Source organism: Bos indicus, chromosome 9, assembly GCF_029378745.1.
Source record: "Bos indicus isolate NIAB-ARS_2022 breed Sahiwal x Tharparkar chromosome 9, NIAB-ARS_B.indTharparkar_mat_pri_1.0, whole genome shotgun sequence".
In the NCBI taxonomy this organism is placed as follows: domain Eukaryota; kingdom Metazoa; phylum Chordata; class Mammalia; order Artiodactyla; family Bovidae; genus Bos; species Bos indicus.
The window spans coordinates 62073112-62145200 of NC_091768.1; the positions used below are offsets into that span (position 1 = coordinate 62073112).

The 72089-nt window shown below is 39.9% G+C and overlaps 1 protein-coding gene across 1 annotated transcript; it reads right to left on the reverse strand.

Annotated features, from left to right (window-relative positions):
* Positions 1-1264: 1264 nt before the first annotated feature.
* Positions 1265-31682, reverse strand: SPACA1 (sperm acrosome associated 1). Its single transcript, XM_070795625.1, has 7 exons — positions 31388-31682; positions 23375-23431; positions 17056-17157; positions 16230-16336; positions 12496-12631; positions 3205-3325; positions 1265-1480 (listed from the first exon to the last, which is right to left on the reverse strand). The coding sequence occupies exons 1-7, from the start codon at positions 31605-31607 to the stop codon at positions 1324-1326; spliced, it is 900 nt and encodes a 299-aa protein (XP_070651726.1). The 5' UTR covers positions 31608-31682; the 3' UTR covers positions 1265-1323.
* Between the last annotated feature and the right edge of the window lie 40407 nt (positions 31683-72089).

The following is a 72089-nucleotide window of genomic DNA, read 5'->3' on the forward strand; positions in this document are numbered from 1 at the left end:
GAAGAATGTTTAGCATCTGTGCTAAAGTTACATGACCATACTTAGTAAGGAATAAGAAATAGGAAGGCTTATTTTTTTTCATACTTATCTGGGGGAAAGAGGAATATCTCTCCCACATACCACACACACAAAACAATTCTTTTGGAAGATTTTATGAAAACAATTTCTTTTCACTTAGTCTCTAGTGGAATTCCTACAACAGATAACAAAATCATTTACCAGCCAATTCGTCATTGCTTCTCTCAAATACAAATGCGTTATAATAGAAAGCATGGAAAATTCCACAACACACCTACGTCTAAGCTACCAGAGGGAGGTATACCATAAATGTCCATTCACAGCATCTTCACAGATGTGCAGAGTTAACAAATCCCATAATTCCAGTAAAGTTGGCATTCAATTCACCTAGACAAAAAATGAAATATATTTTGTACTTACTATCATAGCCTCTGAAAATTAATTTCTGATGAAGTCTACCAAATCAAATTATCTAATGTCTTAGTATCTTGGTGGATAGTTGATCACAACTGTGTCAGTTAATGACACAGCAGTGGTTGACAACAAGAAGGCAGTGATGGCATTGGGATAAGTTCTGAGATGTTACCACCTGCATGGCAAACACAATGAAGGCATGTTATCAGTAGCCATGCAAAACTCCTTAATTCACTGTTTCTATAAATTATAGGGCATGTTAAATTCTTGTCATTTACTCAGCTATTCCCAAGTTCCTTCCCAGTTCTTCATTATATAATCTTTCTATATGCAATCATAGTTAAATGGCTTAATACATGTAAAATGCTTTGAGCAATGCTTGGCACATAGCAGCTACTAAGTGTCAGTTGTTTTCATTATTATTATTATTATTTTATGTCTTAAAAGTGATGCTTTGCATGTCTCCTGCCCTTCAGGGATGTGAAAATTTGGTTTGCTTTAAGCAAGTTCAATCCAGTGCTCCCGGTGAGGAGGTCTAACATGCAAGGTATCTTCCATATGGTTTTTTTTTTTTCTTGCTGAGGACAGAACAGGCAAATCACCTTAGAAGTGATAAAAGTGATTTAAAATGTATTTAAAAGATTTTGTATATGTACCTCTAGATAAAGTGAGTATCTGAAATGGTAAATGTTGAGAACAAATTTTAAAATTTTTGATAATTGCACCACCAAGATACACTGATTAAAAAAGCCCCTTGGTATACTGCATTACCTTCAGACTATAATAAATCACTTACAATACTGTTAAAGTATTTAACTATATATTTTATTTTTATAATAATGAATCTGATATGCTCTAATCTCCTTTGGTTTGTTATACATCATCCATGCATCATTCATTCCATTCACTTAAAGCATCATCTTCATGTCCAGGTATATCTGTTGGTGACTGGTCCAGAGAAGTTGAATCTTTGTATCTCATCGAACTCAGCTCAGACTGTATCTCAGTTGTCGAGGCCTTTGCCCCCCAGAAATCTTTGACTGCCGTCCTGGAAGAAAAAAGTTTTTAAATATTTTTTGAAATGAAAACTAAAACGTTAGTTTTCTATATATAGAAGAGCCTCCTTGTTGTTGTTGTTCAGTCGCTAAGTCATGTCTGACTCCACAACCCCATGGACTGTAGCCACCAGGCTCCTCTGTCCATGGCATAACCCTGGTAAGAATACTGGAATGGCATGTCGTTTCCTTCTCTGAGGGATCTTCCCCATCCAGGCATTGAACCCAGGTCTCCTGCATTGGCAGATAGATTCTTTACTGCTAAGCCATCAGGGAAACCCATAGAAGTGCCTCCTTAGTCAGGATTTATTTTTATTTTGCAACCCATCAGCTGCACTGTGATAGTAGATGAGCCTTCAGATGTACCAGGGGGTGATACTCATGTAGGTATTAGAAATACTCTCAAATGATGAACTAGTTGCTTATAATAACCACATTTTAAAGTTGTGATTATTTTCAACTAGTATGCAGGGCAGGAAGCAATAGTTAGAACTGGACATGGAACAACAGACTGGTTCCAAATAGGAAAAGGAGTACGTCAAGGCTGTATATTGTCACCCTATTTATTTAACTTATATGCAGAGTACATCATGAGAAACGCTGGGCTGGAGGAAGCACAAACTGGACTCAAGATTGCCAGAAGAAATATCAATAACCTCACATACGCAGATGACACCACCCTTATGGCAGAAAGTGAAGAACTAAAGAGTCTCTTGATGAAAGTGAAAGAGGAGAGTGAAAAAGTTGGCTTAAAGCTCAACATTGAGAAAACAAAGATCATGGTATCTGGTCCCATCACTTCATGGCAAATAGATGGGGAAACAGTGGAAACAGTGGCTGACTTTGTTTTTCTGGGCTCCAAAATCACTGCAGGTGGTGATTGCAGCCATGAAATTAAAAGACGCTTACACCTTGGAAGGAAAGTTATGACCAACCTAGACAGCATATTCAAAAGCAGAGATATTACTTTGCCAACAAAGGTCAAGGGTATGGTTTTTCCAGTGGTCATGTATAGATGTGAGAGTTGGACTGTAAAGAAAGCTGAGCGCTGAAGAATTGGTGCTTTTGAACTGTGGTGTTGGAGAAAACTCTTGAGAGTCCCTTGGACTGCAAGGAGGTCCAACCAGTCCATCCTACAGGAGATCAGTCCTGGGTGTTCATTGGAAGAACTCATGTTGAAGCTGAAACTCCAATACTTCGGCCACCTGATGCAAAGAGATGACTCATTTGAAAAGACTCTGATGCTGGGAAAGATTGAGGGCAGGAGGAGAAGGGGACGACAGAGGATGAGATGGCTGGATGGCATCACGGACTCGATGGACGTGAGTCTGAGTGAACTCTGGGAGTTGGTGATGGACAGGGAGGCCTGGCGTGCTATGGTTCATGGGGTTGCAAAGAGTCGGACACTACTGAGTGACTGAACTGAACTGATTTTCAACTAGACAACACAAATATTAATTCAATAAACTTTTTGCTTTAACAACTACTATGTAAAATTGTGAAAACTGCATTTAAAAGTTTTCTCATGGCTGGGGATCAAGTCATGAGATCAGGTAGTTTGAACCAGGATTGTCTCAGGAGGGATGAAGAAAGTTGGACAGTCTTGAAACCTGCATAAGAAGCATAATGGACAGGGCCTTAGATTCACTGGACAGGGAGAGGCAGACAAGCAGATTTATTATCAAGGGTGATAGTTCAGTTGCAGTTCTTCACCTACCAATTTATAATTATGAAGATCAGTACAAAGATCACAAATATGCAGATAATAACTCCTATGGTCAGCACAAAAACTAGGACTGCATCAGTGTCTGGTCGGCTTGCTCTTTTCATCTGTAATTCTAGAGAAAAAAAACACATAGTGATGATTATTACTACTGGGAGAAAAAAAAGGAATGAACATCTAAATGGGAACTTTGTATCTGGAAAAGAGCTCTAGAAATATACAGCAAGAATTAGTGGAACGTGTTAATAAACTTTCTCTACGTTGTTAGAAATGTTCTTTACAAACATGCAGAAAGGTTCAAAGAATCTGACAATAAACATCCTGCATTTCCACCACCTAGACACTACCAACATTTTAACTATCCTTCTGTTCATGCTTCTATCAATCCACTGATCCACCTTATTTTTTTTGATGCACTTTAAGATAATTTGCTAATGTCTGCACACTTCTTACAGAATTCAACAGAATATAATTAACTAGAGTGCAATATTTGTTTATATTTTTTCTTTTGAGGTAAAATGTACGGACCCTGAATTGAACAACAATCTTAAATATGTTATTTATTTAGTTATGGCAAATGCAAACACATATATGTAATTCAAATCCCTAAAAACACACAGAATATTACTCTACCCCAGAAAGTTTCCTTGAGCCCCTCCCAGTTAATCCCTGCCCAAATCTTTAGGCACAACTACTGTCCTGATTTTCTTTTCCACATAGATTGGTTCTACCTGATCTAGAATTTCATAGGAATGGAAACATTCATTATACTTTCTTTTGTGTAAGGCTTTTTAACTCAGTATTATGTTTTAGAGATTCAACCATAATTGTTGCATATATCAACAGTTTTTTCTTTTTTATTACTGGGTCAGAGATCAGATCAGTCGCTCAGTCGTGTCTAACTTTTTGCGACCCCATGAATCGCAGCATGCCAGGCCTCCCTGTCCATCACCAACTCCCAGAGTTCACTGAGACTCACGTCCATCGAGTCAGTGATGCCATCCAGCCATCTCATCCTCTGTCGTCCCCTTCTCCTCCTGCCCCCAATCCCTCCCAGCATCAGAGTCTTTTCCAATGAGTCAACTTTTTGCATGAGGTGGCCAAAGTACTGGAGTTTCAGCTTTAGCATCATTCCTTCCAAAGAAATCCCAGAACTGATCTCCTTTAGAATGGACTGGTTGGATCTCCTTGCAGTCCAAGGGACTCTCAAGAGTTCAAAAGCATCAATTCTTCGGTGCTCAGCCTTCTTCACAGCCCAACTCTCACATCCATACATGACCACAGGAAAAACCATAGCCTTGACTAGACGAACCTTTGTTGGCAAAGTAATGTCTCTGCTTTTGAATATGCTATCTAGGTTGGTCATAACTTTCCTTCCAAGGAGTAAGCGTCTTTTAATTTCATGGCTGCAGGGTGACAATATACAGCCTTGACGTACTCCTTTTCCTATGTGGAACCAGTCTGTTGTTCCATGTCCAGTTCTTACTGTTGCTTCCTGATCTGCATACAAATTTCTCAAGAGGCAGGTCAGGTGGTCTGGTATTCCCATCTCTTTCAGAATTTTCCACAGTTTATTGTGATCCACACAGTCAAAGGCTTTGGCATAGTCAATAAAGCAGAAATAGATGTTTTTCTGGAACTCTCTTGCTTTTTCCATGATCCAGCAGATGTTGGCAAATTGATCTCTGGTTCCTCTGCCTTTTCTAAAACCAGCTTGAACATCAGGAAGTTCACGGTTCACACACACACACACACAAAACAGAATACTGCTCAGCCAGAAAATGAATGAAATCCTGACATTTGCAACAACATAGATGGACCTTAAAGGTGTTATTGCTAAGTTAAGTAACGTCAGATGGAGAAAAACAGATATAAATATGTTGAATTTAAAAAAATAAATAAAACAGAAACACACTCATGGATACAGAGAACCAGATTATTCGTTGCCAGAGAGGAAGGGGGTTTAGGGTAGGTGAAATGGATGATGGGGGAGAGGCAACTTTATGGTGGTAGATGGTAACTAGACTTGTGGTGGGAGTCTCCATATACATATATCAAATCATAATACTGTACACCTGAAACTTACATTAAAACATTTAAAACTTTAGCTCTTTAAAAGGAATCACTAGAAAAATGAAAAGATAAAATCCAGGGAAAAATTTAATAAACCATGTATAACAAGTATGATCAGTTTGGGGAAAGATCCTGTAATTTCTTAGAAAACTAAGCATACCTCTACACTAGGACCCAGCAGTTCCACTCATAGGTATTTATCCAAAAGAAGTGGAAGTGTGTGTTCACAGAATGACTTGTATAAGAATGTTCATAGCAGTTTATTTATAATAACCCCAAACTGAAACAGAGTGGGTGTCCATCAGGAGACTGAATAATTGAGGCATGATCTGCCTCTTGAGAAATTTGTATGCAGGTCAGGAAGCAACAGTTCAAACTGGACATGGAACAACAAACTGGTTCCAAATAGGAAAAGGAGTTCATCAAGGCTGTATATTGTCACCCTGTTTATTTAACTTGTATTCAGAGTACATCATGAGAAACGCTGGACTGGAAGAAACACAAACTGGAATCAAGATTGCCGGGAGAAATATCAATAACCTCAGATATGCAGATGACACAACTCTTATGGCAGAAAGTGAAGCGGAACTCAAAAGCCTCTTGATGAAAGTGAAAGAGGAGAGTGAAAAAGTTGGCTTAAAGGTCAACATTCAGAAAATGAAGATCATGGCATCTGGTCCCATCACTTCATGGGAAATTGATGGGGAAACAGTGGAAACAGTGTCAGACTTTATTTTTCTGGGCTCCAAAATCACTACAGATGGTGACTGCAGCCATGAAATTAAAAGACGCTTACTCCTTGGAAGGAAAGTTATGATCAACCTAGATAGCATATTCAAAAGCAGAGACATTACTTTGCCAACAAAGGTTCGTCTAGTCAAGGCTATGGTTTTTTCAGTGGTCATGTATGGATGTGAGAGTTGGACTGTGAAGAAGGCTGAGCACCGAAGAATTGATGCTTTTGAACTCTTGAGAGTCCCTTGGACTGCAAGGAGATCCAACCAGTCCATTCTAAAGGAGATCAGCCCTGGGATTTCTTTGGAGGGAATGATGCTAAAGCTGAAACTCCAGTACTTTGGCCACCTCATGTGAAGAGTTGACTCATTGGAAAAGACTCTGATGCTGGGAGGGATTGGGGGCAGGAGGAGAAGGGGACGACAGAGGATGAGATGGCTGGATGGCATCACTGACTCAATGGACGTGAGTCTCAGTGAACTCTGGGAGTTGGTGATGGACAGGGAGGCCTGGCATGCTGAGATTCATGGGGTCGCAAAAAGTTGGACACGACTGAGCGACTGATCTGATCTGATATATATATATATATATATATAAGACACCTTCTTTATCCATTTGTCCATCAATGGACAGTTAGGTGGCTTCTATATCTTGGCTATTATAAATAATGCTCCAGAGAACATAGAGGTGCATATGTCTTTTTAAATTAGTGTTATGTTCTTTGGATAAATATACAGAAGTGGAAAAGCTGTGTCCTATGGTAGTATTATTCTTAATTTTTTGAAGACTCTCTATACTGCTTTTCATAGTGGCTGCACCAACAGTGTACAAGGGTTCCCTTTTCTCCACATCCTCTCCAACATTTGTTATTTTTTGTCTTTTTTGATAACAACCACTCTAATAGGTATAACGTAGTACCTGTGGTTTTGATTTGCATTTCCCTAACTAGTGATGTTGAGCATATTTTTATGCATCTGCTGACCATCTGTATGTCTTCTTTGGAAAAAATGTCTATTCAGATCCTCTGCCTGATTTTTATCAGGTTTTATTTATTTATTTTTTAATGTTGATTACTGTGAGTTCCTTATACATTTTGGCCTATTAACCCCTCATCAGAGATACCATGTGCAAATGTCTCCTCCCATTCCGTAAGCTGTTTTTTTGTTTTGATGATGGTTTCCTTTGCTGTGCAGAAGCTTTTTAGTTTGAAGTAGTCCCATTGTTTATTTTTGCTTTTGTTTCCCTTGTCTCTGCAGTTAAACCTACAAAAACATCGTTAAGACCTATATCAATAAGATTCAGAAGTCAATTCAGTTGCTCAGTCGTGTCCGATACTTTGCATCCCCATGAATTGGAGCACACCAGGCCTCCCTGTCCATCACCAACTCCCAGAGTTCACTCAAACCCACATCCATCGAGTCAGTGATGCCATCCAGCCATCTCATCCTCTGTCGCCCCCTTCTCCTCCTGCCCCCAATCCCTCCCAGCATCAGAGTCTTTTCCAATGAGTCAACTCTTCGCATGAGGTGGCCAAAGTACTGGAGTTTCAGCTTTAGCATCATTCCTTCCAAAGAAATCCCAGGGCTGATCTCCTTCAGAATGGACTGGTTGGATCTCCTTGCAGTCCAAGGGACTCTCAAGAGTCTTCTCCAACACCACAGTTCAAAAGCATCAATTCTTCGGCGCTCAGCTTTCTTTATAGTCCAACTCTCATATCCATACATGATCACTGGAAAAAGCATAACCTTTACTAGACCTTTGTTGGCAAAGTAATGTCTCTGCTTTTTAATACGCTATCTTCTGCTGCTGCTAAGTCACTTCAGTCGTGTCTGACTCTGTGCGACCCCATAGACAGCAGCCCACCAGGCTCCCCCGTCCCTGGGATTCTCCAGGCAAGAATACTGGAGTGGGTTGCCATTTCCTTCTCCAGTGCATGAAAGTGAAAAGTCAAAGTGAAGTTGCTCAGTCGTGTCTGACTCTTAGCGACCTCATGGACTGCAGCCTTCCAGGGTCCTCCATCCATGGGATTTTCCAGGCAAGAGTACCGGAGTGGGGTGCCATTGCCTTCTCCCAATATGCTATCTAGGTTGGTTATAACCTTCCTTCCAAGGAGGAATTATCTTTTAATTTCATGGCTGCAGTCACCATCTGTAGTGATTTTGGAGCCCAGAAAAATAAAGTCTGACACTGTTTCCACTGTTTCCCCATCTATTTCCCATGAAGTGATGGGACCAGAGGCCATGATCTTAGTTTTCTGAATGTTGAGTTTTAAGCCAACTTTTTCACTCTCCTTTCACTCTCATCAAAAGGCTTTTGAGTTCCTCTTCACTTTCTGCCATAAGGGTGGTGTCATCCGCATATCTGAGGTTATTGATATTTCTCCTGGCAATCTTGATTCCAGCTTGTGCTTCCTCCAGCCCAGCATTTCTCATGATGTACTCTGCATATAAGTTAAATAAGCAGGGTGACAATATACAGCCTTGACGTACTCCTTTTCCTATTTGGAACCAGTCTGTTGTTCCATGTCCAGTTTGAACTGTTGCTTCCTGACCTGCAAATAGGTTTCTCAAGAGGCAGGTCAGGTGGTCTGGTATTCCCATCTCTTTCAGAATTTTCCACAGTTTATTGTGATCCACACAGTCAAAGTCTTTGGCATAGTCAATGAAGCAGAAATAGATATTTTTCTGGAACTCTCTTGCTTTTTCCATGATCCAGCGGATGTTGGCAATTTGATCTCTGGTTCCTCTGCCTTTTCTAAAACCAGCTTGAACATCAAGAAGTTCACAGTTCACGTTTTACTGCCTATGTTTTTTTCCTAGGAATTTTATGATTTTAGGTCTTACGTTCAACTCTTTCATCCATTTTGAGTTTATTTCTGTGTACGGTGTAAGATAGTGACCTTCTTTCATTCTTTTGCATGTGGCTGTCAAATTTTCCCAATACCATTTTTGGAATATGAAGTTTTAAATTTTATGAAGCCTAATTTATCAATATTTCCTTTTATGGTGACTGGTTTTTGTCATATCTAAAAGGGAAGTCTTGCCTACTCCTGAATCATACAGATAGTCTTCTATGTTTTCTTTTTTAAGCTTGATGATTTTAGCTTTTATTAATACATTTAGGACTATAACACATCTCTAATTTTTGTATATGTTTTAATATCCAAACACCACTTTTAAATCAGCATTCTCTCCCATATCTGTCTGCTTTCCTTATTAAGGAGACAAAATGAGTCTACTACATGTATTATAACACTGCTACATTGTAAGCTGATAAAAATGCAATTTATAGCAAATATTACTTACTTTTGAATTATATACCTTTCTTATGGCTCTTCCTGGTCCCTAAATCATAGACTCATTAAAGATTCATGTGGGGAAGGTCCTGAAAGATCATCTGATACAACTTTTATACAGATAAGTAAACCAACATCCAGGGAGATTTAATGATTTGTGAAAGCTATGTTTTATGTATTTTAATATTTTAATTTTGATAAGTACCATTCTCACAGGGGCTTCCCAGGTGGTACTAGTGGTAAAGAATCTGCCTGCCTATGTAGAAGATGCAAGATTCACAAGTTTGATCCCTGGGTCAAGAAAATCCCCTGGAGAAGGAAATGGCAGCCCACTCCAGTATTCTTGCCTGGAGAATTCCATGGACAGAGGAGCCCAGTGGGCTACTGTACACGGAGTCATGAGGAGTTGGACATGACTGACTGCACACACACAGCACTCTAACAGACTTGGTCTCCTATTCAGGCAGTCTCAACTGCTTATTCATCTTGATTTTCTTTCTATTCTTTAAACACTATGAAATATAATTTTCCATTTTTCTTAGTAGTTCAAGAGCTATAAACTCAATTTAGTAATCTCATTAAATACTTCCAAGTACGATGAACAATTTTAAAAAGTTAAAGTTAGTCACTCAGTCGTGTCCGACTTTTTGTGACCCCATGGACTGTAGCCCACAAGGCTCCTCCGTCCATGGGATTCTCCAGGCAAGAATACTGGAGTGCGTTGCCATTCCCTTCTCCAGGGGATCTTCTCAACCCAGGGATTGAACCCAGGTCTCCTGCATTGCAGGCAGACTCTACCGAATGAGCCACCAGGGAAGCCAATTTATATCATATTTATATTCTAACATTGTTAAATTTAAAAAGTTTTTAACTTTTGATAATTTTAGACTTATAAAAGCAGTGGAATTTTTAAGCTCAAATGGAAAAAAAAAACTTTTAAGATTAAAACTTGAGGGGAAGAAATGCAAAATTTCTTTCCATTTATCTACTACCCTGAAATACTAGACAAGAGAGGTGGAAAATGAGAAGTATCAAGATTCTGGTTCATTTTAATGGTAGTCTTCTTGCAAGGGTCCCTTAGAGTACTTTTATGTCTAATAAAAAATAGTTTCCATTTCTGTTGAAATTTTCTAATGAAAAACAGACTGAATTTTGATGCTCTTACATTTTAGAAAAACTAAGCTTATGTTTGTATTAGTTTTTGAAGGTCACCATAACAAAGTACCACTAACTAGGGGACTTAAAAATAACAGAAATATCTGTTATCTCACAGTTTTGGAGGATAAATGTTTGAATACCAGGCATTGGTAAGGCTGTGCTCTCGCCAGTGGCTCTGAGAAGGATCCTTCCTTTACTCTTCCAGGCTCTGGGAGCCCCAAATGTTCCTTAGTTTGTAACAGTGTATCTCCAGCCTGGGATTTCTTTGGAAGGAATGATGCTAAAGCTGAAACTCCAGTACTTTGGCCACCTCATGTGAAGAATTGACTCATTGGAAAAGACCCTGATGCTGGGAGGGATTGGGGGCAGGAGGAAAAGGGGACAACAGAGGATGAGATGGCTGGATGGCATCACTGACTCGATGGACGTGAGTCTGAGTGAACTCCGGGAGTTGGTGATGGACAGGGAGGCCTGGCGTGCTGCGATTCATGGGGTCGCAAAGAGTCGGACACGACTGAGCGACTGATCTGATCTGATCTGAACTCCATTTCTGTGTCTGTCTTCACATGGCTGTCTTCTCCCCATGTGTCTTTGAGTCTTCATGTATTCTCCTCTCTCATGTTCTGTGTTTCTGTGTCCAGATCTCCCTCTTCTCATGAGGACACCAGTTAAACTGGATTAAAAGCCCACTCTTCTCTAGTATGTAAGATCGTGTCTTAACTGGATTAATTACACCTGCAACAACCCTATTTCCAGACACCATCACATTCTTAAGTTATATGAGTTTGGACTTGAAAATATCTTTTTAGGGGGACATGATTGAATCAAAATAATGCCTAACTATAAAAGACAATTATTGTGAAAGTGAAAAATCTGTCATATGAAGGAATGGATGGGGCATTTTCATTAATTAAACCGTATCTACCCTGAAAATATTTCAATCATGTATTTGTTTCGAGCCAGTACCATACTGTGAGAACATTTCAAGCCAAAACATTTGTCTGACGTCTAAAACAGCCAAAAGGGTCTGTCACAGCAGTAAACCCAATTGTCCTTTTTAAAAGCAACTAATAGATATCAACATTTTCTGAAAACATTTTGTCATCTAACCAGTGCATATGCTAAGATGGCAGAGACATCCCCCACCAGTCCTCGACAGCTACGAGAGAGAAAAGTCAACTTGTCTCACTTGCTGACCTTGGGGACTGTGCCCCAGTCCTTAGCTTACACCTGTTGCCTTTGAATCACAGGAAGAGCTAACCACTACTAAGCAGTCCTAACAAGGACCAAGCTGGGGGACACGAACTGAGAACGGCTGTCAAAACCTTTAATAGCCTGAACTGTGACTCACTGAGATCTTTTTTAGTTGATGATGTTCGGTCCTTTTTTGCCTTTTATTGACATTATTCTTTTAATAACACCGAGTATATCCCAATATAGGACTACGGTTATTAGCTTTCACTGTAAATATTTTTTTTAAAGGACACTGAACAGTACATCAAAGAAAGTTTACAGTTTATTTTTTTAAATCACCTCCAAAATACCTCAGCTTGTTTCCAGTTAAATAAAAGGCAGTGAAGTGGTAGTCGCTCAGTCGTGTCCAGCTCTTTGCAACCCCACGGACTGTAGCCCACCAGGCTCCTCTGTCCATGGAATTCTCCAGGCAAGGATACTGGAGTGGGTAGCCATTTCCTTCTCCAGGGAATCTTCCCGACCCAAAGCTGGGATCAAAGCTGGGTCTCCTGCATTGCAGGCAGTCTTCATCATCTGAGCCACCAGGGAAAGTCACACTACCTTGTAGAAAAGTCTTAATGGTATAAAACTAGTGCTTCCCAAAACGTGATCTCTGGACCAACAACAACTAGGAACTTGTCAGAAATGGAAATTCTTGTGCCAGCGGATCTACAGATGCAGAAACTACAGGAGCTGGGCTAGTGGTCTGTGTCTCAACAAGATCACCATGTGATTCTGATGCTCTCTGAAGTTTGAGATATAAGCAAGTCAAAATGTTGCTGGGTACTCACCAGTTGTCGTATAGATTGTGAATCTAATAGATGCTACTATTTCATTATTATCCAACGTTTCACACTCAAAAGCCTTGGGGTGAGTATCCCTGTGAACTTCCAGGATTGCTGAATCATTTGCAAGTATAATGGCTTGCTATTTTAAAAGAAAAAAAATATCAATATTCTTCATGAAAATCTAAGATCAGAAAATAATTTATTTCTTATAACAAAATAAGTGTCACTTTCTCTCAGTCTAGGACAGTAATTAATTATGTACTTGTATTTTAAAGTTAGACAGAACAAGTACCAACTTCCTGACTGTGTAAATCAGAACGAGTTACTCTCTACATCTCAGCTACAGTTGGTCCTCCATATCTTTGGGCTCCACATCAGTAGATTCAACAAATCATAGATTAAAAATACTCAGAAAAAAAGAATTTCCAGAAAGTTCCAAAAAGCAAAACTTGAATTGGTTGCACAGTAACTCTTTACTTGGCATTTATATTGCATTTACAAATTCTTATATAGCATTTTCCAAGGCAAACCATTGGAAACCTTTGTTTGTTTCCAAGGCAAACCATTAAATATCACAGTAATCCAAGTCTATGCCCCAACCAGTAACGCTGAAGAAGCTGAAGTTGAACAGTTCTATGAAGACATAAGATCTTCTAGAACTAACACCCCCAAAAGACATCCTTTTCATTATAGGGGACTGGAATGCAACAGTAGGAAGTAAAGAAACACCTGGAGTAACAGGCAAATTTGGCCTTGGAGTACAGAATGAAGCAGGGCAAAGGCTAATAGAGTTTTGCCAAGAAAACGCACTGGTCATAGCAAACACCCTCTTCCAACAACACCAGAGAAGACTCTACACATAGACATCACCAGATGGTTGACACCAAAATCAGACTGACAATATTCGTTGCAGCCAAAGATGGAGAAGCTCTATACAGTCGGCAAACACAAGACCAGGAGCTGACTATGGCTCAGATCATGAACTCCTTATTGCCAAATTCAGATTGAAACTGAAGAAAGTGGAGAAAACCACGAGACCATTCAGGTATGAGCTAAATCAAATCCCTTATGATTATACAGTGGAAGTGAGAAATAGATTTAAGGGACTAGACCTGATAGATAGAGTGCCTGATGAACTATGGACGGAGGTTCATACATTGTACAGGAGACCGGGATCAAGACCATCCCCAAGAAAAAGAAATGCAAAAAAGCAAAATGGGAGTCTGAGGAGGCCTTACAAATAGATGTGAAAAGAAGGGAAGCGAAAAGCAAAGGAGAAAAGGAAAGATATAAGCATCTGAATGCAGACTTCCAAATAACAGCAAGGAGACATAAGAAAGCCTTCCTCAGCAATCAATGCAAAGAAATAGAGGAAAACAATAGAATGGGAAAGACTAGAGATCTCTTCAAGAAAATTAGAGATACCAAGGGAACATTTCATGCAAAGATGGGCTCAATAAAGGACAGAAATGGCAGGGACATAACAAAAGCAGAAGATATTAAGAAGAGGGGGCAAGATACACAGAAGAACTGTACAAAAAAGATCTTCACAACCCAGATAATCACGATGGTGTGATCACTCACCTAGAGCCAGACATACTGGAATGTGAAGTCAAGTGGGCCTTAGGAAGCATCACTACGAACAAAGCTAGTGGAGGTGATGGAATTCCAGTTGAGCTGTTTCAAATCCTGAAAGATGATGCTGTGAAACTGTTGTACTCAGTATGCCAGCAAATTTGGAAAACTCAGCAGTGGCCACAGGACTGGAAAAGGTCAGTTTTCATTCCAATCCCAAAGAAAGGCAATGCCAAAGAATACTCAAACCACCGCACAATTGCACTCATCTCACATGCTAGTAAAGTAATGCTTCAAATTCTCCAAGCCAGGCTTCAGCAATATGCGAACCGTGAACTTCCAGATGTTCAAGCTGGTTTTAGAAAAGGCAGAGGAACCAGAGATCAAATTGCCAACATCTGCTGGATCATGGAAAAAGCAAGAGAGTTCCAGAAAAACATCTATTTCTGCTTTATTGACTATGCCAAAGCCTTTGACTGTGTGGATCACAATAAACTGTGGAAAATTCTGAAAGAGATGGGAATACCAGACCACCTGACCTGCCTCTTGAGAAATCTATATGCAGGTCAGGAAGCAGAACAACAGACTGGTTCCAAATAGGAAAAGGAGTATGACAAGGCTGTATATTGTCACCCTGATTATTTAACTTCTATGCAGAGTACATCATGAGAAATGTTGGGCTGGAGGAAGCACAAGCTGGAATCAAGATTGCTGGGAGAAATATCAATAACCTCAGATATGCAGATGACACCATCTTTATGGCAGAAAGTGAAGAAGAACTAAAAAGGCTCTTGATGAAAGTGAAAGTGGAGAGTAGAAAAGTTGGCTTAAAACTCAACATTCAGAAAACTAAGATCATGGCATCTGGTCCCATAACTTCATGGCAAATAGATGGGGAAACAGTGGAAACAGTGTCAGACTTTATTTTTGGGGGCTCCAAAATCACTGCAGATGGTGACTGCAGCCATGAAATTAAAAGACACTTGCTCCTTGGAAGAAAAGTTATGACCAACCTAGATAGCATATTGAAAAGCAGAGACATTACTTTGCCAACAAAGGTTCGTCTAGTCAAGGCTATGGTTTTTCCTGTGGTCATGTATGGATGTGAGAGTTGGACTGTGAAGAAGGCTGAGCGCCGAAGAATTGATGCTTTTGAACTGTAGTGTTGGAGAAGACTCTTGAGAGTCCCTTGGACTGCAAGGAGATCCAACCAGTCCATTCTGAAGGATATCAGCTCTGGGATTTCTTTGGAAGGAATGATGCTAAAGCTGAAACTCCAGTACTTTGGCCACCTCATGTAAAGAGCCGACTCATTTGAAAGGACCCTGATGCTAGGAAAGATTGAGGGCAGGAGGAGAAGGGGACAACAGAGGATTAGATGGTTGGATGGCATCACTGACTCAATGGACATGGGTTTGGGTAGACTCCGGGATTTGGTGATGGACAGGGAGGCCTGGCGTGCTGAGGTTCATGGGGTCGCAAAGAGTCGGACACAACTAAGTGACTGAACTGAACTGATATAGCACTTACATTATATTATAAATAATCTAGAGGTGTTTTAAAGTATACGGACAGAAGTATCTGTTATATTCAAATACTATATAATTTGCCATGTTATATACTAATATAATACCATGGTATTATATACTAATACCATGTTATATAAGAAAATTGAGCATCTCTGATTCTGATGTCTGAAGGGGTCCTGGAGTCAACTCCCTGAGGAAATGGAGCAACAATTGTACTTATCTGCAAAATGGGTATAATGATGGGACTACCTCATAGATTGTTACATGAGTAAAAGAAACTCTAGCAGTTGGTGTATATCTGGCATTTAATAAGCCCTCAACTAATGTTAGCTACTGTTATCAGTATACAAGAATTATACATACAAATGAAAACCTTGCTTCCCAAATAGAACACTTTATATAAAATAGATGCTTCTATGTTCTGATAATAGCTGGCCCTAAACATATATAAAGTTGTAGCTCTACTAAGAAATGAAAGACAATTTAAATCCCAATAATAATACAGTTATATGATTTTTACTTCATTTTTGCAAACTGCTTTTGAAGAGAAAGTGCTCTGAGAGTCATGAAGCACTGGGAAACGAATCTTATTACTCACTGAAAAGCACCAAATTATATATATTCATTACTCACCTGGTCTGGCCTTAGAAGTCTCCAAATATATTTGAAACGGTTTTCAGGAGATGTATGAACACATGCAAGCCTAACATGTTCAAGGCTTTCTGAAATTGGTCTACCCCCTGAAAAAAAATTACATACATATATACCAATGGGCCTTGTGCACTGCTTTATACACAAAACTACCTTTAAAAGTCGCCACCAATTTTAAAAGAAATTACACGCTGGAAGTCAGTAAACGTATTACTGCAAGTTTGACTGTAGAGGAGCAGAGTCATCATGCATGCAACAATAAAGTCACGGAAGAGGCAAGTAAACACCATACCTGTCTGTTCCTTTGGCAAAATAAACTATAGAGAAGAGACAGTAAGGGCAAGCTACTTAGTGATCTATTAAACTTTGAGATATACTTACTAGTGGCTGCCAATTTTCTGTCCACCTCTTTCTGGCTTAGAGATAATGAAACCTCAGACGAGTGAAATTTGATAAAGAAAGGCTCTCAAAGTTCCCAATGTGGAGTTTACCAATCTACTGATAGACTGTCACAACCACAAGGTCAAAAGCATTTCTCTGGAGGATAGCTTCAACCAAAACCTGAGTGCAGTAAGGTTCCAGTGTACTAGAGAGAATGTTTGTTAAATTTAGACACAACTGAAAAAATGTAAAGAAAAGTAGAAAGACCTATAACTGTCTGGAGAAGTGGAATTTTAAGTTTTCTTATGATTTCCTTTGAGTATATCATTTTGATCATCTCCCTCCACTCAAGCAAACTGAGGTTAAGGATATCTCCCCAGAGTAAACATGGCCCCTCTGTCTCCCTCCAGTATCAAGTCCAACTCACAGCCACAATCTACTGGTCCACGACATTCTTCCACTCGTACGATACACTTGGATTCACCACCAGGGCATCCACTTGTCAATATAACTTCTCTAATACCGATACCTTTGATAAAAGAAATTGGCAGATGTTAAAAAAAAAAAAAAAAAGAATTCCAGGGTTATTTTATTTTTCCACCTAGGTCAATTTTGAAACTTTTCTCCTAATTTCAGAAATTAAATTCCTAAATTCAGGGTAATAACATTTAGAGATGGCTCAGCAGGTAAAGAATCAACCTGCAATGCAGGAGACCTGGGTTCGATCCCTGAGTCAGAAAGATCCCCTGGAGAAGGGAATGGTTACCTACTCCAGTATTCTTGCCTGGAGAGGAGCCTGGTGGGCTACAATCCATGAGTTCAAAAAGAGTAGGATACAACTGAAGTGACTGAGCACAACCACAAGCATTTTGAATTATTTCATAAAACAACATTTCCAAAAGGAGTCACATGGAACACTAGTTCCTCTGGTTGATAACATAAGAAAAAAGATTCCATGATTCTCTACATTTGGAAAGTATACATTAAATTAAAATGAAATGAATCTCCTCAGAATTTTAGAGGACCTTTTAACATGCTAGTAAATGAATGTGCTATTATGTGTAAACTTTCATTGATCAAAGATGCAAAAGTTTTACATTCTAATATTTTTGAGATCAGAATGCATTTTAGAATTGACAGCATGTCAAGAATGACAGTATTTTTCCTTTTTAGAGATGTATAAAATGTGCTTATTACAGCTAATAAAGCCTACTACTGAAACAGTAGAAAGCAGTAACACACAGGATCTTCCAAATTTATTTGAGCATGGAATTTTGGAATGGGGGGAGTTGTAGCTTGCAGAGGAAATTACAAAAATTACACTGTAACATAAATGATGCTTTTTAACACCTAGACTGGTAAAAATCTCTGTATTACATTTATCAAGATAGACTTAATGACCAGACTTCCATTTCCAAAGTGATAACTCTTGTTAGAATTGCCACACATTTCATAAGAAATTAAGTCTTTACTGGCCCATCTCAGATCTCCACTGAGTTTGCCCTACCAATACCAGAAGTGAGAGAGATGATAAAAGCTGGTTAAAAGCTGGTTCAGTGACATGCCAAACATGTCCTGTGATAAGACTGTGCTGTCACAGGCTAAGGAGTAGTCCATCGTGATATTCTTCCTACCAAGTTCCTTCTTTCAGTCCCTGTAAAATGTTAATCATACAACCCATTCTCAAAACAAGGGTAAGCTGAAGTCTAGAGATGGCTTCAGTTCAGTTCAGTCACTCAGTCATTTCTGACTCTTTGAGACCCCGTGGACTGCAGGATGCCAGACTTTCCTTCCCATCACCAACTCCCACAGCTTGCTCGAACTCATGTCCATTGAGTCGGTGATGCCATCCAACCATCTCATCCTCTGTCATCCCCTTCTCCTCCCACCTTCAATCTTTCCCAGCATCAGGGTCTTTTCTAATGAGTCAGTTCTTCACATCAGGTGGCCAAAGTATCGGAGCTTCAGCTTCAGCATCGGTCCTTCCAATGAATATTCAGGACTGATTTCCTTTAGGATGGACTGGTTTGACCTCCTTGCAGTCCAAGGGACTCTCAAGAGTCTTCTCCAACACCACAGTTCTAAAGCATCAATTCTTCAGCACTCAGCTTTCTTTATGGTCCAACTTTCACATCCATACATGACTACTGGAAAACCACAGGTTTGACTAGACACATTTGTCAGCAAAGTCATGTCTCTGTTTTTCAATATTCTGCCTAGGTTGGTCATAGTTGGGGTTCCCTTGTGGCTCAGCTGGTAAAGAATCTGCCTGCAAGGTGGGAGACCTGGGTTTGATCCATGGGTTGGGAAGATACCCTCAAGAAGGGGAATGTTACCCACTTCAGTATTCTGGCCTGGAAAATTCCATGGACTGCATAGTCCATGGGATTGCAAAGAGTCAGACATGACTGAGCAACTTTCACTTTCACTCTCTAGGTTGGTCATAGCTTTTCTTCCAAGGAGCAAGTGTCTTTTAATTTCATGGCTGCACTCATGTGTAGTAATTTTGGAGCCCAAGAAAATAAAGTCTGTCACTCTTTCCATTGTTTCCCCATATATTTGCCATGAAGTGATGGGACCCTATGCCATGATCTTAGTTTTTCAAATGTTGATTTTAAGCCAGCTTTTTCACTCTCCTCTTTCACTTCCATTAAGAAGCAAGTCTTTATTTTCTTGCTTTCGGCCATAACCATGGTGTCATCTGCATATCTGAAGTTATTGCTACTTGTCTCTGCAATTCTGCTTCCAGCTTATGCTTCATCCAGCCCAGCATTTCGCATGATAGATTCTGTTTATAAGTCAAATAAGCAAGGTGACAATATACAGCCTTGACATACTGCTTTCCCAATTTGGAACCAGTCCTTTGTTTAATGTCCGGGTCTAACTGTTGCTTTTGACCTGCAAACAGGTTTCGCAGGGAGCAAGTAAGGTGGTCTGGTATTCCCATCTCTTTTAAGAATTTTCCAACACAGTCAAAGGCTTTGGTATAGTCAATGAAGCAGATGTAAATGTTTTTCTGGAATTCTCTTGTTTTTTCTATGATCCAACAGATGTTGGCAATTTGATCTCTGGTTCCTTTGCCTTTTCTAAATCCAACTTGAACATCTGGAAGTTCTCGGTTCACACACTGCTGAAGCCTAGCTTAGAGAATTTTGAGCGTTTCTTTGCTAGCGTGTGAGAGAAGTGCAATTGTGCAGTAGTTTGAACGTTCTTTGGCATTGCGTTTCTTTGGCATTGGAATGAAAACTGACCTTTTCCAGTCCTCTTCCTGTGGCCACTGCTGAGTTTTCCAAATTTGCTGGCATATTGAGTACAGCACTTTCACAGCATCAGCTTTTAGGATTTGAAGTAGCTCGGTTGGAATTCCATCACCTCCACTAGCTTTGTTCATAGTGATGCTTCCTAAGGTTCATTTGTCTTTGCACTCCAGGATGTCTGGCTCTAGGTGAGTGATCACGCCATTGTGGTTATCTGGGTCATTAAGATCTTTTTTTTCTTTTTATAATTCTTCTGTGTATTCTTTCTACCTCTTCTTAATATCTTCTGCTTCTGTTAGGTACATATCATTTCTGTCCTTTATTGTGCCCATCTTTGCATGAAATGTTCCCTTGGTATCTCTAATTCTCTTGAAGAGATCTCTAGTCTTTCCTGTTCTGTCATTTTCTTCTATTTCTTTGCATTGATCACTGAGGAAGGCTTTCTTATCTCTTCTTGCTATTCTTTGGAACTCTGCATTCAGATGGGTATATCTTCCCTTTTTTCCTTTGCCTTTCACTTCTCTTCGTTTCACAGCTATTTTTAAGGCCTCCTCAGACAACCATTTTACCTTTTAGCATTTCTTTTTCTTGGGGATGGCTTTGATCAGTCTCCTGGACAATGTCATGAACCTCCATCCACAGTTCTTAAGGCACTCCATCAGATCTAGTCCCTTAAATCTATTTCTCACTTCCACTGTATAGTCATAAGGGATTTGATTTAGGTCATACCTGAATGATCTAGTGGTTTTCCCTACTTTCTTCAACTTAAGTCTGAATTTTGCAATAAAGAGTTCATGATCTGAGCCATAGTCAGCTCCTGGTCTTGTTTTGGCTGACTGTATAGAGCTTGGCTTATAATACAAGAGACGGCTTATAATCTGTTGGTTTATCATATAAGAGATGGCTTATAAGAGCATGTTTCAATCTTCAGAGTGCATGCAAAACACCTGAGACATACTGACGTGCAAATTAGGATGCAGTAAGTAGGTCTGCAGTAGGTCCTCACGTTCTGAATTTCTCACAAGCTCTCAGGATATGCTGATGTAGCTAGCCTGTGGACCAAACTTTGAGAAGCAAACAAGAGAGTTCTCCATACGAGATAAGGAGAGGGAAGGTTGGATGGGGAAAGGTCTATTTTGATTAAACGAGATTCTTAAGAATGGCTGCAGAATGGCTCCACTTAAATTTATGAATAGTACTTCTCTAGGGGGATAGTCTTATTCTGAAATGCATAAATATTTTCCAAGCAGGTATTTTATGTATTTATTTATTTAGCCAAATAGATTTCATTGCAATCATGTGTGTAGATGTGACATGTAAGTCAATACTTAAAAACATGCTTGTGTGTTCCAAGAAAACAAAACTTTTTGAATGCTAAAATATTGTTTTGGGAGTTCAACAGAATTTTCACTAAAGCATTTTTTTTCTTTTAAATAATTTTTACGGGTTGAAAATGTTTTTAATAGTTAAAATATTATAAATATGAAATATTGCCTTTTATGGTTTTTAGAACTTACCACCATCTGACATATTACGTTTTACATTATGTATCTTTTTGACCCTACTAAAAAATATATTCCCTAAAAGCAGAGAGTTCTCACTGCTTTGTTCACTGCTGTATTCTAACACCTATAATAATACCTGGCACATAGTAGGCAAAAACTTAAAAAGCAGAAAACAAAAACTAACTCGTTGAATGTGTGTTAGACACTCAGTCGTGTCTGACTCTTTGCAATCCCAGGGACTGTAGCCCACCAGGCTCCTCTGTCCGTGGGATTCTCCAGGCAAGAATATTGGAGTGGGTTGCCATGGCCTCCTCCAAGGGATCTTCCTAACCCAGAGATCCAACCTGGGTCTCCCACACTGCAGACAGATCCTTTATCATCCGAGCCACTAGGGAAGCCCAAATTTATTGAATAAAGATATATAATTTCTGAAGTACATCTTTAAAGAGTAGGACAATACCAATTATTAGAATTGTCATAAAAATCATTCTCTGAGAATTTCACAAGCAAGCAGCAGAATAAAAATATAAATTGCAAATGAATAAATACAAGATTATTACATAGATTCCTCTCATCTCTGACTCTGACTGACCAAGAAATTAAGGTAAAAAACAGGTTTAAAACTATCTCAAGAGACAGGAAGTAGAATAATTGTTGCAAGGGATTGGCCTAAGTGGGAAATTAGTGTTTAACTGGTACAGAGGTTTCAGTTTGGGGATGATGAAAAATTTGGGAGTGGATTGCAATAATGACTGCATGACAATATGAATGTGCTTAATGTCATTAAAACGTACATTTAAAAAATGGTTAAAAGCGTAAATTTTGTTGTTTATTTTAGCATCATTTTTTAAACCTTATCTCAAATAAAAACACTTTAGCTATAATTTTTGACCAAAAAAATAAAAAAACCATACATAATGTTTTGATCTGTATCTGCATGGACTTTGATTTCTTTCCCTCTGGTTTTTGTTCTTCCCTTCTGTCACTATCTTTTTCAAAGGCAGACTCTATTTAGAATAAACTTAATTACATTTTGAATTATCTGCTGTCTTCTTAGTATATTAGTCTATAGTGGTTCTCAAAAGATGGTCTTTGAAAAAGCAGCATCAGCTTCATTTGTGAACTTACTTTAGAAATATAAATTCTTAGACCTCATTGAAGGCCTAAGTGAGTCAGAAATTTTGAAGTAGGACTCACAATCCATGTTTTAACAAGCCCTTCAGGCACTTATGGTGAACACTTTTAGGTCTGAGGTGGTGCAATGGTAAAGAATTCACCAGCCAATGCAGGAGATGTAGGAGATGCAGGTTCGATCCCTGGTTTGGGAAGATCCCCTGGAGAAGGAAATGGCAACCCACTCCAGTATTCTTGCCTCAGAAATCCCTTGGACAGAGGAGCCTGGTGGGCTATAGTGCGTGGGATCCCAAGAGTCTGACACAACTAAGCACTCACGGTCTTACTACAGCACGTGTGGTCTTAATGCAATACTTACCCAAGAGATTTTACGTCCAGTTTCTATCCAAGGAATGATCAGAATAAATCAGTCTTTGAATATTATTTTCCCCACAAAGCCAATACCTCTTTTTTTCTAAGACGTGACATATAAAATGGAAAACTGTAGAATTTAGAATAGACTATTTAAAAAAGCAAATCTGTTGATAGATTTGCCAACACAGTGTGTGGAAGACATCTGTGAGATGCATCAGAAGACCTTTAATCTTCCAAACCTCCGAGATAAAGTTTTACTCTTGTGAAAGCAGTTTATGTGCTCCCCCCACAAAATAATAATATGTATATATATTAAAGAGCGGGCTTAAAATAAGACTTAGAGGTTATGAACTGAAAATATCCTCCCTTAGAAAGCAATCCGTTTGAGTTTTGTGTGTAAATCACAATTACAAACAGAAATCAGAAAGATGCATGATAGTACACTTTGTCCCCCCATCCCCACTACAATATTATTTATCTGCTCTATGTTACTTACCACATGTAACGGTGCACATCCCAAATTCTACTTCTTTGACTATCGTCTTATTTGAAACTAAAAATAAATGCAAAAATACATTATTTAATCATAGGGAAACTTTTCTAAGTGAAAAACTCTTACTTGGAGATGGAGGATATAAGCACTGATCATATGGGAAGCAGACATTTAAAAAATTATATAAAATCAGAAAAGCAATGCCATTACTAGTACATCTTCTATTACTGTTTAAATGAAAAGACAGCTAAACCTTTAAAGAATTAAATTAGGAAATAACTTACAAAGATTTATATTTAAACCTGTACATCATTTTTAAAATAATGCTTTTCATCAGTTTAATATATGGTGAGTTAAAAGTTATATAGAAGGTCAGAAAAATTACACACACAAAAAAGCCTGCCAATTATAGGGCCCAATTTTTTCTATTTTCTACTTTCCAAAAAATTTTGAGTGTATTATTTCTATCCAAAAAGAAACCTTCATGCTAAGTATTCATTAAAATTATGTTATAAATTGGTTCTACTCATTCTCAGGTTAAGATGGTAAGTTAGTCCTAAGAATTTATTTCAACATTTTATTTAGCAGGGTAATCAAGGAATTTACAAGTATTTGAGTAGTTAAAAATTACTGGTTTTAAATCTCATGTTTCTCTTTTTCTAATTGTTCCGCAATTTGACATGAATTCTACTAGCTGTATATAATCAATTCTTGCTAACTCAGATTAGGACTAAAATCTCAATAAAAATAAATATTAAATGAGGTGCTAGAAAGTAATTTTTAAAAGGCATGATGTAGGTGAGGCAACATTTATTATGTGGGAAAATGCATCAAAATTGGAGTCCAAATTGCTACTTCTACCACTAATTAGCTATTCTGAGTTTGCACAAATTCCTTAAACTGAGTCAGGCCTAATTAACCCCTGTGTAAAATTTGGAAAGGAGAACCTATATCACTGATATTATTGTAAGAATTAAATGTGATAACGTATATGCAAGCATTCTGTATATCATTTAGCCTTCTAAACATGCCTAAGATATAACCTCACCCCCACTTCATTCATTCATTTTGTAATTACTAATTTTATGTAAGTCTAGGATTTTTTCCATTTTGATTATTATGATTTTTCATAAACACTTCTATACTTACAAGCACCAAATACAGTGCCTTGAATATACAGTAAACTAATTTATACTTGATGAATATACAAGTAAATTAATATTGACTTTGTGAAATTGGACTATCACGATGATCGATTCTGCATTGACATTTTTGCTTGAAATGCTTGGATATGTTCTGCTGGTACATTCATTTCAGTTCAGTTGCTCAGTCGTGACCAACTCTTTGCAACCCCATGAATCGCAGCACGCCAGGCCTCCCTATCCATCACTAACTCCCGGAGTTCACTCAGACTCATGTCCATCGAGTCAGTGATGCCATCCAGCCATCTCATCCTCTGTTGTCCCCTTCTCCCCCTGCCCTCAATCCCTCCCAGCATCAGAGTCTTTTCCAATGAGCCAACTCTTCGCATAAGGTGGCCAAAGTACTGGAGTTTCAGCTTCAGCATCATTCCCTCCAAAGAAATCCCAGGGCTGATCTCCTTAAGAATGGACTGGTTGGATCTCCTTGAAGTCCTAGGGACTCTCAAGAGTCTTCTCCAACACCACAGTTCAAAAGCATCAATTCTTCGGCGCTCAGCCTTCTTCACAGTCCAACTCTCACATCCATACATGACCACAGGAAAAACCATAGCCTTGACTAGACAGACCTTTGTTGGCAAAGTAATGTCTCTGCTTTTCAATATGCTATCTAGGTTGGTCATAACTTTCCTTCCAAGGAGTAAGTGTCTTTTAATTTCATGGCTGCAGTCACCATCTGCAGTGATTTTGGAGCCCCCAAAAATAAAGTCTGACACTGTTTCCACTGTTTCCCCATCTATTTCCCATGAAGTACTGGTACATTAGGAAATATAAATTAAAAGCCAAATCTTAAACACAGAAAACAAGAGTATGCAAATGAGTACTAGACTACCTTAAATATAACCTCTTTCAAAAAAAAATAATTAATCAGCTCTGCTATGCTACTTTAGGAAAGTTGCTAATACTTAAGTACTTCTAGCTTAGAAAAAAATGAGATTCAGTCTAATAGTCTCTAAAGTTCCTTTTGCCTTTGTTTATTGAATGTCCAGTAGGGCATTCAATGACTTTCTTTTTTGGTGGAAATCCTATAGCAGTGGGTCTGGGAAATTTTATGTATCCTGACTTGCGTGGTATTTGTCAAAATTTCCCATTATATACCTGTGAATAAAAAGTATGGTCAGTTAAGTTTCCTGTGTAACTTGTTAAACAGTAAGATCAACTGAAGCTAACTGATTGGTTGGTGTCATGTGTTATCAGTGATCTGTCACAGAACTCTGTCCTGTTCAACATTTTTATGAATGATTTGGAAAATACTGATACCATGCTGACTGAATCTGGGGATCATGCAAAACTAGGAAGAACAAAAAAAAAATTTGAAGATAAATCTGGATTTAAAACTGACAGGGTGGAATAATGGGCAAATCTAACAAAAGGAAATGTCAGAGGATTAAAATCTTCTGCACATACAGCTGAAAAGTCAACTGTTCCCAAAATACTATACAGGCTATCTTAATTGATAGAACAGGTGAAAATGAGTGAAGAGTTCACCAGGAGTCAAGAGAGTGATAAAGCTTTCCTAAAAATCTACTGAGTCTTTGACCATGCAGATAAAAGCTTGGCATCCACAATGATGTAGATAATGATCCTGATCTTTTTTGTTCTGGCCAGATCCTAAAATGTTCTCTTCAATTCTGCACAGCACACTGTAACTGTTGGTATATACCATCAAAAATCAATTTTAATTTTTGAGGCAACTTTCTCAGTCTGTTTTTAGTTTTTCTATATTTTGAAACATTTTGTTATTTTATCATCCATAATGATAGACTTCATTATTGCTCATCAATTATTCCCAACTGTATTTAAAAAGAAAAGACTAAATAAAATGGAAGAATGGTGGGGCTGTCTGGGAAAGATGACATAACTGTGAAATAAATCACAGCTATTACATCATCCTTTGTTTTCTTGCTACTCTGCCCAGTGTATTGTATAATCTCTCAGGAAGATATAAAAGAAGTCTAAAGGCACCTTTCTCGTAGTCTATTTTCAGCTTTCATTGGACAGAGTTGAGATTTTTGAATTTTTCTTTTTTTTTTTTTTTTCTATAATGGCAGAGAAGAAAAGTGGCAGAGGAATACCACTCACAGTTATTGGATGAATTAGAAGATAAACGGAAAGAGATAGCAACACTTTAGATGCTAATAGTGAAATTGACTCCATAAGCAAAATGAGAGATGGTATCTTAAGTAAATATTCTAGATGAATTTTCTCTTCACTCAAGAATCAGTGAATGAATATTATATTTTGAAGGATGAGAAGGATATATGCTATTCTCATGTAGTTGGTCTTTCAACAGGAAGAACTTGATTCTAAAATGTTTTGGGAAAATAAGCCAGACCATATTATTTTGTTAAAAAGGATATGGAGAGTATTCTTTTTAGATTTATAAACGCCAATTAGAATGATTAGTCCAATGAATTTTATTCATTTCTACATAATCTGTTTTCTTTTATCACCTTTATATACACACCTGCCATCATGATTTGTTCATTTACAAGTCTTATCAAGTAAATGCTGGGAAAGAATACTCTCCATATCTTTGAAACTATGGAACAAACAAGATGGCAGTCTTCTTTTGAACAAAATATGTGCCTTCACAGATTTCAAAAGTACTGTGTTTTGGCAATGCAAGTGCAAAAAGAAACCAAAGTAATGATAAAACTAGAATCTGTTAGGGATGTACTTGAAATCTGGAATCAGAATTTACAAAATGGATACATTCCAGATTCATGCATAACAGCTGATGAGCATTCAGCTGCATTCAGAGTACTTTGCCCAATTAAGGTATGTATTTCTTCAAAACCAAGAAATATAGAATAAAAATTTGGAGCTTTCCAGGTTTAAATTCTTATTATTACAAACAACTTATAATCTCAAATAAGTTGTTTTCACTATCCCTTTACTCTTACGTTTGCAAGTTATTTGTAAATACCTTAAGCTTTATATATATACATACATAATGATCATTGCTTTTACTGGTCTGCTGAGGGTTAAAAGGGACTTTGCTAAATTTTAATTAATGATTCTGGAAATTTTTAGATCTCAGAATCTTGGATTAAGTTCTGGATTCTCATTCTCCCCAGAAAAAAAATAGCTGCACATAGAATTGTATATATTAAATGGTACAAGGGCACGCTGAAGTTCAGAGGATGAAACAGAGAAACTGAGAGAATAACTAGCCTACATTTGAAGTGAAATCTAAGGCCTTATAACTCCATCACCTGCCTACACTCTAGCATTTTACAACTATCCCTTAACCAGTTTAATATTGTTAACTCAATTACTTTCAAAACAAAAGCAACTATGCTTCAGAATGTTCTTTTCTACCCTAGTCCTCTTTTCACATTTCCAAAGTAGAGGACCTCTCCAAGCTCTCTTCAGTTCAGTTCAGTTCAGTTGCTCAGTCGTGACCGACTCTTTGTGACCCCATGAATGGCAGCACGCCAGGCCTCCCTGTCCATCACCATCTCCCGGAGTTCACTCAGACTCATGTCCATCGAGTCAGTGATGCCATCCAGCCATCTCATCCTCTGTCGTCCCCTTCTCCTCCTGCCCCCAATCCCTCCCAGCATCAGTCTTTTCCAATGAGTCAACTCTTCGCATGAGGTGGCCAAAGTACTGGAGTTTCAGCTTCAGCATCATTCCCTCCAAAGAAATCCCAGGGCTGATCTCCTTCAGAATGGACTGGTTGGATCTCCTTGAAGTCCAAGGCACTCTCAAGAGTCTTCTCCAACACCACAGTTCAAAAGCATCAATTCTTCGTCGCTCAGCCTTCTTCACAGTCCAACTCTCACATCCATACATGACCACTGGAAAAACCATAGCCTTGACTAGATGGACCTTTGTTGGCAAAGTAATGTCTCTGCTTTTCAATATGCTATCTAGGTCGGTCATAAATTCCTTCCAAGGAGTAAGCGTCTTTAACCATCTGCAGTGATTTTGGAGCCCAGAAAAATAAACTCTGACACTGTTTCCACTGTTTCCCCATCTATTTCCCATGAAGTGATGGGATCAGATGCCATGATCTTCGTTTTCTCAATGTTGAGCTTTAAGCCAACTTTTTCACTCCACTTTCACTTTCATCAAGAGGCTTTTTAATTCCTCTTCACTTTCTGCCATAAGGGTAGTGTCACCTGCATATCTGAGGTTATTGATATTTCTCCCGGCAATCCTGATTCCACCTTGTGTTTCTTCCAGTCCAGCATTTCTCATGATGTACTCTGCATATAAGTTAAATAAGCAGGGTGACAATATACAGCCTTGACATACTCCTTTTCCTATTTGGAACCTGTCTGTTGTTCCATGTCCAGTTCTAACTGTTGCTTCCTGATCTGCATACAGATTTCTCAAGAGGCAGGTCAGGTGGTCTGGTATTCCCATCTCTTTCAGAATTTTCCACAGTTTATTGTGATCCACACAGTCAAAGGCTTTGGCATAGTCAATAAAGCAGAAATAGATGTTTTTCTGGAACTCTCTTGCTTTTTCCATGATCCAGCAGATGTTGGCAATTTGATCTCTGGTTCCTCTGCCTTTTCTAAAACCAACTTGAACATCAGGAAGTTCACGGTTCATGTATTGCTGAAGCCTAGCTCGGAGAATTTTGAGCATTACTTTACTAGCATGTGAGATGAGTGCAATTGTGCGGTAGTTTGAGCATTCTTTGGCATTGCCTTTCTTTGGGATTGGAATGAAAATGGACCTTTTCCAGTCCTGTGGCCACTGCTGAGTTTTCCAAATTTGCTGGCATACTGAGTACAACAGTTTCACAGCATCATCTTTCAGGATTTGAAACAGCTCAACTGGAATTCCATCACCTCCACTAGCTTTGTTCGTAGTGACACTTTCTAAGGCCCACTTGACTTCACATTCCAGGATGTCTGGCTCTAGGTCAGTGATCACACCATTGTGATTATCTGGGTCATGAAGATCTTTTTTGTATAGTTCTTCTGTGTATTCTTGCCACCTCTTCTTAATATCTTCTGCTTTTGTTAGGTCCCTGCCATTTCTGTCCTTTATCGAGCCCATCTTTGCATGAAATGTCCCCTTGCTGTCTCTAATTTTCTTGAAGAGATCTCTAGTCTTTCCCATTCTGTTGTTTTCCTCTATTTCTTTGCATTGATCACTGAGGAAGGCTTTCTTATCTCTTCTGGCTCTCTTACATGTAACGTTATCAAGGTAGTGAAAGAAAGTGAAGTCTCTCAGTCATGTCCAACTCTTTGCAACCCCATGGACTGTAGCCCGCCAGGCTCCTCCATCCATGGGATTCTCCAGGCAAGAGTACTGGAGTGGGTTGCCATTTCCTTCTCCAGGGGATCTTCCTGACCCAGGGATCGAACCCAGGTCTCCCGCATTGTAGGCAGACACTACATGTAACGTTATCAAGGTCTGACTCTTTGAGACCCCATGGACATGAGGCTCCTCCATCCATGGCATTTTCTAGGCAAGAGTACTGGAGTGGGTTGCCTTTTCCTTCTCCAGGGAACTTCCCAACCTAGGGATTGAACCCAGGTCTCCCACATTGTAGACAGATGCTTTACCGTCTGAGCCACTAGGGAAGTCTCCAGCTCAAACCTCAATTACACCATTAACCTCAGATAGTCAATTTCTTTATGTCACTGAGGGTCACTGTCATAAGGATATAAAAGAATGACTGATAAATACATCATCTACTTGATATGTAGAGGAGACAGGAGACTGCCAAGGATATTAAAAAGAATCTCAACTGGGTCATTTATAGAGGGAAGAGAATCATTCTCCTGTAGATGACTGCAAACCTGCAACTGACCTTTTACCTACCAGCATGTGAGCTAACTAATCAATATCCCAGCTTATCAAGTTTTATTGTCTAATGAGTCAGGAGAATAAGGCAAATTTATGTATCAAATACAGGCTAGTCTTCTTTCGTTAAAATGTATATCACTTAACAAAGCCTCTAGTTGGATCCCTTGATAGGTGTTTTCTACTGCCACCCTTCCTTTGTGATTCGAAGTTTTTTGTTTTGTTTTGTGTGTGTGTGTGTGATTCGAAGTTGAATTTAAAACACCATCACACTGCAGAGGGGCTGCATGAAACTAACAGAGCTGGGCTCTGGGCTATTCTGTCAGCACCTTGATCTATCTAGATGTGTCACAGTGAAGGGCATTTGGAATTCCCTTGAGTTCCAATCCAAAGGGCAAATGTGAAAAGGAAGACTTCAGGCAATCTGCACTTAAAAAAAAAACAAAAAAAAACTACAGAGGGAAAGTCCCTGGTGACTCAGATGGTAAGGACTCCGCCTGTAATGCAGGAGAGGAGACCTGAGTTCTATCCCTAGAGCAAGAAGATGCCCTGGAGAGGGAAATGACAACCTACTCCAGTATTCTTGTCTGGAGAATTCCATGGACAGAGGAGTCTGGTGGGCTACAGTTCATGGAGTCGCAAAGAGTTGGACACGACTGAGCGACACACACACACACACACACACACACACACACACACACGGGAAAGAAAATCATAACTGCAAGTGAGCGGAAGGTTACTTTGTGACTCCTACCCTTAGAAAATTAAGCATCTATTCCCTTGTCCAGAGCAATATTTAGCAATATTTCTGTAGCAATTTCTATAAATAACGCTTGTGTATATTGCTGAGGTTTTGGAGAATTAGCGCATTCTTTTTTGCAGGGCCATTAAGTTTGCAATAATGTATACATTCAGGGCTGCTTTCGAGAAAGCTTTCAAGAGTTAACAGACGTTAACTTGTGTAATTCTCATCTTCCTCAAAAAGCAGGGAAGGCTTTGCCTTCAACAGGTGCCTCTGGGTCCCCGCCAAAGAACCTCTCACCCTCACTATCATCCTCGGCCTCAGCCTGGGGCTCATTCTCCGTCTCGCTGTCATTCTCGGGCTCCTCATCGCCCTCAGGTTCGCCCTCGCCTTCGCGGGCCAAGCTGGGATCTTGGATCGCGGTGACGTTGATCCCGCACGTTGACTGGAGGCCCGCCAGGAGCAGCCAGCCGACTGTCAGCAGCAGCCTAGCAGAGCAGCCCGCGCCCCTAGATTTCATGGTTCTAGGCCTGGACGGCTGCCCAAGGCGCAGTCGCAGCCGCCCGCTCCTGACGAGAGGTACGTAAAAGAGAGGAGCCGCCAGATTCCGAACGTCTGCACCGTGCCCCGGCAACCATTGGGGCGTCACGGGTCGTCAGCATCTCACGCAGCCCATAGAACACGCGCAAGGCCTCCAGCATGGCGCCCCGTGGGCCACTTCCGATGGCACTCGGGCCCCGCCCCACCGGTTCCGGAGTTCCAGGACGTGCTGCCTCACTGGGCGGAGCCACGCCCTCACTCTTTCTCAGTTAGTAAGCTTCGCCAAGTGCCCTGGGTGACTTTTCTTACTGTGTGTAGATTTGAAAGGTGATGTCTCCTCTCTAAACCAGACTCACTAGAACCCTCGAGTATGCTCCCTGTGACTTGCTTCAGACTCCTTATGCACAGTATCCAATGCACAGTATCCAATTCAGTGTGTATCAAGAATGATTAATCTTGTTAAGCCTTGTCAAGTAGGTTGCCCCAAACTTCATCCGTATCAGCAGGCGAGGCTTGATTTGTAGAGGATATAGGGGCTACACTTTCACACTCTGATCCGAACACTGTTGTTAATGCACCTCAAGCATGTACTCACGTTTTAAGATTTTGTGCAGTGCTGTCAGCTCCACATGGGACTTCACTGAGCTAGAATGCCAGGAAAGGAGGGGAGGGGAGGATGCAAGTATTGTCAAACTAGTTTTGTCCATGCTGTATTTGGAGAGCTGATGTTTTGGGAGCCAAATATCGGACTTAACCTTTGTTCCTTGTGAATGTCTGTCTTTGTGCTTTTGGCCTATTTTTAAAATCTCGTTGGGATTCTTTTAGGGGCTGATTTTGTTAACTTAATATATTTACCCCAAGTTTGATTTGGAAAATGTTTCCTTCAGATCAGTAACGAAAATGTTTAAAAGGGCAACAGGCTAATAATAGAGCACTATATTGAAAAGCAGAGAGATTACTTTGTCAACAAAGGTCTGTCTAGTCAAGGCTATGGTTTTTCCAGTGGTCATGTATGGATGTGAGAGTTGGACTATAAAGAAAGCTGAGCACTGAAGAATTGATGCTTTTGAACTGTGGTGTTGGAGAAGACTCTTGAGAGTCCCTTGGACTGCAAGGAGATCCAGCCAGTCCATCCTAAAGGAAATCAGTCCTGAATATTCATTGGAGGGACTGACGCTAAAGCTAAAACTCCAATGAGAAGAGCTGACTCATTTGAAAAGACCCTGATGCTGGGGAATATTGAGAGCAGGAGGAGAAGGGGCCAACAGAGGATGAGATGGTTGGATGGCATCACCGAATCAATGGACATGGGTTTGGGTGGACTCCAGCAGTTGGTGATGGACAGGGAGGCCTGGTGTGCTGCAGTTTATGGGGTCGCAAAGAGTCGGACAGGACTGAGCGACTGAACTGAACTGAACTGAAGTCAGTCTCTGACAGTGATCCACTAATCCACATGTTGATTTAACCCAAGGAGTCCTGTCTTTTACTAAGAGTGAATCAGACTGGAAGTAAGAATACCTTGGCATTCCCACTTGAATCAGTAGAAAACATTAGAGGTGTAACTTCCCTACTACCCTCCTGATGGTATTTAGTATCATTGTGTCCAGTTTTGTCATAGAAAGAAATGAAATCCATTAGGTTCCTTCAGTTGATGATTTAATTCCAAGAAATCAGCTCTAATTAAGACTTCTTTAAGAGATTCAGTGACTTTTTTGAGTCCAAAAGAAGCTTAGAAAGAATCTAACAGTCCAAGTTCCACATTTTTAGGTGAAGAGATTAAATGACTTACCCAAGATCATCCAGAAAATTATTTGCAATGCAGAGCTTCATACTACATTTCCTGAATGCTCATTCAATGCTTAGTGATTTCATATAATTTAAAATTAACAATAAAGAAACAGTCAGTGGAGTAGTCCAAGAGTTCAAGCACTGAAAATAAATTAGGGTTAAATTTTTTTTTAATCTTGTTAAATTCATTATTCCACATTTGGTTTGATCTAGTGGCTACAATGTGGTATTAAGAAGTATTGATGAATAGATAGTTTGATGGATTTCTATCTGGGATTTGAAACAAAGCTCTTTTGGTTATGTTTCTATGTGATGTTATCTCCTACCTTAAGATTTAATCTCTAAATTGCTGTGACACGTGGGCTAAAGAGTAATCTACTACATCTATTACAGAGTGAACTTAAGACATAAACTGACTTTTAGAACATATATACATCCAGATGTATGGATGTGAGAGTTGAACCATAAAGAAGGCTGAGTGCTGAAGAATTGATGCTTTCGAACTGTGGTGCTGGAGAAGACTCTTCAGATTCCCTTGGACAGCAAGAAAATTGAACCAATAAATGCTAAAGGAAATCAGTCCTGAATATTTATTGGAAGGACTGATGCTGAAGCTCCAATACTTTGGCCACTTGATGTGAGGAGCCGACTCATTGGAAAAGACCCTGATGCTGAGAAGGACTGGGGACAGGAGGAGAAGGGGGCGACAGAGGATGAGATGGTTGAAAGGCATCATCGACTCAATGGACATGAGTTTGAACAAATTCCAAGAGATAGTGAAGGACAGGGAAGCCTGGTGTGCTGCAGCCCGTGAGGTCTCAAAGAGTCAGACACAACTGAGCAACTGACAACAATAATACATCCAGCCTCAGCAAACTAACAGCTAAGCAAGTAACTGAGAAACCTAGTAGGAGGATCTTCAGCCCCACTTATTTGTACCAAAAGTAAGTTACTTGAAACAAAAATGAAATTTTTATTTGAAATTTTCTTTAAAAAATGCTTCTAGTTTTGAAAATAGACAAGAACTGCTAAGAATGGTTACTATTAAAGTTCAAATTGATACTAGTAAGGAGTCCATGATAATGTTTTGTATAATTTAAAATACCATAAAATATTATAGCATCTCACAAGATTATGAGGGAAGTTAGAAATGAGAAGACATGATCTTGATACACAAAGATGTTTGTTTCATGGGCAAATGAGTAACTATACTATTTTACATTCCTACCAGCAATGTGTGAGTGATTCAGTTTTTCTGCATCCTCACCAGCATTAGTGAAGTGAAGTGAAGTTGCTCAGTCGTGTCCGACTCTTAGCGACCCCATAGACTATAGCCTGCTATGTTCCTCCGTCCATGGGATTTTCCAGGCAAGAGTACTGGAGTGGGTTGCCATTTCCTTCTCCAGAGGATCTTCCTGACCCAGGCATCAAACCCAGGTCTCCTGCACTGTAGGCAGACGCTTTACCATCTGAGCCACCAGGGAAGTCCACCAGCATTAGGTATTGTCAATTAAAAAAAATATTTTTACCTATTTTGATAAGTGTATTATGTGTTCTCGCTGCTAGTCCTCTGTTGGATATGTGGTATGAAAATATTTTCTCTGAATATGTAGTTGTCTTTTCAACCTCTTCATGGAGTCTTACACAGGGTGAAAGCTTTAACTTTAAGGAAGACCAGTTAAACAGTTTTCCATTGATTGATCTGGCTGTTGCTGTCAAGTCTAAGAACTCTTTGCCTAGCCCTGTCCTGAAGATTTTCTCCTATTTTTTTTTTACAGTTTATATCTAAGTCTATGACCTATTTTGAGTCAATTTTTGTATAAGTACTGAGACTTAGATTTCTTGTTTGTTTGTTTTGGTTTGGTGTTGGAAGGGGCAGGGTTTGCATTTGGATATCCAGTTATTCCAGGTTAGTCTGTTAAAAAAGGCTGTTCTTCCTCCTCTGGATAGCATTGGCTCCTCTGTCAAATATTGATTGGCCATATTTGCAGGTCTGTTTCTGAGTTCTTTGTTCTGTTCCACTGATCTATGTGTCTCCCTCTGTCAACAATACAGAGTCCTGCTACTGTAGCCATGTAATACATCTTGAAGTGGGGTAGATTGTTCTCCACCACTCCTTTTCTTTTCCAATTAAAAAAAAAATGTTTTTTAGCTTTTCTAATTCTTTTACCTTTTCCTATAAATTCTAAAATAATTTATCTCTATCTACAAAAAAATGTTGATGATTTTGATAGGAATTATGTTAAACTTGTTTATCAGTTTGAGAACTGATATTTTCACTATGTGAATCTGCCAATCATGCTCATGATTTTTTTTCCAGTTATTATTTATTTATGTGGTAGTTTTTACCATGTGTGTTTTACACATTTTGTTAGATTTATACCTTAGCATTTTTCTATTTTGGGGTGATTTTAAATGGTATTGTATTTTAAATTAAGTATGTAGAAATACAATTCACTTTTGTATGTTTATCTTGTATCCAGTGAACTTTCTAAATTCACTTATTAGTTCTAGATTTTGTGCAGCTTTTTTTTTTTTAATTTTCCACACAATCATGTCATATGTAAATAAGAGGACAGTTTTATTTCTTCCTTTCCAATATGAATGCCTTTTATTTCCTTTCATTGTCTTCCTACACTGCCCAGAACTTCCATCAAAAGGTTGAATAAAAGTGATGAGAACAGACCTTTTTGCCTTTTTTCTAACTTTGGAAGGAAAGTGCGTAATTAGCTATTGGTTTTTGCAGATGTTCTTTAACAAGTTGAGGAAGTCATCCTTATTCCTATTTTTTTGTGAGTTATATCATGAACAGATGTTGAATTTTGTTAAATGCTTTTTCTGCATCAATTGATATGATCATGTGATTTTTCTTCTTTTTAGCTTGTTTATATGATGGATTGGGCTTCCCTGGTGGCTCAGATGGTAAAGCGTCTGCCTGCAATGCAGGAGACCTGGGTTGGATTCCTGGGTGGGGAAGATCCCCTGGAGAAGGAAATGGCAATCCACTCCAGCACTCTTGCCTGGAAAATCCCATGGACGGAGGAGCCTGATAGGCTACAGTCCATGGGGTTGCAAAGAGTCGGACACGACTGAGCGACTTCACTGTCACTTTCACTATATGATGGATTTACGTTGATTGATCTTTGAATTTTGACCCAGCTTTGCATCCCTGGAATAAATCTACTGGATCATAATGTATAATTCTTTTTTATATAATGCTAAATCTTATTTGCTAGTATTTTGTTAAATATTTTAAAGTTGAATTCTTTTGGGATGTTGGTCTCTAGTTTTCTTTTTCTGTACTAGTTTTTGTTTTGGGGAGGATATCAGGGTAAAACTGGTTTCACCAAGTGAATTGCAAAGTATTCCCTTTCTATTTTCTGGAAGAGATTCTGTAGAATTTCTATTAATTCTTTAAACACATGGAAGAATTCTCCAGTGAACCCATTTGGGCCTCTAATTCTTTTGAGAGAATTTTTTAATTATAAAATCAATTTTCTTAATAATTGTAAGGCTATTCATATGATCTGTTCCATGTTGAGTGAGTTTTAGCAGTTTGTGCTTTTTGAGGAATTGGTCCATTTTGTCTAAGTTGTCAGATTTAGAGGTGTAGAGTTCTTTGTAGTACTCCCTTATCTTTTTGGTGCCTGAAGTGTCTGTAATGACACCTCGTGTTTTATTCCTGATATTGATAATATGTGTCTTCTCTTTTTTTCTTTGTCAGCCTTGCTAGACGTTTGTCAATTTTATTTATCTTTTCAAAGAGAGAGCTTTTTGTTTCATTAATTTTCACTATTTTCTATCTTTAATTTCATTGAGTTTTATTCATATGTTATTTCTTTTCTTCTGCTTGCTTTTGGTTTATTTTTCACTTCTTTTTCTAGTTTCTTTTTTTTTTTTTTAATTGAAGGATATTTTCTCTACAGTATTGCATTGGTTTCTACCAAACATCAACATGAGTCAGTCATCAGTTCAGTCGCTCAGTCGTGTCCGACTCTTTGCAACCCCTGAACCACAGCACGCCAGGCCTCCCTGTCCATCACCAACTCCCAGAGTCTACCCAAACCCATGTCCATCGAGTCAGTGATGCCATCCAACCATCTCATCCTCTGTTGGCCCCTTCTCCTCCTGCCCACAATCTTTACCAGCATCAGGGTCTTTTCAAATGAGTCAGCTCTTCGCATCAGGTGGCCAAAGTATTGGAGTTTCAGCTTCAACATCAGTCCTTCTAAAGAACATCAAGGACTGATCTGCTTTAGGATGGACTGGTTGGATCTCTTTGCCATCCAAGGGACTCTCAAGAGTCTTCTCTAACACCACAGTTCAAAAGCATCAATTCTTCACCTCTGAGCTTTCTTTACAGTCCAACTCTCACATCCATTCATGACTACTGAAAAAACCATAGCCTTGACTAGATGGACCTTTGTGGACAAAGTAATGTCTCTGCTTTTCAATATGCTATCTAGGTTGGTCATAACTTTCCTTCCAAGGAGTAAGCGTCTTTTAATGTCATGGCTGGAATCACCATCTGCAATGATTTTGGAGCCCAGAAAAATAAAGTCTGACACTGTTTCCCCTGTTTCCCCATCTATTTGCCATGAAGTTATGGGACCAGATGCCATGATCTTAGTTTTCTGAATGTTGAGCTTTAAGCCAACTTTTCACTTTCCTCTTTCACTTTCATCAAGAGGCTCTTTAGTTCCTCTTCACTTTCTGCCATAAGGGTGGTGCCATCTGCATCTGAGGTTATTGATATTTCTTCTGGCAATCTTGATTCCAGCTTGTGCTTCCTCCAGCCCAGCATTTCTCATGATGTTCTCTGCGTATAAGTTAAATAAGCAGGGTGACAATATACAGCCTTGACATACTCCTTTTCCTATTTGGAACCAGTCTGTCATAGGTTTACCTATGTCCCCTCCCACTTGAACATCCTCCCCACTCCCTCCCCAGCCCACTACTCTAGGGAACTCAAACCAGGTCTTGATAAGACTTTTTTTTCTAGGTTCTTGAGGTACAAGCTTAGGTTATTTATTTGAGAATTTTCCTCTTATCTATTGTAAGCATTTGGTGCTATAAATATTCATCTCAGCTTTAGGTGTGTCCCAGAAATTTTGATATATTGTATTTTTATTTAATTTAAATTATTTTTTACTTCCCCTAAGATTTTTCTCTTTGACTCATGGGTTATTTAATAGCATAATGTTCAGTTTCCATGTGTTTGAACATTTTCCTGTAATCTCTGTGTTATTGAGTCCTAATTCCATTGTGGTCAGAGAACACACTGTGTATGATTTCACTTCTCTTAAATTTGTTGAGGTTTGTTCTGTGGCCCAGGATATGGTTTATTTTAATATGTACCATTGACACTTGGTAATAATCTGTATTAAAGGAAAGAAATGGTATAGACCTAACAGAAGCAGAAGATATTAAGAAGAGGTGGCAAGAATACACAGAAGAACTATACAAAAAAGATCTTCATGACCCAGATAATCACGAAGGTGTGATCACTCACCTAGAGCCAGACATCCTGGAATGCAAAGTCAAGTGGGCCTTAGAAAGCATCACATGAACAAGCTAGTGGAGGTGATGGAATTCCAGTTGAACTATTTCAAATCCTAAAAGCTGATGCTGTGAAAGTGCTGCACTCAATATGTCAGCAAATTTGGAAAACTCAGCAGGGGCCACAGGACTGGAAAAGGTCAGTTTTCATTCCAATCCCAAAGAAATGCAATGCCAAAGAATGCTCAAACTACCACACAATTGCACTCATCTCACACACTAGCAAAGTAATGCTCAAAATTCTATAAGCTAGGCTTCAGCAATACCTGAACTGTGAACTTCCAGATATTCAAGCTGAATTTAGAAAAGGCAGAGGAACCAGAGATCAAATTGCCAACATCTGCTGGATCATGGAAAAAGCAAGAGAGTTCCAGAAAAACATCTACTTCTGCTTTATTGACTATGCCAAAGCCTGTGACCATGTGGATCACAACAAATTGTGGAAGATTTTTAAGGAGATGGGAATACCAGACTACCTGACCTGCCTCCTGAGAAATCTATATGCAGGTCAGGAAGCAACAGTTAGAACTGGACATGGAACAACAGACTGGTTCCAAATAGGAAAAGGAGTATGTCCAAGCTGTATATTGTTACCCTGCTTATTTAACTTCTATGCAGAGTACATCATGAGAAATGCTGGGCTGGAGGAAGCACAGGCTGGAATCCAGATTGCAGGGAGAAATATCCATAACCTCAGATATGCAGATAACACCACCCTTATGGCAGAAAGTGAAGAAGAACTAAAGAGCCTCTTGATGAAAGTGAAAGAGGAGAGGAAAATGTTGGCTTAAAACTCAACATTCAGAAAACTAAGGTCATGGCATCCCGTCCCATCACTCATGGCAAATAGATGGGGAAATGGTGGAAACAGTGACATACTTTATATTTTTGTGCTCCAAAATCACTGCAGATGGTGACTGCAGCCATGAAATCAAAAGATGCTTGCTCCTTGAAAAAAACCTATGACCAACTTAGACAGCATATTAAAAAGCAGAAACATTACTTTGCCAACAAAGCTTCATCTAGTCAAAGCTATTTTTTTCCCAGTACTCAAGTATGGATGTGAGAGTTGGACTGTAAAGAAAGCTGAATGCTGAAGAATTGATGCTTTTGAACTGTGGTGTTGGAGAAGACCCTTAAGAGTCCCTTGGACTGCAAGGAGATCCAGCCAGTCCATCCTAAAGGAAATCAGTCCTGAATATTCACTGGAAGGACTGATGTTGAAGCTGAAACTCCAATACTTTGGCCACCTGATGTGAAGAATTGACTCATTTGAAAAGACCCTGATGCTAGGAAAGATTGAAGGCAGGAGGAGAAGGGGCCAACAGAGGATGAGATGGTTGGATGGAATCACCGACTCAATGGGTATGAGTTTGAGTAAACTCCTGGACTTGGTGATGGACAGGGAGGCCTGGCATGCTGCAGTTTTTAGGGTTGCAAAGAGTCAGACACGACTGAGCGACTGAACTGAACTGAACTAAACACCCACTCATGATTTAAAAAGCAAACAAACCCCTGAACAAACTAGGAATACAGAACTCTCAATTTGATATAGAATATCTACAAACATTCTACAGCTAACACATAATTAAATGGTGAAAAATGAGATACTGTCTCATTAAGATAAGGGAGAAGGCAAAATTTTCTGCTTTCACCACTCCTTATCAACACTGTATTGGAAGTCCTAGATCATGAAGTAAAATAAGGAATAGAATATAAAAGTATAAAGATTGGGAAAGAAGGGGAAAAAACTCATGATTTTTATAGATATATAAGATTTTTATAGCTATATATATAGAAGACATGATTATATAGAAATGTGAAAGAATAAACAACAAAAAGTACTTTTGGAACTAATAAGCAATTGTAGCAAGGTGGCAAGAGACAATATATAGAAGTCATTGCTTTCTTATATGCCATCAATGAAAATTGGAATATGAAATAAAAACACAATATATATAAGCACCAAAGAAACCCACTTAAGTATATATCTAAGACAATATGTGATAAATTACAAAACTCCGATGGAGAAAATAAGGAATATCTACATATATAGAGATATGACTGGAGAGAGACTCCATGAACACAAATAGGAAGACTCAATATCTTCAACTTGTCAGTTCTTTCTAACTTGGTCTGTAATTTTAACATAATCCCAATCACAATCCTAGTGTGTGCATGTTAATAACTTAAGTCTAAAGTTTACATGGAAAGATGAAAGAATCAACACTATAGTAGCCAACACTATATTTAAAGGAGAAGAAAAAAGTTGAGGACACTATCTGACTTTGAGATTTAATATAAAACTACAGTAATCAGGACAATGTGATATTGTCCTCCTCATGCCAAAATTTAAAAAAAAAAAATGATAAGTAGTTCAGTAAAACAGCAGAGAGCCGAGAAATAGACCCAAACAAATACAGTCAATGGATCGTTGAGAGCAGCCAGCAAAGGCAATCTGGTAGAGAAAGGATAATGTTTTCAACAAATGGTGCTATAACAGATCCCTGGATTGGGAAGATCCCCCGGAGAAGGGAAAGGCTACCAACTCCAGTATTCTGGCCTGGAGAATTCCATGGATTGTATAGTCCATGCGGTCACAAAGAGTCCGACACGACTTTCACTTTCATAACAGATGATCACATGCAAAAAATCAATTCAAATTGGACTTAGATTTAAATGTAAAATCAAACTATAAAACTACTAGAAGATAACATAGAAAATCTAGGGGACCTTGGGGTTGGCAGTCATTTCTTAGATACAATACCATTCCAAAAGCTTCATCCATGAAAGAAAAAATAGATAAGTTGACATCATTAAAAACATATGCTTTGTGAAAGACATATTAAGAGAATGAAAAGCCCAGCCACAATCTGAGAGAAAATATTTGCAAAACACATATCTGTTAAAGGACTGGTATCTAAAACATACAAAGGATTCTTATAACTCAATAATAAGACAACCTTTTTTAAAATGGGCAAAAGATTTGAATAGGTGGCAAATAAACATATGAAAAGCTGCTCACCAAATATCATTAGAGAATTGTGAATTAAAATAACAATGATATATCACTCAGTTCAGTTCAGTTGCTCAGTCATGTCCGACTCTTTGCAACCCCATGAATTGCAGCACTCCAGGCCTCCCTGTCCATCACCAACTCCCAGAGTTCATTCAAACTCATGTCCATCGAGTCAGTGACGCCATCCAGCCATCTCATCCTCTGTTGTCCCCTTCTTCTCCTGACCCCAATCCCTCCCAGCATCAGAGTCTTTTCCAATGAGTCAACTCTTCACATGAGGTGGCCAAGTATTGGAGTTTCAGCTTTAGCATCATTCCTTCCAAAGAAATCCCAGGGCTGATCCCCTTCCGAATGGACTGGTTGGATCTCCTTGGAGTCCAAGGGACTCTCAAGAGTCTTCTCCAACACCACAGTTCAAAAGCATCAATTCTTCGGCGTTCAGTCTTCTTCACAGTCCAACTCTCACATCCATACATGACACATACCTAAAATTCAAAACATCAAATGCTGGTGAGGATTTGATAACTCTCGTGACATGAGCTCTCACTCATTGCTAAGGGAATTCCAAAGAAGATGGTTTGGAAGTATTTCTAAAACTAAAAATAGTTTTACCATCTTATCAAACAAGGAACACTTGAGCTCCTTGATGCTTACTCAGAATGAGTTGGAAACCTAAGACTACACAAAAACATGCACACATATCTATAGCAGCTTTATTCATAACTGCTAATACATAGAAGCAACAAAGAGATGAATGGATACATTGTGGTACATCTATACAACAAAATATTATTCAGCAATTTTAAAGAAATTCAAAATTTAAATTTAAAATTTTAAAGAGCTATCGAATCATGAAAAGACATTGAGCATCCTTAAATGCATATGGCTCAGTGAAAGAACACCCCACTCCAGTACTCTTGCCTGGAAAATCCCATGGATGGAGGAGCCTGGTGGGCTACAGTACATGGGATCGCTAAGAGTTGGACATGACTGGGTGATTTCACTGTCACTTTTCACTTTTATGCATTGGAGAAGGAAATGGCAACCCACTCCAGTGTTCTTGCCTAGAGAACCCCAGGGATGGGGGAGCCTGGTGGGCTGCCGTCTATGGGGTCACACAGAGTTGGACACAACTGAAGCGACTTAGCAGCAGCAGCAGTGAAAGAAGCCAATCTGAAAAGGCTACATACTGTATGATTCCAACTACCTGGAAAAGGCAAAACTATGTAGATAGTAAAAAAGTGAATGGTGCTGGAGGTTAAGGGTAGGGAGAGATGAATAGGTGGAGTACAGGAGATTTTTAGGGCAGGCAAGATGTTCTATATGGTATTATAATAGTAGATATTGTCATTATTTGTCAAAACCCACAGAATATACAATACAAAGAGTGAATCCTAATATAAACTATGGACTCTAGTTTATAATAATGTATCAACACTGGTTCATCAGTTATTTTAACAAATGTATCACACTAATGCAAGTTGTTAGTAATGGGGAAACTGGGGACAGGGGAAAGAGCAGAGGTTTCAGTTTACCATACAGGAACCGTCTCCTTTCTGCTCAGTTTTTCTGTAAACCTAAAACAGCTCTAAAAATAAAACATATTAATTGTTTTAATTTTAAAAAGGAGCAAGAAAGAGAGCTGAAGCGGGGGAAACGGTGCGCATAAGGCTATACTGCCCAAGCTTTTTTCAACCTATTCATGGTGGGGAGTAACCATCCAGGCTTTAGCTACCTCCCCCCTACTCACATCACAGAGCACAATGAATCAACACATCTGCAGCCCATTTATGGCTTAGGCTACAGAACACCTATTGGGAAATTTTGCTCTAAGAAACCAAGAGAGAAAAAGTGAATTTTAATGGTAGTTTTAATTATATTCTTTGTGAAAAATCATGAGCTGTATACTGATTAATTAGCAAGTTGGAAATAATTATTTCTATTGCTGCCATGATATGGTGAAATTGGAATGCTCTAACAATGCAGGTTTCAAAATAAATTGATTTAGACCTTCCCCAAAACAGCATAGCTGTAAGTTTTCAAAACCCTATAACATTACATATACTTGAATCCAGTAATTTATTATTGGTAATTTATGCTATGGAAATGAATTTAATGAATTAAATTATTGTACAAAGATATTTATTATTATGTTATTTATAATAACAAAACATGAAAACCAAAAACTATCTGACTATCCATATAATAGGAGAATGATTGAATAATCTTTGTTTATCAGCTCAATGGGATATGATGCAGCCATTACAAATCATGATTAGGAAGTTTCATTATCGTTTAAATTGCTGTTAATAATCATAATTACAATTAGCTCAACATAGCACTAAAAATAAATGAATACAAAAGCCTCAAATATTACATTCTTTCCTTTTAACCTCCACAAGTTTTTCCATGCTTGCTCCTTGGACAAACTTGGAATAAATGAATCAGTGTACAAATACAATTATGTAAACATCATATGCGAATATACAGATTCTGGCAAGGCACTGAAATTAAAAAGCCATATGGTGAGATTTAGCATTTCCTTTTTAAATTTTTCAATTCCTACCATTGTTTGTATAATAAATAATTTATCCTTCAATGATGAGCAGTGCTATGCTTCTTTTAATATAGTAGGAATTTAAATAAGAGACCTGAATGATCACTCTTGAATAGTCATCATGGCAGTATCTACACTGGCAGAAAAATTTGAGAATTTAGTACTTATCCAGATAATTTAACATTCTGAACTTCCCCCTCTCTAGCTCACCCCATCTCACCCCCCAGATAATCACTTTTTGAAAAATCACAAAAAAATTGAAACATTTTTTTCCTTTGATAAAACTGTCAACTCATAACTCACTTTGCTGGTTACAGTCTGTTACAGCAGTGCTTCTCAAATTTAATTGTGTATAAATCACCTGGGGATGTTGTTACAAGGCAGATTTTGATTTGGCAGATATAGGGCGGGGCCTGAGGGTTTTCATTTCTAGCTCCCAGGTGATGCCTGTACTGCTGGTCCAAGGACTGTACTTCAGTAACAAGTCATATAGCACTTGAGTAATTTGCTTATTTAGTGAATCCCAGTAATTTATGTTGGAGAAGGCAATGGCACCCCACTCCAGTACTCTTGCCTGGAAAATCCCATAGATGGAGGACCCTGGTGGGCTGCAGTCCATGGGGTTGCTAAGAGTCGGACATGACTGAGCGACTTCACTTTCACTTTTCACTTTTATGCACTGGGGAAGGAAATGGCAACCCACTCCAGTGTTCTTGCCTGGAGAATCCCAGGGACGGGGGAGCCTGGTGGGCTGCCGTCTATGGGGTCACACAGAGTCGGACACGACTGAAGCGACTTAGCAGCAGCAGTAATTTATGTACTTACTTATATATGTGTATATATGTGTGTGTATGTGTGTGCCCAGTTGCCCTGTCAAGTCTCTTTGTGACCCCATGGACTAGGGCCCACCAGGCTCCTCTGGCCATGGAATTTTCCAGGCAAGAATATTGGATAGAGTGGGTTTCCATTTCCTACTCCAGGGGATCTTCCCAACCCAGGGATCAAACTAGAATCTTTTGCATCTACTGCATTGAGAGGCAGATTCTTTATGCTGTGCCACCTGGAAGCCCAGGATGCATTTGCATATAAATGTGCACATATGCATACCTATGGATGCATATGCATACCTATGGATGGATATGCATATAAATTTGCACATATATGCATATATGTGGGTGCATATGCATATAAATGTGCATATGGATGCACATGCATATAAATGTGAACACATGTACACATACCTACACATATTCAAAGTGTTCAGTCAGGTTTGGCCATCACCATCAAGCAAATTTTAGAAACACCCAATTTATACTGTAATTTATGCTCTATTAGACAGCCTAGTAGCCTTAGTTTTCTCACTTTTGAAACAAAGATAATAAACAGTGGGATACCTACTGTTTCTAGATTCTGTGGAAAAATAAAAGAAATGTTATAGAGTTAGATCATTCTTGGCAGAGGCTTGACTCGTTTGGTGATAAAAGCAAAATCTGGTTGTAAATATTCAAAAAGCATCAGCAGACTCTTGTAACTCTTGCTAATGAAATTGACATCTAACACTCTTCTTTCTCATAAACTATGCTCAATAAATAGTTGTCCAGTGAAGCCACATGAACAAATACATGAACACCTACAGCTGTATCTTTGTGAGGCATCCCATGCAGCAGTTTTCAGATAATGGCCAAAAACTTTATCTCTCTTTTTTTTATTATGTTCTCACATGATAACCTGATCGGTTTCAACTAGGATGAACATATTCAGTTTGTGGAAAATGTTAAATCAGTGAGATGCTGTTTCCTATGACATAGTGCTTGAATTGATAATATCTTCCAGAGTCCATGAGTAACTCTCAACAAATTATATTTTCCAGACACTGTTCTCAGCAAAAATAATGCTGAGAGGTCAGGGGCCCTCGGTAGGGTGGAAAGAGGGGACGTCTAAAATACCCTTCTCACTTCTTCCTTTGCATTGCATTCCCCTACCGAATAGGAATTGTTGCCATAGTAATGTTTTAAAAACACTCCTCCTAGATCAATATTAGAACTGCAGAAAGTATCTCAGATATGCTATGCAGTTTGTGAGTCTAAAGCTATGCTCTCACTCATTTATCTGCTCAACTGCAGAATAAAGATTTGAGCCACTCCTCATGACTGGTCAGGTCTGTGATGTGAAGAATGTTAGTCGACCAACAGGGTGTCATGTGAATGTTTTCCAAGCAGAGGACTATGCCAGGTGCTAAAACACACACACACACACACACACACACACAACAAAGTCAAGTGCAGAAGCTGTGGTTCTCTGATCTAGAAAAATGCAGTGCCAAATGTACGAGGGGATCCCAACTGTCCCCCAAAATGCACACTCTGATATCTGCCATATTATATTTTAGAGTTCACCTAAAACAATTACATGTCTTTCTTTTTCATTGTCCTCTTCACCTTCAGCTTCCCATCACCATTGCCAATCTGTCCACATAAATGTCACATAAGTACACACACCCCCTGCACAAAGTATGAGAAATGAGTTTCAATTCTTTATGTTACAGAATGTTTAAAAACATTCAGATGGTTTAGAATCAAAAGCTAGAAGATAAAAAAAAATACACCAATTACGTGTCTGCTTCCTTTTGTAACAAAGCTATACTTACACAGGCAGTGCTTATTATGCCAAGATGTAGACATTTATTCCAAAAGGGCCCATTATCTTCAAGTGCTGTTGCACAAAGCCCCTCATGTTATCCCAATAATGAATGTGCTTCTGAAGAGCTGGAGAAGAAGAGATCCAGGTTCCAGCTACAGCCCTGCTTCCAGCCGTGTGACCCTGAGCAAGTCATTTCACCTTTCCTGAGCCTGGCTAACTTCCCATGGGTCAAAAAGATGGAAGTTGCATTTCACAATCTTTGAGTCCTCCCCTAACGGTAAAACTGTGGCTCCATGAAGCAGAATAAAATATGGGATGCCCTCATTGTCTTGGTTTGCTGCTCCATTTTTGTAGTTCCTGCTGACATAGTGCAGTACTAAGTATCTGTTCTTACAGAGACTTGGCAGTAAACACAACCTGTCTGTCAAAAAGATTTAATTCAGTGTTTCCCCAGTCATGCATATTACAGGAATAAATTCAGGGATTCACTTTGGAAGCTACCAACTTCAGAGATGACACTTATTATTTCAAATGTTAAATGTATTTATACATATTTGTATATATACATATATGTTATATATAAAACATTATCAAGTGAGCATTGTGAAGTAATTGATCAAGTTGCTTTAATTTTCTATAGCTCTAAATTGTAGAAATAAAAATCAAGTCCCACTACATATGGCTTTTAGCCATCAGTCCTATATTATTCCCCCATTGTGGACTTGATTGAAATTGCATGTAGTTTACTGACCTGTAAAATAAGATTCAGCCTTTAAAATGCAAGCTATTTTCAATACAAATCATTCTTTGTTTGACTAGTTGTGACAGGCCCTTTAGTTACATGAGAAGTGCTCAAAGTGTGAGCTTGGAATGCTAAATTATAATTTAAACATCATTTGGCATAGACTTGACTGTGCCACTAAGTGAATTCTCGGTTATCTGCATTGTGGCAAATTGCCATCTGCCCAGGTAATTGAAAATTGACTGTATTTTCATTAGTTTGAAATTTCTCTTGGCCTGCTCCTTTTCTCCCAATCATCTCTGGCCACCAAAACTTTCCTTACCAGGATCTATTTCTTTAGTTGGAAAACTTCAGAAACAGTATTGTGTGGGACTCCTAGAGAGCTAGATGTTAGAGAATTATGTTAGATGTTATATAAGAAGCATATTCAGGATGTTTCTATTTGCTCACATTAAATGGCATGAATAGTCATGACAACTTCCATAATCAAACAACTGTATACTACTCCGGGACTGTCAGGTAGCATGGTAGAATGAGCTGATGTGAGCAGAGACTGCCTCCCTGCATTCCTGTCACTATACACAGCTCCCCAGTCAAATGCTGGATGACATAGGACAACACCCCAATACAAGCCTAGCACAAAAAGAAAGGTAAGAATGTAGGAAACAGATCCAAAGAAAGAAGCCAAAGCCAGAGCAGTGTGCAGTGTCAGTGTGACGCAGCCGTAGCCCAAAGGGATCGAATGAGATAGAGACCTTGGGGACCACCTAGTCCAAGACAGGAAGTTCAACCTGGACCCCCTGAGGCTGGAAACCTAACTGAACCTTGGAAATGGATGTCAGAGCCCTGAGCACTGCCTGCTTTAGGGAAAGAGGCCAGGAAAACTCCCCACTAGTCTGAATAAGCCTTGAGCAAGGTTGCTGTCCTCCTGGGGCTTTGGGTTGGAAAACAGTCACTAGAAATCAAAACTCAAGTTTGAGTGTGCAATTTGGATTTAGACTACCTGCATGATGGTGAAGCCTCAGACTGAGAAACAAACTTACCGTTGGCCCAGGGCTATTGGAATTCTAGGGCCCAGAGGAAGGAGTTCCAACCGAAGGTGTCTGGGAAGTTTTCCTAGTAAAGATGTTTGAGCCAGTGCTTGAAGGATAAACAGAATTCTAATAGGTAGAATTGGGGTGGGTCAGTCCCCATGGAGACCTCTCTGGGCAGAGGCATAGGAGGGAGCCTCTGGTGTAAGGTGAGGAGTTGGCAAAGTGGGTAGAGGGAGAAAAGCTGCTGGATGTGTAGATTAGGACACTCTAGGATCCAAGGTTTTCAGTGTAAAAGTTTATGTATGGCTGAGTCCCTTCACTATTCACTTGAAACTGTCACAACATTGTTAATTGGCTATACCCCAGTACAAGATTAAAAGGTTTTCGTTTTTTTTTTTTTTAATAACAGTATATTGTGTTCAAGTTGATTGCAGCTATCATCTTGTTTAAGGCAAGTAACCAAGTCCTGTTCCTTTCTGCTGTATAGTGAGCATTGTGACTAATGACTGATAAGAATGAGGGAAAGGGTTATTTAAGACCAGCTGACCTCTCTCTGAGTTTTTTCGAGGCAAATTATTGCCTGTCATCGGGTAAACAAGCCCTTGGTGCTACAACTGCCCATGCAGCTTGCTGTAGAGAAGGCCAAATGAGGGGCAACTCAGTCTTCACATAATGTGGGGCATTGGTTCTTGTTATTTTCCGTTTGGGGCTCACATTTGCAACCATCATTTGTCTGCTGTGTCTCATTCAAGCGTACACAACCTGTCACTGAATCTCAGCTTCCACTGCCTTGGGAGATCACTACCTATCTCCGGATATCTTTCCTGGGATCTTCCCTAGGGTGTATTTTATATAGTCTCCATAGCTTATTGCTATTGTTCAGTTGCTGAGTCAACTCTATGCAACCCCATGGACTGCAGCATGCCAGGCTTCCCTGTCCTTTGCTATTTCCTGGAGCTTGCTCAAACTCATGTCTATCGAGTTGATGATGCCATCCAACCATGTCATCCTCTGTCACCCCCTTCTCCTTCTGCCCTCAGTTTTTCCCAGCGTTGGGGTCTTTGCCAATGAATCATAGCTTATACTTAAAAACAAATAATTTACAAAAGAGCATTGAAAGGACATAGTACTTCTATGATAGAGTGGGTGTCACATGGAAAGAAATTTTATTTGATTGGAATAGGTCACACATAGACAAGCTTTTTTAAATGAAGAGTCAAATAGGAAATATCTTTTTTTCTCACATCTTCATTGTTGTTGTTGCTGGTTTTTGTTTTTGTTTTTTTTGCTTTTACAATACTTAAAAATGATGTAAAAAATCAGTCTTAGCTCATAGGCCTAAAATGGGCCCCACCAGCTATAGTTTGCCAAGCCCTGATAAAGATTAATCCAAGGAATACAACAGTTTTGGCATTTAATTACAGTGAAGTCCAGAGCTAGCGTGAGTGAATGCCTGAGACCCTGAGGGATGACTGTTAGAGTGCTGTGACCAGCTAACAGAGAATGCTAAAAACACAAGACCATGCTTGCCTGAATAACCAGAACATCCATCAAAAGGAAATCATTTTCAAAGCGAAATCATGCTTGCATGACGAACAGCAGAATATCAGTCCAAACAGATGTGTAGGAGGCAATGGAAAGTCAAAACCATGGAAGAGTAGATTATTAAAAGCAAGTGAAGCTAAGTGCCAGAGAGGATGTATAAAAGAACTAGAATGGAAGCTGAAGAAAGCGTCTACATGAAAATGAAACCAACCTGCTGTGTCACCCTTCAGTCTCAAGACCACCTGACCACCTCTAGTCTAATTATCCCTTATAAACTTATATCTAAAATATAAAGCTCTTTTTCTGGACAAAGGGGGAAGAGAGATGAGAAAGAAGAGAGAAGGGAGGAAATGAAAGGGGAGGAGAGAAGGGTGAAGGGATGGGGGAAGAACAAAAACATACCATCTAGTAAACCTTTAAATACATCTAAGATGACCACTGGCATTTGTCTCAACCCTGACAGCAACAACAAGATATTGCCTGTTTTTTGTTTTTTTTTTTTCTCTTCACTCATTTCCTACAAGGAAAGTGAAAGTGAAAGTTCGTCTCTCAGTCGTGTCTGACACTTTACCATTAGAGCCATCAGGGAAGCCCATAAGGAGGTGGCAGCTTATTCTTCAGGACTGGTCACAAGGCCACATTAGGCTGCAAGGAGATCAGGAAATAGCTAAGCACATTGTCTCCTTTGATTAATCAGGAGCAAAGGGACATTGAGGTTGGGATAGGCTAAGATGGCCCTTGCCACATACACCTAATGTGACCATCACCTCATTGTGGTGAGCAAATATTTTTCTCCCAAATCAGGGATCTGAAACCACAGGAAATTTAAGAAGTATTCAGAACCACAGGTATATGACTGGACAAAGTATTTTGGCAGATGGACATTAGTAAACACTAGAGCATTAAACAGAAATGAAGGTACATAAAATGCACTGCTCTTTTAAGCCACTCAAAGGAATGTGACAATAACCTTGAAAGGACAGCAGTAGTCTGGAACTTAACAAAACGTAATTTATTAGAGGAGCTCTTTTGAAATGAAAACAATTTAAAAAGTGCTGCTAGCCTGGGAGAACATATTCACAATGCACATCCCTGACAAAGAACCTGTATCTAGATTATCTAAAGAAATCAACTCCATGGACTGTCGCCCGCCAGGCTCCTCTGTCCATGGAATTCTCCAGGAAAGAATACTGGAGTGGGTAGCCTTTCCCTTCTCCAGGGGATTTTCCTGACCCAGGGATCGAACCTGGGTCTCCGGCATTGCAGGCAGATTCTTTATCATTTGAGCCACCAAGGAAGCCCAGAGAATTCTCAGAACTCAATAATAATTTAAAAAAAAAAAAAAGGTAAAATGTTCAATTTTAAAATGGGCAAAAGATTGGAATAGGGCCCCATCCACAAGGTCATCTCAGCTTCCATTCCCCACTGAATACTCTGCCCAAACTCCATCAATTAGAACTTCAAAGGACAATGACTTGGTTGCCTAGAGCCAATAAAACTTCAAGTTTTGAGCTCCTCCCCTCCCCAAAACTTCCAGGCATACTCAGATGGGTATATGTGGCCTCCAGTCCCCCTTGGGGCAGATGTTCCTTGGCCCAGCCCCAAACATCTTTCACTCTAAAGCAGCTGAATTCAGGGTCAAGGACAGAGTGGGCTCAGGGAGTGAAGACAGAGGCAGTGATTCTGCACCAGTAATCAGGCTTTGCATTTACTTTTGGTTTCAAGCAGCCACGGGTGCAGCCTGACCAAATTAACTTGTAATGGCTTTAGTGAATAGTGAAGTCGCTCAGTCGTGTCCGACTCTTTGTGACCCCATGGACAGTAGCCAACCAGGCTCCTCCATCCATGTGATTTTCCAGGCAAGAATACTGGAGTGGGTTGCCATTTCCTTCTCCAGGGGATCTTCCTGACCCAGGGATTGAACCCAGGTCTCCTGCATTGTAGGCAGACGCTTTACCGTCTGAGCCACTAGGGAAGTCTGCCTAAAACTCTCTTCTCATTGTGGACACCATTTACTGCAGCTTCAGGGATTCATTAACTCAATAGCTACAGCCATATTGCCTGGTTTCTGGCCACAGGACTTGCTGCCCCATGGTTACTGTATTTCTTCTTCTTCCCACCCAGAGTCAAGTTAGTACACAAAGCGCCATTCAAGGGGCCTGTCTTATTTCTACCTCTCTTCTCTCAGCCTCTAAAATAACTCTATACTATAACTCTCTATATTAACAGTAGACAGCGAAGGACAATGAGGGACTCTTACACATCTTGCTGCCCAACTGGATAAGAGTATTTGCCACTGGAATCCAGGGAGTCCTTTCACATTCCTGAACCTGGCCCATGTGGTCCTCTTCCTTTCCTTTCCAGTAAGCCATGTGTTTGTCAGCATCTTATGTTGTTGTAGTTGTTCAGTTGCTAAGCTGTGTCCTGGACTGTAGCCTTCCAGGTTCCCCTGTCCATGAGACTTTTGGAGTGGGTTGCCATTTCCTTCTCCAGGGGATCTTCCCCACCCAGAGATTGAACCCACATCTCCTGCATTGGCTGGTGAGTTCTTTACCACTAAGCTACCAGGGAAGCTCCAGCATCTTATACTCTCTCCAAAAACTGTCAAAAACTATGAAAGGTCTGAGATTTTATTCTACTTGCAAACTAATAAGGTAGCCTACCACAGTGTCAGGCTTCCCAGGCAGCATAGTGGTAAAGAATCTGCCTGCCAATGCAGAAGACTCAAGAGACGTGGGTTATATCCCTGGGTCAGGAAGATCCCCGGAATAGGCGATGGGAACCCACTCCAGTATTCTTGCCTGGAAAATCCCATGGACAGAGGAGCCTGGTGGGCTACAGTCCATAGGGTTGCAAAGAGTTGGACACAACTGTGCATGCATTTGCACCGCATGGATGCTGGCAGAAGACACAAGACTCCAGGTGTCACAAACAGAATGCTTGTGTTCCCCCCACCAAGTTCCTATGTTGACACCTAATCCCGAACAAAGGGCCCTTGGGAGGTGATAAGGTCATGAGAGCAGACTCCTCAGAAATAGGATTAGTACCCTTATAAAACATGCCCACAGAGTTCTCTCCCCTTCTGACCTGGGAGGACACAGCAGCCATCTGCAGGACCATCTATAAACAAGAAAAAGAGCTCTCTAGACACACATATTCTGGAGCTTTGGTCTTGGACTCCCCAGCCCCCAGAACTATAGGAAATAAATTCCTGCTGCTTATAAGCCACTCAGTCCATGGTGTTTTTTCATAGCAGCCTGGGACTGAGATACGTGGCTCAGAGACAGAATTCCTTAATACAGTAGTTCCCCTTTATCCACGGGGATACAGTCCTAGACTCCCAGTGGATACTTGAAACTGCAGAGTACCCAACCCTATTTACATATACTACGTTTTTTCTTACACATACATACCTATGGTAAGGTTTAATTTATAAATCAGGCACAGTAAGAGGTTAGCAATAATAACTTATAAGATAAAAAGACTATATACTGAAATAAAAGTTATATGTATATGGTCTCCCTTTCTCTCAAAATATCAAGTCCAAATTCAGTGCCTTTTCCATCTTAACACTTATCATGTACTGTGGTCATAACATTTGCAGTTTGATGTATGACAACAAAACTAGCAAGACTTTTCTTTTTCCTGCTTCACAACTTTCACCTTTTCACATCAGAAGTACTTGATGGCTTCTCTTTGGCATATCTGAATTGCCAGCATCACTACTCTTGGGCTTTGGGCTCTTATTAAATAAAACGAGGATCAGTTGAACACAAGCACTGTGATACCCTGACAGTGGGTCTGATAACCCAGACAGCTACTCAGTGACTAAAGAGCAAGATACCCTGGACAAAGGAATGATTCATGTCCCAGGCTGATGCAGCAATATTTCATCACATTACTCAGAATGACATGCAATTTAAAACTTACAAATGTTTATTTCTGAAATTTTCCATTTAATATTTTCAGACTGCAGTTAGCTGCAGGAAACTGAAACCCTGGGCTTCCCAGGTGGCACTAGTGGTAAAGAACCCACCTGCCAATGCAGGAGACATAAGAGACCGGGATTCAATCCCTGGGTCAGGAAGATCTCCTGGAGGAGGACATGGCAACCCATTCCAGTATTCTTGTCTAGAGAATCCCATGAACAGAGGTGCCTGGAGGACTCCAGTCCATAGAATGGCAAAAAATTGGACAGGACTGAAGCGATTTAGCACATACACATGCATGCAACTGAAATCATGGAAAGTGAGACCTTAGATAAGATGGGAATACCGTACTCTCAGCACAGCCACTGGCAGGAGCTCCATGCCTGTGTCACTTCACCTTGCCTCTCTCATCTAGTGGGAGCATTGTGGAGGGGCCCAGTGAATGCCGTGTGCACACACTGGGCGCTGTTAGAACAGAAGAACCCTGAGCTTTTGTACTGGACAGTAAACAAATCTCCTCTGCTCCACAGGAGGGCTCTCTGTCCTCTGAGGTGGTTTGCTGTACAAACCTGAAAAGACAGTTCAAAACAAGAGGGCAGATACACCTCTGCCCACAAGAAATGCAGAGCATGCAAAACACCTGTGGAGAATTGCCTCTGAATATCCAGTGCCTCTCTCTTCTTGATATGCTCTTACTTGTTTGCTTTCTTGTAGTTTTTTGTTCCCATCAGAACATAAGTTCCATGAGACCAGGAACCTTCTCGGCTTGGTTTCTGCTCTTCCCCTACCATTTAAAACAGCACTTAGCACATAATAGAAATTCAGTAAATACAAGTTGATCAAATAAATCTCTCACAATCTTACTTGTCTTTCAAGACCCAGCTTAGATGACCTACCTTCAGAAGAGCCATTCCAGATCCCTGGAATTGAGATTTTAGTGTCTAGGCATCTTGGCTTTCATAATATTACTTCTTATCTTTTAAGCACAGCTCTTGGAGTTGAATCTATGGTGTTATAATTCTTTTTATTTGTGTTTGTTTGACTAGACTGAAAAATTTTTGAAGGCAGGGATGGAGTCTTATCTGCAGGGCTTAGACTAGATTGAAACACCTCCAGCGCGTAATCTAAGGAGACACTCATTCAAGTTCATGCACATGACCCCAGGTGCCTTCCTTGTCTCACCCTTGTCTAGCCCTAATTATCTTTTTTCCGTTTTTTTAACGGCTACACTGGGTCTTCCTTGTGGTGCACAGGCTTAGTTGCCCCAAGGCATGTGGACTCTTAGTTCCCTGACCAGGGATCAAACCCATGTTCCCTACATTGGAAGGCAGATTCTTAACCATGGGACCACTAGGGAAGTCCTTCTGATTATCTTTATACCCTCAGAACCCCCTAGAGTGGCATTCATCTAGTGGACCATCAGTGCTTTTTCCATTAAAATGAATAGATTTTAAAGGATCACAAGCAAAAAGTGTTTGAGACCTAAGTGTTTCATACCTGTACCTGGTATTGACCTTCAGCTCCTGCAGGGTCATGCTCTACCACTGTGTTTCACTTTGTGCCACAGAAGGCTGACTTGTACAAGCTTCACTGCAAGGCACTCTTGGCTTCTAGCTGCTGGTTGCAACTGGTTGGTGAGGGGACACCTGGTAGGACCTGGAAGGGTGGGGGCAGGAGGGAATGGCCTTAGGGTATATACTCCCTCAACGCCTCACTGCAGGGTCACCTTGAACTGAGTGTGTCTCCAGTGAAGACCTAGATATTATCAGTCAGTCCTGTCTCCCAGGCACAGTTACTGTCTTCAGGTTCCAGTGATTGCGTCCTCCCCTTGCCCCTTCCTGCCTACCATGGTAATGGCTCCCCATCATGGCTAGCTCTGCAATGCATTCCCATGCCTTTTTATCTCCCTCAAGCTTGCCCACACTTTTTTTATGAGTTCATTTACTGAAACTTTTCCAATTACCTCATTTGAGCATTTTTATTTTTTTCTACTGGGTCTCCAAAAGACTACAATATTGAACCTCAAGAGATACTTATAATAAGCATGGGAAAAAGCAAAGATATAAAATATACTGCTTAAAATTTTTTATATAAAAGATGCCATTTTAAAAGGAAATTTGACAGCAACTATATGACATTTTATTGATTCAATGGATCACAATAGCTAAAATTGATGAAGTAATGAAATTAGGCCAAAGGAGAACTTGTTTGAAGGCCAAGAATATTGGTGATGTATTATGGGTATTGGGAGGGGAGGAGGGTATTTTTATAATTTATGTTTATGTCATTAATAAGTTAATAGGAAATCTATATATCAAAATTAAAACGCTCAATTATATGATTACAGAGGGTCTTAGATGATTCTAAGAATTATTAGGGCATAAGGACTCTAAAGAGTATGGAAACTAAAGGCTGCTATTCAAAATTTTTAAAAATTATGTTAATGATTAACATTCTAAGCATGAACAGTCTTAATTCAAAATGGCATAAATGGTCCTGGCTAGGAAAAGGAAAGCTTTAATTGAATAGAAAAGGGTTAAAGTTGATATACTGTTTTACCTGGGAGACTCAATTACCAAAAAGTAGAAGAGCAAATTGATTAATAGATGGTTTTAACAATGATTTTATGCTCTGGTCACTACAAATAGAGTGAGAGGTGATGGAAATTCTACTAATTAAATTCATAACATCTTAATAAGCCCAGAGAATTTTGGATAATAATAGCAGGCTTATTTTGATGTGAGGCTGACATGTTACTTTAGATTCTGGCTCTTCTAATGGTGTCATTAAAGAAAAAAAATCTTTGGATGATTGGGAAAGGCAATTCGTTAACCCTTTTTTCTCTGCAAGTAATTAACTACAGAAAGAACGTGATTGCCTGTTCAATTTTAAGGTTGTTTAGAAGGTACAGAGCAGAATTGAATTGTTATACAGATAATTGAATCCTGAGATTTTCTTTTTATGCAAGGAATCCAAATAATTGATGCATGAGGATGAATTATCCACATTATGATCTCATTTATTGTATTTGCTTTAGTAACTGCAGATTAAATTTCAACTGACATTTATTCAACAGCAGCTGATTTCAAGGTATCCCATACATTGTCCTAGCTAATCTTCCTAACACCTTTGTCGTACAGGTATCAGTTGCATCTTATGGATGTGGAAACTCAAGTTCACAGATATTTGCAACTGGCCATAGAGTTGTACTCAAACCCACACCCCCATTACTTTAAGTCCTTCACAGTTTCCTATAAACCTCATTTATGTCTCATTTACGGGGAAATAAATGAAAAATGAAACTTGAACATGGGTGTCAAAGCCACAAGCGCCAAGTAAACACAAGCAGCCCAGGAATGAATTTGGGCCTCCAAAGTTGTAACTGAAAATGCCTTGAACTTGGCTGTGAAGTCTTTCTTTGGGGTCTCAGAGAAGAGGGGAGAGTAAGTTTACATTAAAATTGTTTTGTTTCCCTCATCTGTTACTGGTCACCTTCTCTGGAAACTATTTACCATTTTTTAACCTGATTTTTTGAGGAATAAGGAAAATATTATGACATAAAATGGTCAGCAGCTAAAAAGTGACTCATGGTTTATCTAAGGAATATAGAGAGGCTTTCCAGAAGACTGCATTTGCCTCTGCCAATGTTACAGATAAGCATGTTATTTTACATATAGATAATCAAAAAACTCTGAAAGGGAACAAACAACAATTTAAAATTCCAATGCCTGAGACAACAAATGTATCCAAAGGGATAATTCCTCTGGTATTCACTGTCTTCTATTCACAGAGAAAAGAATGCATGCGATTGAAAATATATGAGAAAACGGAAAGAAGCAGGAGGTGGAGAGAGATGGAACAGAATCGCTGTTGTCTAGTAAAGAGCAGATGGTTCTCAGTTGGTAAGAATACCAATCGCTTTCCAGTGGTGTTTGACTTAGTAGAACTAAAATAAATGATATATTGGTCTAGAGAGAAAACTGCCATGCATCTAAGCTGGCCAGAGAAATGAAGAGCTTATAGAATGTATTCAAGGAAACGTGATTATCATTTGCACTTTCCCCTCAGTTTGACTTTATACCTCACATCCCTAGCTTCCTGCACACTGAGCAGTGAAATGAGCTTTTTTTCTAGACCCGCTCAGCAACCCACCCAAACACTGGCTCATAAGTGCCCAACAGAAACCAATCTGTAAAAAAGCTCCTGAAAACCCAGAGGGGATCGTTATGTTCTTTTCCTTATGGGATATTTCTCTTGCCTTTCTCAGTCCAGAAATTGCTCTGGCCATCATTAGAAATAGTCTTCAATGAAACCTATATTCTTTTTTTTTTTTTTTTCCTCCAAGAAACTACAAGAGTAAAACTCTTAAAAGAAGGCTCGACTAGGGATTTCCCTGGTGGTTCAGTGGTTTAAGTTCTGCATTTCCACTGCAGTGGACTTGGAAAATCCCATGGACGGAGGAGCCTGGTGGGCTGCAGTCCATGAGATCACTAAGAGTCAGACACGACTGAGCGACTTCACTTTCACGTTTCACTTTCATGCATTGGAGAAGGAAATGGCAACCCACTCCAGAGTTCTTGCCTGGAGAATCCCAGGGACAGGGGAGCCTGGTGGGCTGCCATCTATGGGGTTGCACTGAGTCAGACACGACTGAAGAGACTTAGCAGCAGCAGCAGCAGGGGAACTAAAGGCTTCCCTGGTGGCTCATTGGTAAAGAATCCACCTGCAATGCACGAGACCTGTGTACTATCCCCGTGTCGGGAAGATGCCCTGGAGAAGGGAATGGCAACCCATTCCAGTATTCCTGCCTGGGAAATCCAATGAACAGAGAAGCCTGGCAGGCTACAGTCCATGGAGTCACAAAGAGTCGGACATGTCTGAACGACTATCACTCAACTCACTCAGGGGAACTAAGATCCCACAAGCCACCCCATGTAGCCTAAATAAAGACACTTTAAAGGGGAAAAAATTTTTTTAACTCAAAGATCAACTAGTCTTTCTAGGTAAACCTACTAGAAAGAAGCAGTTTCTCTGTCTATCCCTTCCTCAATTGTTAAACCAGTGCCTCACCATTTTTACATAACTTGTCAGGTGCTGGGGGTTCCTGAGGACTGGCCTGAACTGGCTTTCAGCCTAGAAGAGAAGACAGAACACACAGTACAATGTAGTTAGGGTGCCTCACAGATAAGAACATTAGTACAGGATAGCACAGACGTGAAAGTTGAACCACTTTATAATAGTTTAAAATACATTGTTTCATGATTTGACAGTGGTGCTGTTTCTTGCAAATACATATGCTGCAAACCCAAACTGGGCTCTGGCTATTCTGAGGTCGCTTCGGGGCAAATGGAAAAGTAGCCTGGGTAGTGGGGTGGCTTTGGCAAGACTCATTTCCCATGAGGAGAATCTGCCCCGCACTTTTCAAGTGAGCCAGGATTTGACTCAGATTCCTTTAAATCTAGTGAGTGCCTTTTCTTTCTTCTTCTTTTTTTTTTTTTCCTTTAACTTTTTTTGGAAAACACTAAAATGAGGAAAAAATGCCCACAAGTTATTTAACACGAAGCGTACTCTACTTTGTATTACGTCTGCGTCAGAGGAGGCACCCCAGGAGATGTACAACAATGAGGTCAGAGTCCTGAAAACAGCGACTCCTAAGCACAGAGGAGGAGAGAGATTTCCCTTCTTTCCCTAAAGGACTCTCCTTTTGTTAAGATTTCAAAGTGGAGGATAGGAGGATACGGTCCCTTGCTAGGGCACTGCCCCCAATCCCAGTGTCTGCAACCGCTTCCCCGGAGGGAGGGGCCATGGCGACTGGAAGGGGAAAGCAGGAGGGCAGCCGGAGGGCGGAGTCTCTCTCACTCAGCCTCCCCTCCCTGAACCTTCCTCCCTTTGCAGCCGCGGCAATAAGAGTATTCCTCTGCCTCCTCCCACCCGTTCATTCTACTTTCTCTGCCTTGAGAAAAGTCCCAGAAGGTCACCCAGTGTATCATCCATCATGGCATCTTGACAGAATACCCTCAGTCCTGCTAAGGGAATACATGGGGTCATTAAGGGCTTTCAACATGAGGAGGAGGAACCCGATTATATTATGAACCAAATGACTCTCTTGGCCATGAGGGATATTAGTGTCGAAATGGATTTCCTAGAGGCTATCGCAGGATCTTCCAGCTCTGACACCTTGAAGGAGAGAAGGGACCATCATGTCTAATGTTAGATAGGGATGGGAGGAGGGACTGGGGGGTAAACAGCATAGCCCCCACATTTTCTTCCCACTTCAGATGTCTATTTAGCTTCTGTTAGATACTGATCACAAGTGCTTTTGAAAAAGTATTGGATATGAAGTGAAACAAATTGCTGATCATTTACCTTTACTCAGATCACCTCTGGGTGTACATCAACAGTTGATGAGAAATAACGAAATTAATGGGAACTGTCTACAAAAGAGAAATTGCCACCTACCTGTCTGTTCCCTGTAGGCTTTCACAACCAGGAGAATTAGTTACCAGAAAGCTTGCTGAGGAAAATGAAGTTAAGGGACAAAATCAGGAGGAAATGATCCTTAAGTCAGTGACCCCATTTTAACGCCCCCTTCTCAACAACCACACCCGCACTCAATATTACTATCGACTTAAATGAAAATGTGAATTGGGCTCCTAGTTCCCATTGATTAATCACACTGAGAAACAAATCAGCCAAGAACCCAATTGAATTAAAAGGCTTCTTTATTTGCTGAACAAGATAAAACCCAGGAACAATCCTTTAACCTAGACAGTTATGACTCAGTTGTGAACACTCAGCACAAAATGATCCTGAGATGAGGGAGAGAAATGACAGCTCTCATTATTATTGTTACTATCATTAGTTACCATTATTACCGCATTTTATTTTAAAAAAAAGAGAAAACTCATGGGAATAAAATAGATGTGCCACAGTAAAACTTCTCTCGAGAATTTAAAATAGAGAAAAAAGAAAAACTCAAGCTTCCCTGATTGTGCGTGAATTAAATGAATGTTTAATATACTCTGCTAATGTAATTTTTTGGCCTAGGACTGTTAACTAAGGCCAAAAGGACTAGTACATTTTCAGAAAAAGAAAAGGAGATACAGTCAAGATAATGCAGCAAAATAAATACTGTTCTAGTTGATAATTATCTGTCACACAATACAGTAACTTTCAATTAACTTGGTCACAGTTTAATTAAAACCTAAGTTTTCTTTGATGGGCTCTCCAGGAAGCTAGTAATTTGCATTTGCATTGTGCTTAGACTGCTCCTTTTGTTCTCCCCGCCAGTTGTTATTAGCAGGTAATTCAATAAAGATTGCTTGCGACTAGGCTCAGTAGTCACTGAGTTTATCAGCTGACCAGCAAATGACCTCTGAACAAACCTCCTTAGGTTTCTCTAACTTGTCTTATTCACAAGGCACTCTTGTTCCAAGAGGTCAGATACAGTTATCAGTGGCAAAGGACAGCACCTGTCTTTAGATGGCTCATAAGTTAGTGGTCCTACAGAGATTATTATGCTGCTTTATACATTATGGGGGCTTCCCTGGTGGCTCAGAGAATAAAGAATCCACCCGCAATGCAGGAGACCTGGGTTCAACCCCTGCATTTGAAAGATCTCCTGGAGAAGGAAATGGCTACCCACTCCAGTATTCTTATCTAGAGAATTCCATGGACAGAGGAACCTGAAGGGCTATAGCCCATGAAATTGCAGAGAGTTGGACACACCTGAGTGACTAAGCATACAAACGTTATGGACTGCATGTATTCAGGAAAAGCAACAAGGAAGCAAAGAAAAATCGAGGTGCTGTCCTGTCCCTGGTGAAGTCTGTGATGTAGTCCAGGGAGGCATCCTGGTATCTTAGCCCCTCACAAGGGCCTCACACTAGTCTTACTTCCCCACACCTCTGCACGCTACCCTAGTCCACCTGCTGCTCTTCTGTCTGATCTGTCTTCCTGATCAGCTGTTACTCTCCCCAGGACAGCTGAGTCCAGGCTCTTCAACCGTCGGAATCTATACAATATGGTCCCAGTTACATGAATCGCTTCTCCAGACTCACCCTCAATGCCCTGTAAGGATACTAGCTCCAGCCTTCATCCCCACCTCAGTCATCACCTCCCCGTCCTTTGGTTAGCCATATGCTATCTGTACTTCAAGTTTGAGTTCTCCTCCTTCATAAAACTTGTCAGAACATCCTAGCCCTCAGTTCTCTCCCTTTCCTGTTCAAGGGACTTTCTGCTTTGGCAAAGATTTCATTTAGCAACCAATCTACCAGGTTATATCATTGGTTTACTGTGTAGAGGCCAGAATTTACACCTTCTTGGTATCCCCAGGCCTTATTCTAGCACTATTTTTCCTTACCTAGTATTCCTCAACAAACAATAGTAAGTCATGATGGATGCTGATAAAAATGGTAAATAACTGATGATGTGATACTTTACAACATTCCTGACGTGTTCACACATACAGCTGCTATATTTCAAATTTGCTTATGTCTTCCCTCTCCAAACTACACTATATTTTCTCTGAGAATCTAAGCATGTCTCCCATTTTTTTTGTTTTATTCCTAATTTTTAGTTAATTCCAGCACTGTGTGAACTGTAGAGATTTACTACATAATTTCTGGTTTAATTTAATTTGGTATAAGCTGACATAAATATCTACAAAATGAAATACAAATATCTATGACACTGCTAAAGACTATAAATTAATTACTGTTTTCAACAGTGTTAGTAGACTGCCTTGTGTTGACATTTTACTGCTCAGTCTCATGGGTTATTTATTTAATCAAAGCGACTTGCCCATTAGAGTTCACCAGCATATCAAAAAAAATTTTTTTTCTGAGATCTACCGAAAAGAATAAATTGTACATGTGTATACTCTGTGACCCTAAATTGTGTTACTTTAAGAGGTATCACGAGAAGGCAATGGCAACCCATTCTAGTACTCCTGCCTGAAAAATCCCATGGACAGAGGAGCCTGGTAGGCTGCAGTCCATGGGGTCACTAAGAGTCAGGCACGACTGAGCGACTTCACTTTGACTTTTCACTTTCATGCATTGGAGAAGGAAATGGCAACCCACTCCAGTGTTCTTGCCTGGAGAATCCCATGGACAAAGGAGCCCAGTGGGCTGCCGTCTATGGGGTCTCACAGAGTCGGACACGACTGAAGCGACTTAGCAGCAGCAGCACCAAGAGGTATCACATCTGTTTGACGACCTAGGAGTCCCTAAGAAGACAACAAAGTGTCCAAAACATAGGTATATAACTACTGTAAATATATAAATATTGTAAATATATGTAAAAACCATAATACATGGATTTGCTCATGGTTTAAATCTCTTCTGAAGTAAATTAAGGTAAAATAAATCAATCTGATTCTACAGGACTTTGCCTTGCTTGATTAAAAAATATAAACATGCAGGAAGGTACACTAGGGTTAGTGTTAGTTGTGTCTCCAGGAGTTACCATAATTTTGTTGTTGTTGTTCAGTTGTTGAGTCTGACTCTTTGTGGCCCCATGGACTGCAACACACCCTCTCCTTCACTATCTCCTGGAGTTTGCTCAGACTCATGTCCATTGAGTCAGTGATGCCATCCAACCATCTCATCCTCTGTCTCTCCCTTCTCTTCCCACCCTCAATCTTTCTCAGCATCAGGGTCTTTTCCAGTGAGTCAGCTCTATGCATCTCATGGCCACAGGATTGGAGCTTCAGCTTCAGCATCAGTCCTTCCAGTGAATATTCAGGGTTGATTTGCTTTAGGATTGACTGGTTGGATCTCCTTGCTGTCCAAGAGATTCTCAAGAGTCTTCTCCAGCACCACAGTTTGAAAACATCAGTTCTTCAGCGCTCAGCTTTCTTTATGGTCCAAATCACACATCCTTACATGACTACTAGAAAAACCATAACTTTGGCTATTATAGACCTTTGTTGGCAAAGTAATGTCTCTGCTTTTTAATACGGTGTCTAGGTTTGTCATAGCTTTTCTTCCAAGGAGCGAGCGTCTTTTAATTTCGTGGCTGCAGTTACTGTCTGTAGTGATTTTGGAGCCCAAGAAAATAAAATCTGTCACTATTTCCACTTTTTCTGCATATGTTCATCATGAAGTGATGGGATCGGATGCCATGATCTTTGTTTTTTGAATACTGAGTTTTAAACCTCTCCTTTTTCACTCTCATCAAGAAGCTCTTTAGTTACGAGTTCGTAACTTGTTTTCTAGAGTTTTCTGTTGGTTGTTGCTTCTGGCACATCAAAGGAAGACAATATGTCATTCTTGGCTGTAATGAAGTTCTGTGTTAGAATAATCTTTGCTTCTACTCCCAATAAGCAGTCCATTCTCTATTGAAATGAGAGCCTGCTAAGAAAAAAGAAAGCTAAATTGCAGCAGGCAGAATAGATCAATGTTTGAGTCTATCTAGTAAGCAAATGAACAAAGCCATTGCCTTAAAATTGGACAGATTGAGCTTAAAATGACTTATCTGAGACACATTGAAGAACTAATGTCATTTGTGCTATTTCTTGGAGTTCATTCACTGAAAGACTTTATCTTGAAGCAAACAATGTAGATACATGGACAAAGGAGACCATGGTCTTGTTTTTCATACAAGACTTTAATGCAGTCCACAGTCAGGCCTGTCACCCACCACTCCTGTTTCACTTAGGACCAGATCTTTAAATGAAATCATTGAATTATTAAAGAAGCACTTCTCACCAGCCCATCAGTCACTGTTTAGGGATTTATATTTCACAAACAAAATCAATAGTCTCATGAGGACATTGCTGTTTATATTGCAGAGCAGCACCATCTGTCAACCCTGAAACTTGGATAAATTTTTATATGGCATGCTATGGAGGCATCTTCTATTCAGAGACCTTAAAAAAGTTTCTTGGAGTGCCTCTTAACAACATTGGACACATTTAACAGTCTAAGAAAAGGGCATAGTTAATAAGATGCAACTATGTATAAGAAAGCCTTCCTCAGCAATCAATGCAAAGAAATAGAGAAAAACAATAGAGTGGGAAAGACTAGAGATCTCTTAAAATTAGAGATACCAAGGGAACATTTCATGCAAAGATGGGCTCAATAAAGGACAGAAATGGTATGGACCTAACAGAAGCAGAAGATATCAAGAAGAGGTGGCAAGAATACACAAAAGAACTATACAAAAAAGATCTTCACGACCCAGATAATCACGATAGTGTGATTACTCACACTCACCTAGAGCCAGACATCCTGGAATGCAAAGTCAAGTGGGACTTAGGAAGCATCACTACGAACAAAGCTAGTGGAGGTGATGGAATTCTAGTTGAGCTATTTCAAATCCTGAAAGATGATGCTGTGGAAGTGCTGCACTCAATATGCCAGCAAATTTGGAAAACTCAGCAGTGGCCACAGGACTGGAAAAGGTCAGTTTTCACTCCAATACCAAAGAATGGCAATGCCAAAGAATGCTCAAACTACCACACAATTGCACTTTTCTCACACACTAGCAAAGTGATATTCAAAATTCTCCAAGCCAGGCTTCAGCAATACATGAACTGTGAACTTCCAGATGTTCAAGCTGGTTTTAGAAAAGGCAGAGGAACCAGAGATCAAATCCCCAACATCCACTGGATCATGGAAAAAGCAAGAGAGTTTCAGAAAAACATCTACTTCTGCTTTATTGACTATGCCAAAGCCTTTGACTGTGTGGATCAAAATAAACTGTAGAAAATCTGAAGGAGAGGGGAATACTAGACCTCCTGACCTGCCTCTTGAGAAACCTATATGCATGTCAGGAAGCAACAGTTAGAACTGGACATGGAACAACAGACTGGTTCCAAATAGGAAAAGGAGTATGACAAGGCTATATATTGTCACCCAGGTAATTTAACTTATATACAGAGTACATCATGAGAAATGCTGGGCTGGAAGAAGCACAAGCTGGAATCAAGATCGCAGGGAGAAATATCAATAACCTCAGATATGCAAATAATACCACCCTTATGGCAGAAAGTTAAGAAGAACTAAAGATCCTGTTGATGAAGAAACAGGGCCTCAGGAGACACAATATTTTTTTATATAGAAGTCATATGCAAGGTAGAGGCCAATTCTGATTGTAGAATTTCTCAAAGTGGTAAAGATAAATCTTTACAGAGGCTTTCCACAAGAGCCGCTTGACAAGTTGTTTCAATTAAATTCTGTGTCATTCAGAGCAAGTGTTGCAGCAGATGCTTTGGATACTAGGTTTTAAAGAGTTGGTATGGGACCCACAGGAAGATGTTTTCTACTTTTTCAACTCAAGGAGGTGGTACAGATGGTACAATTGATTAAATGTTTGTGTCTCTCACAGTTTAATAAGTTGAAAGCTAAATCCCAATGTGATTTGGGGTGATGTGAGGCAGGGCCTGTGGGAGGTGATGAGATCATGAGGGTGGAGCCCTCATGATTAGGATTAGTGCCCTTATAAAAGAGGCTCCAGAGAGCTCTTTTGCTCCTTCCACCATGAGAACTCAGTGGAAAAATGGATACATGTGTATATATGCCTAAGTCCCTTTAGTGTTCACCTGAAACTATTGCAACATTGTGAATCAGCTATACATCAACACAAAATTGAAAGTTTAAAAAAAGATGCTATTAGAAAAATAAAAAGAACCTGTGAACCAGGTAGTGGGTTCTTGGCTGACTCAGAATCTGCAGACACGTTCATCTTGGACTTCAAATCTCCAGAACTATGAGAAATAAATATTTGTTATTTAAGCCACCCAGTCTGTGGTATTCTGTAGGAGCAACCCAAATAAACTAAGTCAGATGTATTCTTGGGAAAGCATTTACTCTACTGAGAATTTTGTGGAAATCACTCCAACCATGAAACCATTGCAGCTTCAGATGGGTTTCAACAGATATTCAAAAATCTCTTCTAAGAAAATAAAAAAATACAGGTGAGCTTGTGTCCATTCTTTTTCAACGCAGTCATTAAACTAGTGGCCTTAGAGGAAAAAAGATGTAATGTTCTCATACCTATTCAGTGCACTGTACCAGTGGTTGTTAACTGTAGATTACTCATTCTTTATGGATGTCTACGCACTCTTGCCTGGAAAATCCCGTGGATGGAAGAGCCTGGTGGGCCGCAGTCCATGGGGTCGCTAAGAGTCGGACACAACTCAGAGACTTCACTTTCACTTTTCACTTTCATTCATTGGAGAAGGAAATGGCAACCCACTCCGGTGTTCTTGCCTGGAGAATCCCAGGGAAGGGGGAGCCTCATGGGCTGCCATTTATGGGATCACACAAAGTCAGACACGACTGAAGCGACTTAACAGCAATAGCAGCAGCAGCATGGATGTCTACATGATGTCAGGCACTATTTCAAGTCTGGTAACACAGTGGTGAGCAAAGCAACTAGATCCATGCCTTCATGGATCTTCATGGAACTTCACTTTGGTTGGGGAAATGGACAATAAGCATATAAATACATAAATACATATGTATATACATACATACTTATACTCATAAATAGTATGCATGCATGCATGCTAAGTCACATCAGTTGTGTCTGACTCCATGCGACCCTACGGACAGCAGCCCACCAGGCTCCTCTGTCCACAGGATTCTCTAGACAAGTATACTGGACTGAGTTGCCCTTTCCTTCTCCAATAAATAGTGTAAACTAGAGTGATAAGGAAATGTAATGGTATTCTGAATTAAAAGAACCTTAAAAATAAAAATAAAGATGGGGACTTCCTTGGCATTTTGTTGTTAAGGCATCGCCTTCCAAGGCAGGGAATGCAGGTTCAGTCTCTGGTTGGGGACCTCATGCCTCCCACATGCCTCCCACATGCCTCCCACATGCCTCATGGCCAAAAAAAACCAAAACATAAAGCAGAAACAGTATTGTAACAAATTCAATAAAGACTTTAAAAATGGTCCACAACAAAGAAAATCTCAAAAAAAAAAAAGAAGAAGTTCTTTGAGAGCAAAAGCTCATGTCCTGTTTTTTCTAAGACCCCTGGAGTCTAATGTAGGGGTACTAACCTGATTTAGACTTAATACTTAGTAGGTATGCACATTCATTTTACCTTAATTTAGGTTTGGTACTTAGTAGGTGTGCACATTTTTTTTTTCCTTTAACAGTTGTTGAATTAATTCAAAATGCAAAAGAAATAAGACATTAACTGAAGCAGCAACTTTGAAAGAAAGGATTAGAAATTCACAAAGCTTAAAATCCTTGGCAATCAAAATTCTAATGCAAATGGCAGTAAGCACAGGGAAAGTGTTTAGAGATGCTTTCTGACAGGGGACGGAGCTGCCAGTCTTCCTCCGATTAGGGCACTGCACAAAAGCTTTCTCATCCATCTAAACCCCAGTGCACTCTGTGCTTACTGAAAAGTAGGGAGCATTGGCTTTACTTTGACTCAGATTTATTATGGCAGGACATGCAATTGCTTCATTACTGCTAGGCTTGAGGGAGATTCTAGGATGAAACCTACGTGCTAAAAGCCATTTGATGCTGAATTTTCAGCCACACCTCCTGAGGGGTCAACAGAGACACCAAGTTGGGGAGAGAAGTCATCCTCCCATAGACACCAGACAACTGAACCAGCATCCCTTCCAAATCTCCAATCAATAGTACATTACAGGAAAAGGCAGAAAGAGGTCACAGTTTCAAGGAGGAGATGTTAGGTCGTTTATTTCTTTGGGTTATTAGTATTAGCTCCTACAGGCATGTTTCTTAGAAGAAGTAGGTTGTGGTTGGTTTTGTAGTTCTTAGTTGTAGAAAGAGCCTGTGTTTGAGTCACATTAGCATCTATTTATGATAATTTTTTTAAAAAACTACTGTGTTGCATTCAAAATATGAGTAAAGTTATACAGTAAAAAATAAATAAATAAAAACAACAGTTTCCATAGATCAAAGAAAATTTTTGCAAACTCATTTTGTTCAGACACTCAGTCATATCCAACTCTTTGTGACCCCATGGACTGCAGCACACCAGGCTTCCCTGTCCTTCACCATCTCCTGCAGCTTACTCAAACTCATGTACATCCAGTCAGTGATGCCATCTAAGCATCTCATCCCGTGTCGTCCCCTCCTCCTCCTGCCTTCAATCTTTCCCAGCATCAGGGCCTTTTCAAATGAGTTGGCTCTTTGCATCAGGTAGCCAAAGTGTTGGAGCTTCAGCTTCATCATCAGCCCTTCTAATGAATATTCAGGATTGATTTCCTTTAGGATTGACTGGTTTGATCTCCTTGCATTCCAAGGGACTCTCAAGAGCCTTCTCCAATACCACAGCTCAAAAGCATCAATTCTTTGGCATTTGGCCTTTTTTATGGTCCAACTCTCACATCCATACATGACTACCAGAAAAACCATAAGTTTGACTATAAGGATCTTTACTGGCAAAGTAATGTCTCTGCTTTTTAATATGCTGTCTAGGTTTGTCATAGCTTTTCTTCCAAGGAGTAAGCATCTTTTAACTTCGTGGCTATAGTCACCATTTGGGCAATATTGATATGGCACTGGTAACAGAAATTGTTTATTACAATTCAGGTTTCTTGTTTGTTAGGATCAATAGGAAATAACATCCTCACTGTTACAGGGCAGCCCGCTGTCATAGACAGAACCCTGGACCTGGGATCCTTCACAGACTCACTCATGCACTGGCTCTATGACCACTGGCTTTATGGTCACATCTGGATTCAGATTTTGGCTCATTTCTCCCTTAACTGCTTGTGCTTGGGGAAATTACCCATCTTCTCTGAGCCTCTGCTGCCTCCTCCATAAAATGAGAATGACAATATATACATTGAAGATTTTATGGTGACTAAATAACAAGGCATATTAGTTTTCCAGAACTGCCATAACAAAAATCCACAGACTGGGTGGCTTGAACAATAGAACACTCATGGTTCCAGAGGTGGGAAGTCCACAAACAAGGTGTTAACAGGATCAGATTCCTCTGAGACCTTTCTTTTTGGTTTGCAGATGGCTGTGCTTTTGCTGCTCTGTGACAAGGTCATTCCCCTGGGCACAGGTGGATCACCATGGTCTCTTCCTCCTCTTATAAGGACACTATGCTATGCTAAGTCACTTCAGTCATTTCCGACTCTGTCCGACCCCATAGACGGCAGCCCACCAGGCTCCCCCGTCCCTGGGATTCTCCAGGCAAGAACATTGGAGTGGGTTGCCATTTCCTTCTCCAATGCATGAAAGTGAAAAGTGAAAGTGAAGTCGCTCAGTCGTGTCCGACTCTTAGCGACCCCATGGATTACAGCCTAACAGGCTCCTCCGTCCATGGGATTTTCCAAGCAAGAGTACTGGAGTGGGGTGCCATTGTCTTCTCCAATAAGGACATTAGCCCTATTGATTAAGGGGCTTCCCTGGTGGCTCAGTGTTAAAGAATCCACATGCCAATCAGGAGACGTGGGTTTGAACCCTGGGTTGTGAAAATCCCCTGGAGAAGGAAATGGCAACTCACTCCAGTATTCTTGCTTGGAGAATTCTATGGACAGAGGACCCTGGCTAGCTACAGTCCATGGGGTCACAATAGAGTCAGACGTGACTTAGCAACAAAACGACAACAGTAAGTCATATTGGATTAGGGCCCCCATCTTAATGGCCTCATTTTAACTTACACATGTATGTTAAGTCGCTTCAGTCATGTCTGACTCTTTGCAACCCCATGGACTATAGTCCACGAGGCTCCTATGTCCATGGGATTCTCCAGGCAAGAATACTGGAATGGGTTGCCCTGCTCTCCTCCAGGGGATCTTCCCAACCCAGGGATCAAACTCACATCTCTTATATCTCCTATATTGGCAGGAGGGTTCTTTACCACTAATGCCACCTGAAAAGCATTTTAACTTAATTACCTTTTAAAACCTTATCTCTAAATACAGCTATATTTTGGGAGTTGGAAATTCACCTTAGGAATTGGGGGGGGGGGACATTGTTTGGTCCATAACACAGTGTCTATAAGTGAGTGAGTAAAAGTCTTTCAGTTGTGTCTAACTCTTTGAGACCCCATGGACTGTAACCTGGCAGGCTGCTCTGTCCACGGAATTCTCTAGGCCAGAATACTGGAGTGGGTAGCTATTCCCTTCTCTAGGAGATGTTCCCAACCCAGGGATCGAATCCAGGTCTCCCGCATTACACGCAGATTCTTTACCATCTGAGCCATCAGGGAAGCTCCTGGTGTATATAAGTATCTATAAGGTACTTATTAAATATCAGATTCCTTCTCAACACTTGACAGATTAAGGATTGTTCTAGACTGCTGCTGCTGCTGCTGCTGCTGCTGCTAAGTCACTTCAGTCGTGTCTGACTCTGTGCAACCCCAGAGACGGCAGCCCACCAAGCTGCCCCATCCCCGGGATTCTCCAGGCAAGAACACTGGAGTGGGTTGCCATTTCCTTCTCCAGTGCATGACTAACAGATTTCAAAATGTGCCCATGGATCCCGAAGTTTAATAACCTTCTTTCAAGGACATTTGTGAGACTCAAACCTTTTTTTTTTTCCCACAGTAATACTAAGGCAGACATTATTTGCCTTTTTAAGATATTTATTTATTTGGCTGTGTCAGGTCTTAGTTGCAGCACTCGGGATCTTCACTGTGGCACAGGGGCTCTCTAGTTGTGGTGCCTGGGCTCAGTAGTTTCTGCACTCAGGCTT

Bases quoted from the DNA above. Each gene is read 5' to 3' on its own strand.
- SPACA1 (XM_070795625.1), bottom strand. From the start codon at position 31,607: ATGAAATCTAGGGGCGCGGGCTGCTCTGCTAGGCTGCTGCTGACAGTC. The intron at 23,432-31,387 runs GTGAGAGGTTCT...ATTTATTTTTAG, and splicing joins GGCCGAGGATGATAGTGAGG to TTTCAAATAAGACGATAGTC. The intron at 3,326-12,495 runs GTGAGTACCCAG...TTTTTTCTCTAG, and splicing joins CACAATCTATACGACAACTG to AATTACAGATGAAAAGAGCA.